Below are 72,089 nucleotides of genomic sequence, written 5' to 3' on the forward strand. Positions count from 1 at the left end.
TGAGAGGCCGTCCGAGACTTTGTCGTCTTTGTGGCTGTCAAATTTTATTTATACCTGACAAAAACAAATATAAAGCAATTTTTTCTGGGTTTTTTTTTTTTTTTGTCCAGGAAGTTAAGGTGATGGACCAGTACTTTAGAGGAATATCAGAATGAAAACAATACATTTTAATTTTTAAAAGAATATAAACATCAGGTTATTGCTTTGGCTTTAAATAAACACTGTTTCAACTATTATTCTTGTTGTTTCTTGTTTCTGCACATATCTAAAGCATCAAGAACCTGTTGGTTCATCTGAAATTTAAACAAATGTCCCTAATTCTTTGGACATTATTATTGTTTGGGTGCAATAAATTTTGTCCTGTTATGCACAGTTTCTTAGGACTCATGACAGTTTTATGAGTTTGACTGTAGATGGAGGTAAATACAAAGTGTGCCGCTGTGGATGGCTGCTGGTCAGTTGTGTCTTATTCCTGCACACCGGTCAGGTGTCCAAGTGGAGTGTATCTGAATGTGTTCAGAGAAACAAAATGGAAAACGACAGACAGTCGTAGCAGAAGAGAAAGTATGAGATCATGTCAGCGATTAGTCTACAATGAGAAAGGAGAGACTGTGACTATTATTAACAGGGTGTAATGTGATCGGCCTCCCCCCTCCTGCCCCTCCTGTCCGGCCTGCATGGTGGGTCGCTCGCTGTCTGTCTGCATTTAGAAGTCAGAGGAGGATGTGGGGCAGCCGGACGTCATGACAATAAGAGTCCTCAGATCAAGCTACGGTTCTGTCAAGGTTTTGAAAACTCAATATTAGAGATCCTGAAATTGCTAACATACTGGTGGACTTAGAGGATCTTCTGAAAGATTCATTGCAAAGTTCATGTTTTCGACAGGTGGTCATAATGTTTTGACTGATGGATGCACGTCGGTGTGCGTAAGGATGAAACAGATTAAAATTACAGCAGCATATTCCTGCAGTTAGTCACTTGTCTGTAAGTGGAAACGCCGGCCCTCGGCAGCAGTGAAGTCTCATTAAGCTCCCCCGTTCTCCCCGATGACAGATCAGAGGCGGAACATAAAAGCTGCGCTCGTGTCTCTGTGTGAAGCCTGTCAATGTGGCCTCAGATGCAAAATGTCAGATCCTGCAACCTCCTTCCCTCACCGCCACGGTCTCTCTCGGATGAAACTCTTCAGAATGTTTGACTGAGCGACACTTCGTGCACCTTGTCGGCTTGTCATGAGAGTATTTTATCTCCTGTGCTTGCACTATTCTTTCTATGTGTGTAGTGAATTGATTTTAATGAAATACTTTCTATATTTGCTTTTTTCTTCTTTCCTTCTATTTCACTCCTGTTTGTTTTAAATTGGTCAGACTTCAGTCTGCCCATGTCTTCCAAACTGTTGCGCCACCGAGGTGAACAGCTCCCCCCTCTGGCAGTCGCCTCAGTCAGCGCTCCCTCCGTCCCTCCACCGTCTCTCCTCTGTCGTCCCTCCCTCATCTTCTTTTCAGATGTTCCCGGGCAGGCCGAGTGGTGCTAACAAGTGTCCCCGTGGCTCGTCTCGAGGTCCTGAAACTGTGCGTGTGCTGTTGCTGTGGAGACTGGGAGCCTGATTCAAACAGCCTGTTTCGTTGGGCAAGAAAAAAAAAAAGAAAACAACCCACAAATGTGACACATAAAGAGGATTTGATGAGACGAGACTGAAGCAATTATGTCCATTCAAATTCAAGCTGATGCTTTTTTTGTGTGTGTGTGTGCGTGTGTGTGTTTTCTGGGCTATATACACACTAATCAGCCTTAACATTATGACCGCTGACAGGTGTAGTGATTAGCACAGAGCAGCTGTTGGTGGTTGGGATTCATTGAGGACAATATATTTCTGGACGATTTAACATTTCTGAACTCAGATAAAACAGAAGTTAATAGTATATTTAGTATTAAGTATTGATCAGAGAGAAGTAGACCCTTAACCTGGTAAAATCTCCCAGCTCTTGAGTGGAGATAATCGCCGGTACAGTCTGTACCTCCTTGTCCCTCTGCAGTAATAAAGTGAAAGGGTTCAGGTTGGACACGAGATGCTCCTGCAGTGCCTCTCGCCGCTCCCCGTAACTGTACGTCACCTCCTCCGCCGCTTTGGCAGAGGGTGAAAATGTGACACGTCTTGAGTCGGGACGCTAATGAGATCTAAAGGCTCTGTCGCCCGGAGACCGCATGGAGGGAGAGTGGCGAGAGGTATAATGGGAAAAGAGGAAATTAGGTGAGAGAGCGAGGAACAGAGCGGGAAAGTCACAGAGAGACAAAGCAATGAAGAAACGCGCAGTGAAAAAGCTTATGGCAATGGAAAAGAAAAGCTGAAAGCTTGCCTGTGTGAGTAAGAACTACAGGGAGTGAATAATGGGCAATGCAATCATCAGAAAATAGGCACATATGCATTTGTGATGAAGAACATACAATGAAATGTGACTGGAAAATGGCCCCTGATTACAGTTATTGGCTCCTTTGCTCGGAATTAAGTATGAAAAGTATTTCAAGCATCTGGCTTTGCTTTACAAGCAGCTTTACTGAAAGTACATCAGTGAAGCTGGAGGAAGATGCTCTATGATCTGGAGCTGAGAGGTGACGTGTGTCTGCAGATCTTCATTTCAGCCCTGTTTACGCGGCATTTCAAGTGGAAACACAGAATTTTTGCATTTTCGTTTCAGAAAAGCTTCACATTTACTTCGAAAATTTTTGAGAGCGATGTCAGTTTACAAGGAAACAGCAGAGATGCTGTTTTTGTAGTGAAACCACAAGCGCACATGCACACAAACAACAATATGCTTTGACTTTAATAGAGCTAGTATATGGACATTTGAGTGGACAGATGACCAATTTTTATTCTGACAAAGTTGTAGCGGTTTTGAGAAGTTCCACCGTGGGGGCCCTTTTTAAAAAGTTGCATTTTCATCAACGTTTTCTGTTTTCACGGGAAACTATCATTGCGTGAATGAGGCCCCAAAGATAGTGAGTTGGTAAACATTTGGAACATGGATTCTAGTGAGACTAACTACCATTGGAGAGACAGCAGCTCTGCAACTTTATAGTAACAAGTAACAAACTCAGATAAGCAACTCAGTTATGAACAAATGTTGGCAAACAGTTCTGTAATAAAAACAGAATATTCCTCTTACGGAGATATCTGACTTTGATTTAATGAAAATAACAAAGATAAGAGATTTAACACACTTCATCATTGGCGTTCACACACACGCACACACAAGCCCGCGATCGTTCTCTGAGTCAACACGCTGCAGCGGGGCAGAATTCAGCTTCAACATATTTAATACAGAACTCCTCTCGGCAATAATTCATCAGATCTGAGTAATCTTCCACTTTAAACTCCCGTCACAACCCTCCACACACACTCTTGCCACCTCCCACCAGGACCGGTCTGGCCCTGGTACCCGCTGCTTCGCCGTGTCCCACACCCACGGCCCGTATGCTGGCGCGAATGCTGCTAAGCGTCTCCCCGCAGCGCCGACACTCTCTGCTCCGCTGACACAAACACGACCGGAGTTTAAGAGGGACGCACCAGCGAGCAGATTGAGGAAAAGTACGTTGGTGTTGTCGCAGTTATGTTAATTTGCTCGGACGGACTTAAATGGACAGCAAACGCTCCAAGATACACGTAGAACGTACATCTTTTTAGGTGAAGTGGTGAGATGGCACTGAGCACAGAAACACAAAGCACAAGCAGGGCTTCGTGAGTAATTTAATAATATTAGCAGGAAAAGCCTTGACATTTTCAGATGGATGCGAGAGGAAGGGAGGGGAGAAAAGGCAGAGTGTGTGAGTAAATCTTTCACGGTTCAGAAATCGCAGCCTGTTTTTTGAAGCGAGACACTTTGAGTGGCTGTCAAACTTCACCTGTCTTCCAGGGCGGCGTTCAGCTGTGAACGGAGGCTGCGTGCCGCTCCACTTCATGCAAGATTCAACAGGATGCGCGGGACTCAGTGCAGTTCGTGGCAGGAGCAGCAGGCGCCGAGACTGACGGCCTTCTGCCAACAATAATCCGGTCTGGAGTCTACAGATACATTTCCAGAGAGCAAACCTTCCCCCAAACAACGAGAACCACAGCAGGACCTTTGTCAGCTTATGACTACAAAATGAAAGAACCAGACATGTCTAGATGTAAGAAATATTTATTGAAACTTCAGGTCTAATAAATCAAAAGACCGGTGAAACCAACAGAGGTGAGAGTGTGTACATGTGAGGCTGATCAGGGAGCTTTTATTCCTGCATTATGAAAAATATAACTCATAACAAGCTGGCAGAAACCAGTAAATGGCCGTATTCATAATCCAGGGGTCATCAAACCCATCCCCATGAAGTACGTAGGCAGCCATAATGAAGTAATCAGAGAAAACCTCGAAATCTATTATATAATACAGAAAAGCTCATTTGAAAAACCTCCTGTGAGCTTCAGCCTGTTCATTCACCTCAGAAACAGCCTCTGATAGGAACATTAAGGGAATACGAGCGGTCAGGGGTGAAAAGGTGCAACGCAAGACCCTCGCTCTCCTTTTCAGGGTTTTCTGCTCACAAGAACAAAAGAACCATTTCATCAGCCTCTGTTGGAGAAAATAAGTAGTATTTAATGAATTGGACTGTGACAAGAAGCAGCATCATGAAGACGGCCGGCGAGCGCAGGGGGCAGAGGGTGACGGGGAGATGGGACGGGTTCACAATAGACAATCTGAAAGATGACAGAATAAATTAGAAGTCAAGAAAACAGGAAGGACTGTTTGGTAAGTAACAGGTGGGCAGGAATAATACTGGGAGTAGAGAGGAAGACATTGATCAGTGGGCAGAGGCGGAGCGTGGGTCTCAGTACAGAGGGGGAGGAGCATTCTCGACGGGCCCTTATGATAGTAATTTTACCATTCAAACAATCCCTCATGCTACCATCAAACAACACACTAATGCTCACTTTTATTGAGCCAAGCAAACCTATATGCCTCAGAAAGCAGAATAAAGTCACAAACCAGTTCACAAACTTGTTCTAAAGAACAAATACACATACGCACGAACACACACACACACACACACACACACACACACACACACACACACACACACACAAATGCAGCCTGACAGGTGTCAATCTCAGAGTATCCGCTGTCCATGGTGCTGAAAACTCAGATAAAAACTCACTGGCTAAATCTGTACCATCTTTGATACAGCTTAAATATAAAATTAACACAGCTGGTCTAAAATTACACAATCTTTTCAGATAGATATAGACACAGCTATCTATATCTTTTGGAATTCACGTATATTCGAAAAAAAAATAGAGTCTGCGGTCTCTTATAGTTGAGAGCAACACAAGGCACGTTCAAATAGCCAGGTGTTTAAGACCACGGCATTCTGATAAAGATAATATTTTTGAAGGTTTCACTGACTCACCAATGGCTCTGATGTTAGGTTTTGGGTAGTACCGCTAGCGGCTAGCATGGTGTTTAGCATACTGTTGAACTTCCCTCCAAAGAGTTCAGATCAAGTGCAAAGAAAAAACTTGTTCATGCCGCACAGCCAATCAGCGCTGGCTTACAGCTCTGATGCATTCATGGACAGTCATAATGTAACAATTGGCAAATTGGAGCCCACACTCATATGCGTATATCTTCTCGCACACACTGCACATTTTATTATAATAATTTATTTACGAGTAAATGTGAACACATCACATGAAACGGGGCCCTATGACCTTGTGGGCCCTGGTGCGACCGCCCCCTTGCCCCCACTCTGGCTCCGCTACAGTCAGTGGGTGATTCTGACTATTCTCTTTGATTTTCGAGGAATAATTAACAAATGCCCCCGAGGTAATAATGACGAGAGGCTGTGCGTGGCAATTTTTGTTAAAAAGCTTTTCTATAAGCTCAAAATGTGAGAATTAGAATATAAAATATGAAAAGAATGCTCGTAAATGTAGTGAACTGCAAGAATCAAATGCAGATACTGGCACTTCATTAAAGCTGTTGTTAGAATGTTACTCAAATAAAAAAATGTATTTATTCTAAAATAAAAAAAAGTCAAAGCATTAATTACTTTATATTGTTAAGTAACTGGTAACCCATTCAGTGTTTATGTGATAATACCTGCACAGATGTAGGTATTATTAAATGAAGTATTTCAAATTGATCAATTTTTTTTGTTTGTTTTCCGCCATTTTTGATGGAATCTTTACATGAGAATATCTTACAATGAAACCACACATAGCGACACATTGTATTTTTTACATGTCTTTATTTTAAACACGCAAAGTACATAATGTAGATGTTGTTTTTACAACTCTATGCTAAATGTAATCAGAAAATGTGTATTTTCTATCTATTCTTGAATTCCAAAGCTGTTTCTTTTTTTTATTTCTAATAGAAGAAAAGCAATGTTTCAGTACGTTTTACAGATTCCATCTGCACGTTGGCGTCAATAAGAAGTCGGCATCGCTGCCGAGGTGAGCAGCTGCCAGACGTCATGTTTACTGTTGCAGTGCGTGTTTTTGTCGACGCAGGCATTTCAGCACTTCTGGCGGTGCGCTTCCAGCATTTCCAGCTGCTTCAAGATGCACGCTTTTTTTTTTTTCTTTTTTCTGTCTTTTAATTGTTATTGTCGTCGTTGTTTTTGTGATTCCCCTGACTCACACTCTAACTGCACAGCAGAGAAATGGTCACGCGGCGGCACGTCACCCACAGCAGCATCTGTATTCACCAGGAGTGTCCTGCGAGTCGGTGCATAAAATGTGAACATAGTTAAGGGCCAGAGAAGGAACACACCCTGCGAGGGACACTTCGGGGGCCCGTGCTGCTCATTTGATGAATATTTTAGAGCATCCGCACCCAGAGCAGCAAGTTAATTCCCGACTCTTCCGTGTGTGTGTGTGTGTGTGTGTGTTCATCTCTGCACTGTGAGACTGTTTAGTCTCTGTCAAGAAATGTCAGTATGAAGAGACTCTTTGACAGCTGGCTGATGACTGCAGGATGAGACGTTGCTAAGTAACCGAAAAAAAACCTGACAGACCGAGCGAGCGAGCGAGCGAGCCTCAGACCGAACAGTTGGCGTGTGTAGGACGAGTGTGTGCGCGCCGGCGTTTGTGCGCGAGCCGTGCGAGTCTGCGAACCTGGGAAAATGCACATGTTGCAGGCTGGGTCACCGGGTTTACCCTGTTTACAGTCTGCATGCCAGCAATCAGGAGATTGAAGCAGATGGTTGTTGAATCACAAGGCCAGAGCCTGTTTTCTTTCTTTCTTTTTTTTTTTTTTTTCAAAGCTTCCTTTTATAATGAATGCGATGCGGGAGCATAACGTAACATATATGATGACCTGGAAAACAAGGTCAGACCACACATGCTGCGGCCATGAGTGTGTTTATACTACCGGAGAGACGAATGAAAACATGATTATCCCCGTCAGATGCGTCCAGTGCGCAGAACATGTGCACCGCAGCCTGTCTACGCGTGAAGCATTTGCATAGAAAGATAATGATTCATCACGATGAATCATGTTTGTCGCCACCTGGCAAATGGAAAACCAATCATCTTTTAAAAAGCTTTATTTTTAACTCTTTGCCAACTTCAGAAAGAGAACTATTTGTCCATTATAGCCGGATGCTAACCTGGTCAACAAAATGGCACCACAACCAAAGACACTGGTGATGATCAGGCCCTGTTTTACACAACGTTTCAAGGGAAAACTCAATATTTTTGCGTTTTCACTTTAGAAAACTTTTGCGTTTACACGACAACGTTTTGAAAACGACGTCTGTTTATGAGTAATCGGCAGACATGCTGTAAAAGTTGGAGGTTTTGGTTGTTTTTGCCATGAAAATGACTGTGCAGAAGAACTTTTAACTATGGAAATTTCATTTGCCGTGGTGGTGATTCGCAAAAGTTGCGTTTTCATGGAAACAGACTCAAAAAGTGTCTTCGAAAAGTTCCACCTTGGGAGCCATTTTTTCCAGTGGCTCCAAGCACCTTTGTTGTGTAAATGAACCCTTAAAATACAAGGAGAGTTTCACATTTTCACTTGAAAACATCATGTCAACAGGGTCTAATTTAAAGCCCCGTGTGGGCCGAATTCACTCATTATCTCCAGCTAAAGGTATATTAGTTGAACGCCATAAAAAGCAGCCACAGAATAAATGAGATGTACTGTCAACATGCAGCAAAAAAGCACTTTAACAAAGGGCATGTAACTTTATTTTTAGAGTTGCTGATCCATCAAAAGTCTGAATACGAACACTGTTATTAAATGTTGTTCATACTTTCACCATTGTGCCAGTTCTCCACATTTCCCTCATATTGACTCATTTCAACAAAATCCCCAGAAGCAGTACTATACCAACCATATTGAGCTTTGCACTAATTCATCTAGTCGTTCCTTTTTAAGCCAACAAGTAAAATCAATGTTCAATATTTCTCTCACTGCTGCAGCTCAGAGAAGCCATTCTGTGTTGGGAATAATGAGCCGTGATCAATACCTGTGCTGGTTTCTGTGCAGCACCTAAAGTGACGAGCCTCTCAGGCCAAAATTATCGGTTGTAATTGTACCTGCAGCTAAAAAGGTTTTGCGGTGATGGTGTGATGAAGAAACGGCAGGAAAATGGAGTTGAGCTGTTGTTCAAGTAACGTCAGGAAGGTTTCAGAAAAATGGTGAGTGAAATACACATTTTATTTTGTATTCATTCTGTTTGCATACTGAACTCAAGAGGTAAAACAGATCGAATGTCTCAATAAATGAGAAGCTCAAGTATCTAAAGTTGACGAAAAATTAAATCAAAAGAGTATTCAAAAGACTTTAAATGGCTAAAACGGTTACAAACCAACAAATAGAAAAGCTGAAATAACTCAGATTAATGGCTAAAATGATAAAAAAGTACTCATGAAAAAGGTAAAAGTACTTCAAAAAAAGGCAAAATGGAAAAAAGTGAGACAGTTAAATGAGTCAGAATTGCTAAAATTGTTACAGAATATGCTGTGTCAGATTAGTTTTAAGGTTTTATTAAGTTTGAAAGGCTTTGAAAGTATTTTTTTCTTTCCTTTTTTTAAATGAGAACATGGATGCGTAACAGTTTCTGAACTTTTCCAGCAACTAAAGAGACATTCAAATGGCTTCATCGTTTTTTTTTTTTTTTTTTCTTTTCTTGATGTTCCTATTACCTCTGTCTAACTTCAAGGGAATGGCTTTTTTTTAAAAAGTAAGCAAAATTTTGAATGATCAAGCTGTTGTTGTAATTTGATAATGAAATTACTAAAGCCACCCAACACCGAGTGAAAGAAATACCAACCATCTTGTCTCAGTGAGTGTATTGTTATTTCACAATGAATTTAGCCAAAATTCCTCAAAGAAAAACAAAAAATCAGAAGAATACAAGCAACAAGCTGAGGAAACCTACTCAAGCATCACTTCTTTGTCTCTCCCTCTGAAATTGCAGAATATCCATTTGAAATAATTTCCACCAAACAGGCAGACAAGAGGAAGAGATCTCAGGCACTGACTTCCTGCAGGTTGCCCGTAATGGAATAGAAACCCTGCGGCGGTGCTCATTTTCATGTCGGTATTTGTCACACGCCGTAGTGAAATGTCACATGTGACGAGCCTTTTTCGTGATTACGCTACCAAAAATAATTCTATTTTTATAAAAAAAAAAAAAAAAAACCCTTTGGTTTATTCAGTCGTTACTCATCACAGCAGCAATCAAACATGAGAGGCAATTAGCAAACTGTGCAGAGGAGTCACGACCGTGTGCAGCGAGCGGCCATATTTAGATGAGAGTGAGGCGTGTCGGCGGCGCCCCGAGCCGCTCCACTCACCCTCACCTGACTCATTAGACTGCAGTCTGAAAATTCACTCAACAGACTAAATCTGGAGGTAATATTTAAGTGTAAAAAAAAAATCTCTGTGAAAGCGACAAGATGTAAACACAGCGTAACCCAGTTTGGTGTTCAGCCATTCATTAAAGCTACATTCATTAACTCCTGAACACCTGGGAATATACAAGCTTATTTAATATGCTTATTATGCTAAAAGTGTGATAAAACACTCATTTTCTCTTCAGTGAAAAAGGTTAGTTTTTATTTGTGTAATTCCACTTTTCGTCACAGGGGGCAGTGTTGCTGTGGATTGACTGACAAGGCTTCATAGAGTTTATGCCCCACAGCAGGTACAATTTCTCTTTTCGTGACTGGGTCGTGCACAAACATGACGGATTAAAGTTGGTCTAATAAATAACCTGTGAGAAAACTAGGAAATAATTTATCTTCCAAACATCTGTGAATAGGATGGATACTTGAAGCTAGGGTTGGCGATCTTGGAAAACTAGCATGTAGCACGAATGTAGCATCTCCCAAGGCTCCGCCCAGCTCCCACCCCATTGGAGGAGCTCCGTTGGGAGCGGAGACGCAGAGACGTTCCGCGCGCGCGCGCGCGCGGTGCGCGCAGCACTTCCGCGTCCAGTGCGTTCCTGGCGTAACCTGTCCTCAGCGCTTCGTTTCTTTGTTTTTCTTTATTTGAACTATGCCAAGTATGGTGCACTCACCGGTAAGTAAAGCCCCAAAAATTCTTCTCCGCCATTCTGCAACGACGCTCCGTCCTTCTACGCGCGCACTGAATCAGGGTCAGTGCACGCCATTGACATGTACGCGCAGGGGGCAGGTCGAACGGCGAAGGGATTTGATTGGTTTAAAAAAAGGTGTCCCGTCAAGACGATTGGTTGCTGTTTTTCCCGTTTTACTCCTGCTGTAGATAGCGGATATTTTCCAAACTACTTTAAGAACACGCTATGAATTGTTTCCCATCGGGTCATAAAGATCATTTTAACCAGTATTTAAAAAAATGTATTTCATTCAAATCGCCAACCCTAGCTTTAATAATCGTGAGAAATTGAACTTCCGTCATAATATCGCTGCTATTTTTCAGCTGAGCGTCCAAAATTCAACACAGACAGCGCAACACAGTCTGTCCTGAACCTGAGGAGCACCATACCATAAATGCGAATTTAAAAAAGGGTGTAATAATTACTATTATATTTGGGAGTAATAATGGGCCTTTTTGTGTTTAATCACAGTAAAGAGGAGAGAAAAAAAAGCAGTAAATGGTGACGGTTTAACAAGGCAGGGCAGAGCTGTCTGTGTGAAGCGCTTGCTTTGTCTTGTTTGTCGTTCCTGCTCTCAGCCGGCCGGCTGTTTATAATGGGGTCTGCAGCTCCGAGCTGCCGGCCTGCACTTAGTGCTGCTGGTGATTAGAGAGCAGACTTTAATTTCTGCCGCGGAGTCAATGTCGCCATGTGGAAACAACATGAGACGGTGATACTTTTTTGCAGCTGTAGGTTTCCTGATCATTTTTGAAGTTCAGTCTCACCTCACAGAAAGAAAACTCACAATGTTGCTGTCTTTACGCCAAACTTGCAGCTATCAAATCTGCCTCAACAGGAATGTGATTAAAGAAAAAAAAAAACTATTAGCTTTCATTTTTCCCTCCTTTGTGAAGATTTTAAAAGAGGTCAAATGAAGATGTGAGTGAATGGGGTGCAGTGACTCTGCATTTTCATTGTTTCCACTGACTCATCCCTCTCAATAGGCACATTCACATGCAGTCCAGGCTTCTCTCTTCTCTTTCTGCTCCCTCTCCTTCTCTTTCATTCTCTGCTTTTTGATTTGTTCTTTCCCCTTTTCTCCCGTCTCCCCTTGTCCTTCCTTCCCCTCTCCGCCGCTGAAGCAGCCTCGGAGCTGATTTGTTTTGGGAGAACTTCCTCTCTCTGTGCCGGCCTCCTTTCTTCTGCCCTCCGATAAATGAGCCGGTCTTGTGATGGGAAACAAGAACTTCCCTATTTTAATCCGCTCAAGGGAAAACACACACACACACACACACTCCAGCAGAGCATAAGAATTGCATGTGTTTCTATGTTCACAGTTTAGGTTTTTGACTTAGAAAGAAATACGATTTCTGAGGGTTCTATGTTGATTATTGTGCAAAATATTCTGACTTTTTTTTAAATTTTTTTAATTAAATCTCTTTTAAAAAAGCACAGAAACCAAACAGCAGCTGCAAATATGTCACATCAAAAGCAACCTGTGATGGAAAAATACATATTCCTGAGCAGAGTTAGAGGGTGGTGGATTAATGCTGCACACTGTGTTCCAGCTTTCCTTCGCTGTGGTGATCCTCCCCTTCTTTCACTTCACCTTCTATAGTTTAAACTCCATGCCAGGGCTTTTTGTTACCATGGCACATCTGAACCGGCAGGTTTATTAATCTGAAGTGAAGCAACTCTCCAGCCGGCCGTTGAAAATGCCTCACATCGCTTCGGCATAAAGGAGCTCTCCGCACGTTCATTGTGTTTATTCATGGTTAGATGATGATGAGACGAAGTTGAGGAGCCGCTGTCTCTCATGTTGAACATTTCCATAAATCCCCAGCATGCTAATCAACATATGGCCTCCCAGGCAACCAGAGCTCATCAAATGACTCATCCGTCTCCCGCTGAGAGCTATTTGTATGTGTGACATGTGACGTACAGCTTGTTTTTTTCCCCCCTCTGCTCAACTTATCGCTCCTCCAGCATCAAGTGGCTCAATATTTTCTATTGGGGTCATTTTTATTATTTAGTGTTTGATTTGATGAGACGCCGAACAGGAAAACAATGATCTTCATTGGGGTGTGGAAGCTTGTGTTTCTGCATCACCGACAGTCCAAAGAGCATTTTGTGTCCCTCCACCGCGAATGACCATTTCTATTTGCATTCATCTTAAACAGCATGCCTATTGTCTCCGGGGAGCCAGGCCGTGAGGGGACTCTGGAGATAGGTAGAGGAAACTCCTCGTTTGTGAAGCTTTATCTGATCAGACTCAGGTCAGTGGTTCTCTGGTCTGTCTGATTGCGTTAATGATCTACATCTTTACGAGAAAAAAAAGATTTCTATGTGCTTCCTATTTCTTTATTTTGTCTGCCACCCTCTGCTTTCACCTAAAATCTCAAACCAGATCCTAGTATGCACTCGTTTGCATGATTTGAGATTTTGGCAAGACCGGTGGATCATTTCCTGAGCTTATACAAAGTGATGGAAATGCAGAGTAATCATGGACTGTTCCCCTCCAGTGCTTTCTCTGCGAGTTTCACTCATCATTGATCAACATTTAGTTAGTGGAGGAAGTCATAATCATCTCCAAACGTGGCTCAAATTCAATCTTTCCTTCAAGAGAATTTGCAAAAACAAAATGTGAATTGCTGTAAGCTCGGCCTGAGATATGAGCAAGCTGCTGACAGGAAATCACAAAAATGTTCAGATGCAATTAAAGTGAAGCAATTATCTTCTAAATTATTGGAAAAACATGAAGGGATTTATTGTTGAGCGTAGCGTTTGTCTTGATTTATTCACTTGATGCACTTGGTTGTATAAAATATCAATTTGTAGGATGAAAACATTGTTATCTAGTAAAGAGAAACTGCAAAAACAAAACGGGTCTCTGAGTACATCCAGTCGTCACTGCACTGGGACCGTCTTCAAATTGGAAATCCGCTGCAAAAGCAAAGTTAGATACTTCAAGGAAAAATCTTTTTGATTTTTTTGCTCTTGTCTTTAAATTTTTTCTTCTTTTTTCTTTTTTTTTTTTTTCATTCTGAGCATTGTGTGGATTTCCATTCCTGCTGGTGTGTGGAGCAGGAGGCTTCATCATCGCCTCCGGATCAAAGTCCCTCCAACAAAAAGTCTGATTCATGTGCAACACTTTTGAAGATCTGCCAAAAATCATGGGATCCGAACCGAAGAGACTCTGATTATGAATAAAGCGCAGCATGACACACTGGAGGTCACGGGACGCACAGCGAAAGACGAGGGAACTTTCAGACTGCCAGAAAGATCAGTTCAAAACTTCATTGAGCATGAAACTGATAGAAACTCTCCAAGAAGGTCAAAAACACTTTTTCCTCTTATCAAAAAATGTCTTTTTGTATTTTTTTTGTATGTGAAACCAGTGAAAGGCAGCAGAAATACTGCTTTCAACACAGTTTTGTCTCTTTGGTCTCCAACAGCTGTGAACATCAGGGTTTAGGTTACACTTTACAAAAGCTCAAGCAGCTGTGCGGTGAGGCGGTCGGCGTAATCGCTCTTCAAAGGAGGAACATTCTGATTGTTTTTTAGGTTTGTGAGCGAAGAAAATGTGACTTCTTGTCTTGAAATAGTACCACGGGTGGAGATGAAAGATGGTTTACGCTTTATTTGCTTTTTAAATCATCCAGAGATACATTAAATAAAAGCAACACTGAAGCATATGAGAATCAACTATTTTATATCTGAAAAGTTTTGTTTATTCATCAATTGAGCTCTGAGCCGACTTTCTAAGAGTGAACAGAAAGTGCTTTTAAAGAGCAGTGATCGCTTAATCCAAGAGGGTCAAATAATCTAAATGGATGGATATTTTCTTTCTTAAATAAAACAAGAGATCGTCTCAGTAAACAACATAATTCTCCAGCATTAAAGGCTTGTGTTTGGTCTACCCATCCATCGAGCCCGACCTCCTCCCAGTGCTGACACTGCATTAATTCAACATTTAGTTGAACACGTGAAGTCGAATTTTATGCTCAAGTCCAAATGAGCAAACAAACAGAAGTTAACTTCTGGTAAAATGACTTAATTTTAAGAGTTAACATCCAAATTCACAAATACGAGAATTTTTTTATGTCCTCTCGTGAGATTAATCATCAAATCGTGTCATGAAGTCCAAAACTTTGACACAATCCCATCCTGTTTTTCCCCACTAGTTTCCATTTTATTTGTGTTTTTGTAGCAGCCTCCCCTTTCAGGAGGCCAGAGGAGTGAAACTAATGATTTAACTTCATTTGAGGGATCAACGCCCAGCAGCGCCGGCGCCCATTGGCTCGCTGTCACTTTTGAAGAATGGAGGCTGGCTCGGTGGTTTGGATGGTGCTGCGATGGGGAGAAAGAGACGGGAGGAGGGATTTGCGGACCGGATAGCTTTGGTGACATCAGCTGCGAAAAATGTGTGTGTGCATGTGAGCGTGAGTGTGTGAAATCAGAGGGGAAGAACAGAGAGAGCTCTCACTCTGTTCCTATAGCTGAAAACCGAGAAAAGCAAAAACTGAATGGAAAAAAAAAAAAAAACTCTTCTGTATGGAATAAACACGCTAAACTATTTGTTAAAGGTAGACCATTAATTTAAAGAGGCAAACAACAAAACACATAGAATGTTGGAGTAGGATGTTCGTGTTAATATTTTATGGTCCTGTGTAGGATGCTGAACATGCTTCAAAACACAATTTTACAAGAAAATAAAATCAAGTTCATAAAAAAAAAAAAAAAAAAAAAAAACCTGCTCTGTCAGTCAACATAATGTCATGTACAATGACAGCCAAGAATAAATACATGCAATTATACATTTAATCTGTTCTGTAAGACTGGCTTTACTACCAGTCAAGGTCTACATTCCATTGAATTTAACTTTTGCCTCAAGAAACTTATTTGTAACTACAAACTTAGAAATAAGTGACGCACTTCAAAAGTTCTCTGTTATTTTCAATTTGTGTTTCATTATATTCTATTTCTAATATATGAATAAATACCAATACCCCAAAACCACAGTGCATATATTGCATGTGTACTATTTAATATTGTTATATCTGGACTTGCACTGTTTTAATATGGTTTGTTTTCCATTACTGTAACATTATTCCTGTTTGCATTTTAATACTTATGCTTGCACAGTTTTTCTATTGAAATTTTCTGTTTAATATGTGTGTATTTCAGTCTGATAGCTGCTGACAACATGGGATTTCCTCCACTGTGACATAAATATAGACATAATTTATCTTTTCAATGTTTATGTTTTTGCGACTTTGCATTTGTTTGGTGCAATTTTGCATTTGTGATGCAGCTATTATGAATAAACTATTGACTGGACTTAGTAAATCGCATCATAAATGACAAAAAATTAAAAATGTGTGTCTCATGTAAAATATTAGTAAGTAGACAGTAATATGATCAGTATACATATCAATACCTATCCTATTTTGGCTTTTTTTTAATGCAGTTTTTATTATTTATTATATTTGTGTTGCAAACTTCTGTATTTATGTTGTGGATTTTGCATTTTGTTATGACTTGGACTTTTATGTTGCAACTTTGTATCTGTGTTGCACCTATTGCATTGACTTGCCGAGACAATTTTGCACTAACATGAAACATGCAGCAAACATGTACTGAGGAACAACTGGATTCGAAAAAAAGTGACTTTTTTTATCGTCATTGATTTTTATTTTTTTTTTATTTTTTTTTTTATTATTATTATTATACCAAGCGTGTTGGGATTTATTCTGGGGAGAGATGCACGTTGTCTTGAATAGACGATCTTTGGACGACTCAGACAGCGTGCTTAACCGTGACCGAGAGAGAGAGAGAGAGAGAGAGAGAGAGAGAGAGAGAGAGAGAGAGAGAGAGAGAGAGAGAGAGAGAGAGAGAGAGAGAGAGAGAGAGAGAGAGAGAGAGAGAGAGATAAAAGGCGTTTCCACGTTTCAGCAGCCGGTTATAAAGCGGCAGAGAGCGAAGTGGACGGACGAGTCACGACCGAGGAGTCACGACCACCCTGAGCCCCTCCATCCCGCCTGACAGCCCCTCCAGCCCGTGTCTCCTTCACGGACGCCTTTCCCACGCTCGTAAAAACCAGACTCCACTTCATCCCCGCATCCGCCAAAGTGAACCGAAACCAGCCCAAACCGAGGAGGTGGACTTTTTTTTCTCTCTCTCTCTTTCTTTCTTTCCCTCCCCCTTCTTGCACTTGCGTCTGTCCCGTCTCCTCCCGGCGTGTCATCCCCACAAGAGCTGCGTTTTTATTTTTTTTTCTGCGAGATTTGAGAGGAAAATTATCTCCCCGCAGACTCCCGCAGCTCTCTCCCCGTCTGTAGCTGACTCATTTCGCAGCGCCCGGGGTGAGTACATCTCTGTTTAACTCTTTGCGTCTTTTTTTTCACGCATTCCTACACATGCAGACAGATTTATTCTTTAATGTATGGGCTGGTTGATCACCGTTTCGAGCGCTGCGCCCCCCCATTCATGGATCTGCTGCTCTCCTCCCGTTACACAGTAACCGAGAGCGTGTACTTCACAGCCTGCCTGTAAAATGTAGTTTTCCGGCTTGCTTTTGGCACGCTGGCCAATTGTGCACCCTGGGAAATACTTAGAAAACGGGATGTTCGGGTCCTGTGTGATTATATAATTTCTTATCCGGAGCAAATATAATGCAGATTTGAGCCACTTTTTTTTTTTTTTTTTTTTTTTTTTTGATGCTGCAGAAAATTGACCAAAGTAGGTCAGAAGCTTTGGAATTTAATCCATTAACGAATGAATATGTTATATGTGTCTGGAAGAGAGACACATGACAGAAACACTTTAAATGTGCGTTTTCTGTGCCTGCTTGACACAACTCATGCACGAACTTGACTATTAAATGCCAAATTGGTGAATTTCCCATTCTCAAGAGGGCTTTTAACACACCATTGATTAAACTAATTGGATTGGGCTTAGTGTGGCTGTGGGCTCTCATGGATCCAATGTCCTTTTCATTACATCCTTGGCAAATGTCCCCACAGTCTCCAGACCTGATTCAGTGATATTAATATAGGTTGTCCTGCTAAACCCCAGCAGGTCTTCTCGCCCCCATGGGGTCTTCTTTTGGGCTGATTTTCATGGTTTGGAGCTGGATTTGTTCTCCAGGTTAGCTGTGGTTCAAGAGAAAATGTAAGACTAAACAGGCCGTGACACACCACTGGTGACTACCAGTGTGTGCATGTATGTGTGTGTGTGGGTGTGTATAAGCGGATGGGGAAGGGGTGGGTCATTTTATGAATGGATATATCTGGACAGCAGTGTGTGTGTGTGTGTATGTGTGTGTGTGTGTGCCAGGAGGATTGTGAATCCTCTTCCCCACCTATTATCTCTTTCTCTTGTGTCTTTAACATAAAGAACATTTTGTCCAAGGCTGTTCAGTTTGTTTGTTGTTGACTGGCGAAAAAAACAAAGTTAAGACTGTTTTGCTTGTAAAATTAAAAAGTATTAAGACTGAATATGTTTTTTTTATTGTCAGGTGTTTTGTTTTCATGCATTAGCTTCTGGTTAGCATGTGTCAGGTCATAGTTATATTGGAAGGGGGTCAACGCATCATTGTCAATACAACATATTTGATTGCATTGTTGATGATTTTAATCAGATTTTATTATTTCTAACCGTGCACAACATATAAAACTTTGCAAGATTTAAGTCTGTTTGAAGCATGAGTCCCTGTGGCATCCAGTCTGGCTTGCTGGAGTTTTCCAGTTTGCGTTTAGATAGTAAATTGCAGTTTGTGAAATCCCACACAGTTAATATGTGACTCCTGTATTGAAGACAGTATATTTAAAAATGGATATTGATGGAGGATGACCTGATTTGTCTCGATATGACTAAATGTAAATCACATCACTGCTCACAAATCCAAGTTTTAAATGCATTTTGGAGCAGCTCAATACTTGCACCCTTGAGAATAACTATGTGTTTTTGGTTTTGTGAGCTGCTGATGTTGTATATCACATCTGGATTTCAGCTTTCAGAGTGTTTGCTGATTCGTGCATAGATTTATTCACCCTCCGTCCTCACACCCCTGACATCATGCAACACGGATATGCATTTATACTTTAAGAGCGACTCTTGTCATGTGGTTTAAAACTAATGCTTTGTGCTAAAAATATCACTTAATGTCTCTCAGGGCAGATGCCAGAATCATTTCCCATCGCCGAGCTTTGATTTCCGAACAGTTTGTGTGTCACGCGTGAGTTTAATCATCCTTTATCCCTTCCACCCCGGCGCGCCGTGACACAGAAACACTCCATGTTGCGAGTGTAAACGCAGTGTGTAACACTTGTACACCCTGACAGCTGTCAGTCCACTTCCTGTGCAGCTGAATTCCTGTCATACCGACCAGCAGACTGTAAAGCGTTTCCCATGCTTTGAATGACGTGCGTGCTTTTGTGTATTTGATTTTGTTTTTTTTCTGAAACGTGAGCTGTCTGAGTGCAGTTTTAAATGGACGCTGGACAATCTTGGCTTTTTACAAGCGTACAAGGGTAAACTTGTCCATGTGGGCCTTGACTCAGCTTTTCGGGAGCCGGTCGCCTCGCTGCTGCGATACGTATCGACCTGTCTCCTTTAACAGGAGACAACAAAAAAGAAAAAAAGAAAAAAGAAAAGTAGGCAGCGCAGCAGAAATGTGCTTCCTCTCTCAGGTTCACTTCCTCTGTGTGTGTGTGTGTGTGTGAGTGTGTGTTGGTGGTGTCGGTTGTCTCCCCGCCGCCGTCGGGGGAATGTTTGTGGTCGACTGTTTGCAGGCGCTGAGTCAAACACAGTTTTCGGGAAGATCAGTGTTTGAAGTCGAACAACCTGAAACCTTTGAAAAAAAATAAAAAAAACTCAATTAAACAAGGCAGAACGCTTCTTTTAATCGATTTATTCAACATTTATCAATATGGATCTCCGTTCTCCCACAAGCTAGCAGTTAGCAAAGCTCTGGTTCGGGTCATTACTGGCTAAAAGTTGCTTTAGTTGTGTTATTTTTAGGTTTTGCTTCACCACAGGCTGAAAGTCATCCCTGCTCTGGAGATGAGTGTGGTTCGTTCCAGAACCGCAGGAAAGAAAAGAGGAATCAAAACTTTTACTTCGGCAGAACTAGAGTCACTAACATCTGATCTATTTCCTCTAAGATGCCTTTTGGTTTCATTTGGTATGAAACCCAAAGACCAAGATAGTTCTGAGGCCAACCCCCAGTTTTCCTCTTAGAAACTCATCAGATCATCGTTTCCTCTCTTGACTTGACCTGCTGTATTGTATTGTATTGCTGTATTTTATTCTGAAAGAGTTTGTGCGATCAGAACAGTAAGACATGCTTCTATGCTGACGAAAACCCTCCAAACATCCGCAGCAAAACCCACCAGAGTCAATCCAATCCGTGCATGACGACACAACACGGTGCGTAGTTCATGTCAGTCAAATAAATAATCGTGTTTGGTGAAGTTCGGACTCGGCCATATTGAAAAACAGGAGAGCAGGACTGATGGAATCTGAAAGATAAACACTGAGAAACAACTTTTCACTGTCAGGCTGCCCCCATGCCTTTTGTTTCCCATGTCTACCCCGCCCCGCCCCCATGCAGGGCATTAGTCTTTTTTTTTTTTTTTTTTTTTTTTTCGATGTGTACCCGAGGCTCCCAGGAAGCGATGAGTTACAGCGGCTGGGTGTCATTACGCCGAGCTCCGTCGCCGTGCCGCTCGCTCGCCCACTTTCCCTCAGCTGTGTTCGAGGTATCCATTTACAGATTAAACTGCTGGAGCGGATGCCACTTTGAAACTCCACAGGAAAACGTCTCCTGTAAACAAACAACACTTGCGGCCCATATAGAGGCTGAGGGAACTTTTCTGCACAGTCCCGGCAACTCAAAACCCAACTGCACGGCAACTCAGGTCGAGAATCAGAACCTACGAAACAATCTTCCACCACAGACGCAGTTCCTGTGTTTTCACAGAAACCAACAACTACATATCGGACCCGAAAGCTTATAGTGCGACCCCTCGGATTACCAGGAATAAATCCTCAAGTGTCCAAACATTATCTTGGACGAGATGCTAAAAATGGAAAGGTGGCTAAAAGCGTTGAAACAGCACAACAGTTGCGAAAAAAACAATGTTATTCTGCAGACAGAAAAAAAAACCCACTTAAAATATAAGTTCATGTGTTTTACAGTAAGAGGCGGCCAATGCTGCGTTATGGTAGCATAAATTAGAAGATGGCTTATAAACTAACTGTCCGCACTCTGAAAGCCGACTCACTGCTCCACCCACTGGCCACAAGTGGAATTACATTAGTTTTAACTACTGCAGCTTTGAAGGTGCATCAACGAGTTTTTCAACTTTAAAAATACTTATTTTCCACCATAAATATGTTAAAAATATTCAATGATGTGTGCAATGTGCCCTGACATATTCATTGCAAGTACCGCTAACAGCGCTAAATTGTCACTTGAAAGTTGCAGTGCCGGTCCGGCACCAGAATTTCCTGGGGAGAATGTGAGAGGATGTGACGTAATGCACGCTCCCGCTGGCCTGACTTGCTTAACTTTTGTTTTGTCCGCCATTACTCCGCCAGATGCTTAGCGAGCAGCAACTGAGCAGTATTGATGATGGATCTTCCAGAAAATAAGAAAAGACCGGCTTCTAGCACTGCCACAACTCCAGCACAGACCCCAGCAGGCAAAAGAAACTTAAATTTTACTCGAGCGCTACTAAAAGAGCGAGGGAGGAGTTCCCCTCTTCCGTGCACGTACATGGACGCAAGCCGCAGGCACGAGCGTTTCACTAAGCTGCAGCTACGCCCAAGGCCTGCAGGGGCCGTTGTTTCGCATGAAACGTGCAAACTCCTTAATGCACCTTTAAAGCCAACTTATTTTTACCTAACATTTGATCTAATTTAGCATCAAATAACTAAATATTTGCATCACTGCTCAATCTAACAGTCTTACTTTTTGCTTCCTAATGAGTTTTGTGGTTTGAAATGGTGACCACTAATCACAAATAGTCTTGTTTTGGAATCAAGATGCACAAAAAAATATAATTGTATTCCAATCACCTAATTGATTTATCAAGTGAGAGTCAGCTGTCAAACTCAGCTGGTTTCTTTTTGACTGGCTGGATTTAAGAAAGGCTGATGCCTGAGCACCAGTGATTTAAGTCACCAGCCGACGCCGCCCCCCTCGGCCGAACTTCGGCTGAATCACTGCCATTTATTTTGTGAGTCATTCTTCACTCGCTCCTGTTTGCCACTGTCGCTGCTGGCTGGCGAGCCTCCACTTCAGCGCCGTGTGACTGACGTCTCGGCTCAGCTGTATCCCGGTGACACCATTTAAAATCACTAAGCTGTTTACTTAAAGGAAAACCCCTTCAGATTCAACATTTTTTTACGTTTTTTTTTTTTTTTCCAAATGGCTTCTGGATATAACTATAGAGCTCCAACTTCACACAGGTGGTTTCAGATTGTCTGGAGGAAACCAGCACGGGTGGCACATGCAATCTCCAGACCACACATTTCTTTTCATTGTGTAACTTCACCATGCTGTCCTTTGCCTGACAGACATCAAATATATATCCAATAAATTAGCACTGCTGTTTTTTTTAGAGTATATGTATGTAGAACCGGTCCTCCCACCTCCACTCACTTTGCAAATGTCTGCAACATTGTGTTGTTATTGTGTTACCGTCAGATCTCCGGCTCACAGGTGAAGCCTTGAAGGAGAAAGCCTGAATTTTCCACTTGCATCGCTGCTTTCATTCGCCTTTCCCCAGGTGTCTTGTATCGTAGCTGCGCTACACATGATCCTGTTGGGAGGGTTTACTTTCCAAATCCACCCACTTGCCTGCAGTATATGAATATGCACAGTTTCATTTGCAGGTTAATGTAGTTGGCAGACTGCTGTGTTGATGCTCACCTAGGAAAATAGCAGAAAAATCCCACGGATGTGTTACTTGGATGCAGCAAAAAAGAGCAGTCGGTCACAGTTTCTCATGCATTCCACCTGAAGAGCGATGTTTCTTGATGCAATGCTTATAAATATGTGAACTATGTACAATGATTTATTTCAAATTCTCCCAGTCTGCAGAGGTTAAGCTTTTCCATCTGAGGCCACACCAAAAAAGATTAAAAAAATAAATAAATAAGCAGATTTAATCCCATCCCTCCAGCAACTGCTGGGTTGCGTGGTCGTTTGGTTGCCGTGCTACAAGTGACGCCTACACCGAGAGGAAAGCTACTTTTTGAAAGCTGGCCTCCACTCCAGACTGTGTTCATCTGCTTCATTTGCACTTGCTCGGCGTTGCCGTCGCATCCATGCAAATACAGCGAGTACAGCAAACTGCAGGAGCTCCCAGGTCCTCCTCTGCTCGGGACGCCGCGATCTCGCCCCCCGGCCGTCGATCGACTCTGCCCATTTTCTGAATAGAGGGAGGAATCGGGGAGGGGTGTTGCCCGCATTAACGCACAGTTGTTTGAGTGTTTCATAAGTCCAATCTGTCTCACTGGCTGCGGCCGGAATAATGGATGAAACGCTGCACACACACACACACACACACACACACACACACACACACACTGGGAGAACACTTAAGCCTGCACAGACGGGCGAACCGGCGCAAAACGGCAACGGCGCAGATTGACAGAAGCGCACACGTGCGCGGACCCGTGGGCGCGCAGAGAGACGCCGACGCTCCGCTTCGCTCGGCTGTGCGTGCGCGCCCACGTGCACATCCGATTTAGGACGTTCCCTCTTCATTCGGCTGCATAATCTACTCTGCGAATGCGACGCCTCGGTGGGCCTGATTGGATTTGATAAAACTCAATTCGATTGAAACGGCGGGGAGGGAGGTGAATTCAGTGTGTGTGTGTGTGTGTGTGTGTGTGTGTGTGTGTGTGTGTGTGTTTCAGGTGTCACAGGATATTCAATCTAAGGTCAGCTGAGAGTGTTGAGTCCATCCTCTCTCCTCCTTCCGCCCTCGTCGGTGGAAACCATCAGATTGAAAACATCTCCGCCTCGGAAAGTGTCTCACTGCTCTGAACTCTCCGAAACCTTTCAGAGCGCCGTCGCTCTGTTTTGATCCGCTGTTCAGGGAGTTGAGGAGAAAGCATCTCAAGACTCAATAAGTAGCTGCTCCTCTAATGTGTTTTCATCCATTGCACACACCCGGATGTCCTCACACTCACACAGCCCAGGATCACTTTAGATTTTGGAGTGATGACATCTTTCGGTCAGACATTATTTTCTCTGATATTGAATCTAAATCACTTCCTTATGACAGTTTCCAGTAACTCGGGCTCCGTTTCCGCCGCAGTGTCTTCAAGTGAAAACGCAGAACTTCAGTTGAACTTTGGCTGCAGTGAAGTGATAAAGATAGATGGATAAGACGTTATTTCCAGTCATTTTCAGAACATTACTGTTTAAACGTGAAACTTTTCTGAAATAAAAATGAGAAAATGATGCTGTTTCACCTAAAACTTCGCCATGTCAACAGTTCCTTCAACGTCTTTTATTCAAAGCATCACAAAATCACAAGCAGCTAACTTTTCAGTCTGTATACTTAACTTGTGGCCACCTGTGTGTGTTATGCATATTTGTGTGTGTGTGTGTGCTTTGCAGAAGACTGTGTTGTGGGAGTGATGGAGCGCCGCTCTGTAACAGTGATCAGAGCTCTGATGAGACGCTGAGGTGATTCAGAGTCGTGTCTAAATGTGAACAAGAACAAGCGGTGTGTCTTTATGAACTCGTACGAGAGATCACTTCCAAGCAAAAGCTTTGCAAAAAAAAAAACAAAAAACAAAAAAATCTTGTGTGCCAATTTCCCTCTGGAAGAGTGAGCGCCATTGTGTGCGTTCAGATGTTGTGTGTGTGCTTATTGTTGTGCCGTTTGTGTGCTTGACAAAGCCTCAGAATCAGGTTAACCGCTTTGCAGCAAAGATGAAAAATTCAAAGCTCACACACACGTACATGCACACACACACACACACACACACACACACACACTTTAGCCTCTCTGCGCTTTAACTGATAAAATGCGATGCAGGCGTCAAACTTGCTCGGTGTGTGTGTTGTTTATGTAACCCTCTGGGGACCTGTGTACCCACCTAGTGCTCGAGGTATCTTAGCCTGCACTAATGCATTGTAGCGTTGCACAAAGAGCCGAGCTCCCGCTTTTATGTAATACCTTTTCAGAGTTTATGGCGAAGCCAAGCACGAGGTGGGCAACAACTGCCTACAAGCCACATCTGCCCTTGCTTGTTATTTAGTTCAGTCTGGTTCCAGATTTTATTTTTTATTTGTTATGTTTTGTTTTTGCACCATTTACCCAGAACAGCTTTTTATCTCGTTCCTTTTTTTCCCTTTTGATGGCTTACATGAGATTTTTTTGAAATCTTTATTTGGAAACTGCTTTACATGAAAACTGAAAGGATTCTTCTTTCTGTTCTTTCGGACGGTGATTTGTTTTGACCCGTGTTCAATCTCTGGGCCGTTTCCTCTGAGTTACATGCGCAGCCTTACATAAAGATCACGCACGTCATTCAGCCTTCCTGTCCCTTATCTCCAGGTAAAACCTCACTCAGATTGACTTCCCTGGTTTACTGCTGTATAATTTGTGAATATCTTTGCAGGAATAAATCAGGAAGAACACACTGATAAAGGATCTGCATGAACCTTCAACAAACGCTTGCACTTGTCTGATGCAATTTTAGGAGAAAATGTCATCCGGTGCTATTAGTTTTATTGCTATGATGACCCATAGTATAGTTCGCTTCATGTTGAAATAGTGTCCGTAATGCTGTTACCAAACAACATCAACATTACTAGTTTATTGGTCACAGCCTTAATGACCTCCAGCTGCCCTCAAACATGCAGCTCAGTGCTTGACTCACACTTTACATGCTCTCAGTTATTAAAAAAAAAAAAGAAAAGGAAAGAAAAGCAACAGAAACCCATCATTTTCTCACAGTCCTGACGGTGAAAGTGAAGCAAGCGGCAGAACGAGAAACAATAAATATCCCTGCTCTGGTTGTAAAGACCTCACGCGGCGTTCAGCCTCGCATTAGGACAACGAGGGCGCGCAGCAGAGCGATCGGATCCCTAATGGCGGCGTTGCATGAGCAGTAATTGATCGGAGGCAATGTGGATGAGAGTGATCAAAGTTGTATTTCAACCAGCGAAGCCGAGGGCTTTACTGGTTGTTAAGGCAGTTTGGTAACCAAGGAACTAATTAGCAGTCTTTCGTTATCCCACTAGTACTACTGATTATCTCAGCTAGCATGTGTTGGTGTGACGGCGCGGTGAAGAAGCAGTTACTGTAATCGTTGATGCATCTACTGAAAAAGAAGCATTTCCTTCCTCGTTTCTGTCATGAAACCCTTTATTTATAATCCAAAGAACAGAGTGAGCTGAGTGATCCGAGTCGTTGTCGAGTTCGACGTTGTTCCTTGTCAAACAGCAGGTTGACTGCAGCTCGTTCTTTAACGCCGTGGCATCCTTTCTCGGAATGTTCATTTAACCGTGAGCTATTACTTCAATAACATGGTGGACTACACACACACACACACACACACACACACACACACACACACAGAGCACTGAATTCATCGGGTGCTGTGTTATTATAGAAATCCATAATCGAGCCCATCGCTTGAGCCCGGCAGGTAATGCATGCCTCCGTCCCAGTGCAGGGTGATGGACTGAGTTTCATTTCCTCGCCGGTACCGGCGTGCTTAATCCCCTAATGGAACAATGGAGAGGTCTGAGCGATAGGAAGAGAGACGGAGAGACTAATAGATGTGGACGGGAGAGAGAGTGAGAGAGAGAAAGAGAGGGAGAGCTGGGGGAAGGAGGAGGTGGGGGGGGGGGCAGCCGGCAGACGATTCAGAAATTTTGAGTCACGCCTGGAGTCTGAAACGTAGGCTGAGCAGCTTGTTTAATCTCTAATGGACTGTTGAGGGACTCCGGCCCGTCGGTGTGTGTGTGAGAGGGGTCAGCGGCTCCAATATGGAGGGCCATTCCCCACAGCCCCAGACCATTTGACTCCATGTCCCCGTTAGTGGAGGAGAAGGGGAGAGGCTGCCATTAAGGATTGCCTCTCCTCAGTTTGTGTGTGTGTGTGTGTGTGTGTGTGTGTGTGTGTGTGTAAGAGAGATCGTCTAAATCTGCTCACACACTTACAATATGGCAACTAACACAAGTCTTTAGGAGCAAAATCATTTTCATTCAAGGTCATTTCTCCTGGAGTGTCAGAAGTTGAACTGAGTTCACATGTTAGCGTGAAAACCAAGGTTCCAATGAAGAAAATCATTTCATTTTCCATTGAAAATGTGATTTGAGGTGAGACCATGCTGAAGGTAGCGGCAGCAGGAGACGTCCAGGGATCAGGGATCTGAGTTGAAAGAAGCTGAAGGTAAAACCATGACGTATGTTATCAAACGCATATCTTTAGTAGTGAAGTGGAAATGAGATTAATCAGAACCATCAGGTTTGCTCGAGAAACCTTAAGTTTTGGAACCCTTGTAGACCATTTCAGGACGTCTGAGTCAGGGTTTGGCTCGTTACACTGACTTCAGAGTAATTGTGGAGACCTAAACTATTTACCCTCTTACTCTTTTAAATTCTTATTCTTTTAGTTGACAGCACCTGTTGTTAAAGTCATTTAATTTGCATATAAAGACTGTAAAGTTTGGGTTAGTAATCAAGAAAATACTGTAAGTCAATGCAATGTCCCCATAAAAGCATGAAAACACATAATCATGTGTTTTTTTGTTTTTTCCCCATTGTGGGAATGTAAAACTGTTTGCACACTGACTCAGTTACCCATTAAAATAAGAGGCGATGTTTCCCACTGAAGGCGTGTTTTTAGGTTTAGTGTTTCTTCATTCTGAATGAATCTAGATTAAGGGTTCAAGAAATGAATGCCTGTCAGTCCAGCGTCGTCAGAAAGCGTTTTCCTCCGTCGTCTCTTGCCTCCTCTGCCCCCTCCGGCTCACATGATGGTTGTAACTGACGATGACTCAGGCCGCCCCCCCCACCCCCCTTCCTCCACCTTTCCCTCATCCATCCTCTCCTTTCTTTCGCCTCCTCTTCCTCCTTTTCTCTCCAGTTCATTTCCTTCCTCCCTCTGTGACTCGGAGCAGCAGCGGCGGTGGCTTTTCCAGTGGCAGGTATTGTGGATTAAGAGTCAGGATTCAGACGTGTTCCCCACCCGCCCACTCTGGTCTCTTCCATAAAACGCTGACAATTCCTCATCAATAAAAATATATGACTATTCTGATCATACATACGGTAATTCAATTTTGAAAGTAAAATTACATCTTATATGCGCTCTTATTGCGGGGATACCCTGAAGTATCGTATTATTTCAGACCGGTATCCTTCTATCTTCTTTGAAGTCTCAGCACGACAGTACAGCAGTTATTAGATACTGAAACTGAGACGCCCGGCGCCATGTTGACATGAGCGGCAATCTCATATCCAGCGCGATAAAAGAGCTGTTACAGCGGCTGGAGGACAAAATAACAATAATAATTTCGGCTTCAGGCTTCAGACTCGCAGTCACACAGTTGTTATTAGTCTCAGATGTGTGTGTCAGTGATTACAAGGTGTGTTTAAGGAAAGACTCCATGGAAACTTCATCTGAGTCAGTTATTGCAGCTCATGAAGTATCTATTTCTATCGATTATGTATTTGAGTTGTAATTGTTTCTATTGCAGTAAAATCATTTCTTCTAGCATTTTAAAAAGCTGCTTTTCAATCAGTGATTAACCAGTGCAGGGTGAAGCGAATTGTTTCCTTATTGTGATGAATAAAGTAGCACAGGAGTCCTGGTTTGGATCCATATGCAGGAAGGTTTTCATGTCCAAACAGGTCAGAAAACACCAACAATCTTAGTCCTCAGTGACAAATCCACTCACACATCATGATTCCTCAGCTTTTCTTTTTTTTTTTTTTTTTTTCTTCTATTTTGCACTGAAATCGAAAAACACAACAACAGGCATTTTCTCGTCCTCCCACTTCTCCAACGCTTCCAGCTCCTCCGCCTCCTCTACGTCCTGCTCCCGTCCAACAGGACGGCAAAGCGGCATGACCAGAATGAAGCCAGCTCTCGGTGAAGCCTGCTGAGTTGCGCTGTGTTTTCACTCGGTCCAGTGTGAGTCTGTTTCTGTGTTTCGTGTTATTCTGCAGCTGAGATGCACGATGCTGTTTTTCTGTACATGCAGCCATTCAAGTGGGTAGACGTGAGCATGATGCTCGGGGTAGTTATTCGTGTGTGTGTGTGTGTGTGTGTGTGTGTGTGTGTGTGTGTGTGTGTGTGTCTGCAGCTGTGGCTCTTGTCCACTGTGTGTGAGGCGAGGTTATGGCATCCTGTTCCTTTTCCTCGCTGCCTCTCCATCTGGAGTCGAGCCAGCCTCAGTGAACTGTGCATTACAGTAGGATACAGCCCCATTATCACTGTGGAGAATGCCGGCATCCGGACCGAGGCCTGCTGTGTAATTGTATGTATGTGTGTGTGTGTGTGTGTGTGTGTGTGTGTGTGTGTGTGTGTGTCCTCATATTTGTGTGGATGTTGGTGTCAAAGGGAAAGGACTTTTCACAAATTATTTAATATATATAAATATATTTTCTTAAAATTCAGATATAAGAAACTGTTGATTCCTGCTATAACACTGGTATTTTTAACATCAGACCAGAGTTTTTACCCAGAACACATGCTGGACAGCTGTTGTGATGTGTAATTTACCGCAGTTTACCACATGAACGCTGATCTAAATGCAGAACAATGCATGCGTTTACCCGCTAAGACCTCACAAAGTGTAGCAAACGTACAAAGACACCAAGCTGCATGGAGTTATTTGACTGTGCACGTTCAGTTCTACCACCTTCTGCAAGAATCTGACATTTAGGAAGTTTGTTCTGTTCAGAGCGGTTTGGTTCAGGCTGTTTCCAGGCCTCAATCATAGAGAGTCATGGGAAAACAACACATTGCAGTACGACTGGAGTGACTAAGGTTTTGGGGATCCCTGCGATCTTTGTCCATGCAGCTGTTTATTGCATCTTTCTGTTTCCTTTCTCGGGCTTTTTTTCTCCATCTCCATCCTCGCATCGTGAAAACTCAGTTGCTTTGAGCAGAAACGGCTCCTGCGAACAAAGCCGGAGCGGCGCGCTAACACCCGCGCTGAGAGCATAAGCTCCAGACCTGTAAACACGGCGGGCGGCCAGCGGCGGCAGAGGCAGGAGCACGCCGCTGCCTTCGCACGTCGCTCTCAGCTTGGGGGAAGGTGAGAATGTGGATTTGTGCAGGTGTCTGTCCAATGCAAACCTGAAAACATCGAGACGGCGTGACAAGCCGAAGGAAACCTGTTCTTATTTTTTGTTACACAAACGGTAGAGTTTATTTCAGAGACGCTGGACGTGAGCCGGACAGCGCTCCCTCTGTCTTCCTGTCGTCTGTGTTTAACGTCTCGTCCAAACGTCCCAGCGGCAGATTTCCATTTCTCCATTTGGGAATCAGGCCAAAGCCAAACAGGAAGTGAATTCTTTCTTTTTCTTGTGTGTGTGCGTGTGTGTGTGTGTGTGTGTGTTACTTGAAGTTATTTTTGCTAATGTGTTCTGCACAAAATCAGAGAGGGGAACTCACAGAGCCAGAGCGTTGCTTTAATCAGCATTACTTAGCATGTCTGTGGAAGTGGTTTAGACCGGGGTGAGTGTGTCACTCGGCCCTTCACACACTCCTCTCACTGCTTTTATTTCGCGTATTGCTGATGGATAGAGAACCTATGGTGTACAGAGGGCGTCGTTTTCAGGGTGGAAAAGCCTCGTCATTGTAGCATTGTGATAGATAGTATTGTGAATATTGGTGCATGTTTTTGGCCTTATTTGTGTGACAAAGTTGCTGGGAGCCACTGAAAATACAACTTTTTGAAAACAGCCCTCAGTGGGGAACTTTTTGACATGTGAATGTACGACGTCCACTTTAGGCCTTAATCTACTAACACCTTGAAAATACAGACGCTAGTAGAGTGCAGAAAATACAGAAGAGCGAGGAAGGAGGGTAAAATAGAAGATGTGAGATTACGTGAGCAGTGCAGCAAGAGAAACCTGTCAAAGGAGTGAATAGGAGTGAAGGGTGAGGCGCCCGAGATGTTCCGGGAGTGAATGGAGGATGGAGAGAGAGGAGGTGAAGTGGAGGAAAGGTGTCGGAGACGGGGAGAGTGTGAGGAGAGAAAATGAGACGTGTTAGTGGGATTCTTTTTCTTCGTCTTCTTCTTCTTTTTCTGAAGCGCTCTACTGAGTTCATGTCTCTAGACAAATAAATACAGCAGGTAGAAAGTTGAGGGAATATCACAGCAGTAAAACACATTTCCTGAGAAACCCATTCAGGAAATTGCGGCTGTTTGTTTTCTTTCTGAGCGTTCCGGTCTCCTGGGAATTACATCCATATAGAGGGAATTCCCAGCAGTCAACAGATGTTGCCTAGACAAATTATTGAAAATGTAGAATGTAGAAACGGACTCAGTGCTGCCATCCAGTGGACAGAAGTGGTATCACCTAAATCTTAAACGCTGCACCTTTAAACTTCATGTCTTTTTTTTTTTTTAGTTTGTGTGTTTATCCTGGCGTCCAGAGTTGTATTTTTTTCTTTACCTAACTTCCTCTAACGGCTGATGACTCCATGCTGTGACCTCTGACCTCCGGAGGAAGCGAGACGCCGTTAAGGAGGCTTCCCTCCCATCTGGGCCTCATCTTCTCGTGGCAGCACTGCTGTAAAACGCATCCAGGACACGAGTGGCAGATCACAGAGAGGCGTAACGCACAGCATGAGTTCACCGTCTCCACCTCCTCCTCCTCCTCTTCCTCCTCTTCCTCCTCTTCTCCCTCGGGCCGTTTCCTGCTTGTCTTGTTAATTTGGTGCTCTTGCCCCCGTAGACACACACACATGCGAAAACACACCGACAGATATTTCGCAATAAAGAAATAAACCCAGCAAGACTCCCATCTGATCGTCTTGATTATTGGACAACCGATCAAAACGCGTGACAGCGTTTTCCCCGCAGGGCCGCCGTGTCTCAACGTTTTAGGCTCTTAATTATATTTCCTGCTTGACTACCTGGCCACCTGTTTCTTTTGGCTTTCTCCGTGTTCAGACTGCGCGTTTAGGGACAGAATTCATCACCCTGTGTGATAATATCATTCCTGTTTATGGCTCGGCGGTGGATGATGTATTTTTTTTGATAAGAGGTGTTGGATTTTACAGAATCTGGTTGGTGATTTTCCAGTTTTTATCGCTTAAATCAGCTTTCCCAACCCTATTTTTTGAAACCTCAAAGAGACATAAGACAGGCTGCAGACCTCTTTTCTATGTTCGGGAGCGACTGTCCTGAATAATACGAACAACACATGATATTGGACTCTATTCTTGAGGAAATGCCTGGGTTTGATTTCCACAAAAAAAAAAAAAAAAAAAAAAATAGCAGGTTTCTGGTTTTATTGTGTTGCGCACAAACTCACAGTGTGTTATTGAATGTGAACCACAAAAGGGGCTCGATGAAAACTCAGTCACTTCGTCCCTTTTATTGTAACTCGGCGGGAGATTTACAGTGCTTTCAATCAATGAGAGGAAAAAGCCCTGCTACACTTCCTCCGCAGTCATAATTCATTGGTTTTATTGGACGACAAATTCGGTACAAACCAATCAATAACATGCAGGAGAAGGTCTCGAGTAAGAAAATATGCATTTTTTTTTAATGCTACATTTGTCTGTGCGTTCACATTTCAATGATTAAAAAAAAAAATTGCACCAAAGAAATGTTAAAAGTCTGATCCCCCACTCCAGGGACTTTATTCACTCTCTCTCTTTTTAGACATGCATATGAATTTTTATTGTTCCCCGCCTGACATGTAAAGAATTGACGCCTGCTGCTTGTGTTTCTCTCGGCTTCAGCTATCAGTCAAAACAGGTGTGTAACACACATTATGGACTGATTATATAGTAGTGTCTGGACAACTCGTCTGGCAGTTTCCCTTCATGTTTATTTGAGCTTTTTACCCGAAATACATGAACATACAATCGGCTAATATCACATATAATGTGAATATTTGAAAATCCTACAAAACAGGACATTTCAGGTTGAATTCGATGGTTTGGGAAAACATCGTATGACATTTTTCTGACATTTAAAAAAAATCAGTGGCAGTGTAATTGGAGTCATTTGTGTCTTTTTATGCCTCTTTATGCTTTTTTTGTTGGATTAATGTGGTGTAATGTAGCCAAGACTTTCAGTGTGGACTCTTCATTGATGAGTGTCTGGAATCGGTTAATGATAATGGAGCTCTGTTTAGTCAACTGTTGTCAGAATATGTCAGAAATAAAATGTATTTTCTAGGAGTTTGTTGGTTGTTTGTGGTAAAATACGACAAATTTAGCTTTAATATATATTGGAGTATTTTCAGAAGACAACATTGATTCTGTTTCATCTTTTATTTCCCAAGTTGCGCCGTCGTTTCTTTTAATCATTATTTTTTAGGCATCTGAGTCAAAAAACATGCATTTTTCACTCACACAACGCTTGCGTTGGGATGAAGGAGCAGGAGGGAGAGGCAGAGAGGAGCCTGGGAGATATTTTTGACTTGACTTCACAGCCGGATGTCTGAAGAGGCTGACGTCAGCTCGCCGTCCTGCACCTTTTGTCACGTTTCGCCTGCAACTTTCATGTAAGACGGCGGCGCTCGTGCACAAACGCAGACCTGAGATGCATGCACGATCACAGCGGAGGAAAAAAAAAACAAAAAAAAACTTGCATCCTCATTTTGCCTGCACACACGTTCGTGCAGGCACACACACACACACACACACACACACACAACCCCTCCCAACCTCGTCTTCTCTCCTCCCAGAGGCACAGAGATATTTTTATCTTCCGTAAAGCCCAAACACTAATGAAGCATCGACGACACAAACACATTTCCATGATTTTTCATATCTGGCTTCCTCTGCCGCCGCTGCCGTGACGCGCCGCTGCATCTCCCGCCTGCCGCTGTGAACAGAAACTGCCACGGTGAATGAGAGTGGAGATCACTGCGAGTCGTGTCTGATGCATCCCCGTGATAATCGGACGTCGCAAACAGCCGTTCAACCCCGTCGCTTTCTCCTCCGTTTGAACGTTTCCAGTATCCTGGTGGAGCAGCTGACGGTGTCACAGAATAAGACCCCATGGCTTTTATCCACTTCCATTTCTTTTATGATGAATCAAACTAGGGTACTCTTTATTAAAGCAAACTCAAACTTCATTAAATTCGCTATTGCCAAGTGTAACAGGGACCGCAATTGCAAGCTGTACATATAGAATCACAGGGTAATTCAGCTTAAACGCTTTCAGCAGACGTCTCTTTGTTAATTTGATATTTAGCAAGATATACATGAAGAAATGTGTTCAGTCAAAGAGTTCAGGGAAAACAAAAGCTAATCCCCAATGCACGGCAGGTGTAGTCAGATCAATCTGCTGCTAACACTAACCTGGCTAAGAGCAAAGAGTTTGATTTCTTGTCATTTTGTTTTTTAAATTACTTCATCCCCCTCAGACTTGTGAGCTTTGCCATCAGCTCTTCCCACACAAAGCAGGACTTCCACACGGCTCATCCTCTTGATCTTGAACAACAAAACAGGCAGAATCTAAGATTTACTCGACCAATACAGGCAGGATACGCAGTGTATCCATTTGCTTTATCACAAGATTTGAAATTGCCGTTTTGTTTTTTTCTCTCTGAGCCGTAATCCTTCGCAGACATGAGCACATAGAGATGATTGTCTCTTGTCATTGCTGTCGAGGGATGCGCCATCAGCCCGGCGTGATGCAACCGACTGTCATCAGGCCTGACGTTCGGAGGCAGTCGTGGCCGGACCCACACGTCCCGCACGCACATCCAGTCATTCGTCCACGGCGGGATCAGATTCGTGCGCGGACAATAGAATGCACCTGTTTTTTTCTGATTATCTGTCATAAGGATTTGTGTCAGTTAATCCTCTGCAAATATACAGAAGCATAAAAAAAAAATAAAAAATACTCCACAGATGGATTTTCTGCGCGGCTGTACGGTTCTCCATCCCTCTGCAGGTTCACGTCTTGTTTTCATGGGGGTGGGCTGTAATTTACTCAAGCATTGCACTGAGCAGCGCTGATTAATTGTGCTTTCAAATTTTAATTCTTGGTGACATGCATCCACATCACAGCTGAGTCCTTGCACATGAGGATTCTGTTAATAATCAGAGTTTTTGCAGTCTTAACAACGAGACAAATACTTAACCAGTTGAGGATTTTTGAAAAGTAGTCTCACTTCCTGGTGATTAAGTTATGAAAAGCTTCTTCATAAACCCCATAAAGCCACAAACCAGCCAGCATCCATGCAGTTATTTCCATCATGAACTCCACACTTACTTATCTCGTTATAAGTCCCCCGTGAAAAATCACTGTTGCAAAAGGAAATCTATTCCGGTGTCGAGTCAACTAGTAATATGTCTCTGATGTGATGATAATACTGGCGTTTAAATAAATATATCACTCCTGAGAATTGTCGTCTCGTTCGTCACCGGAGTGGTAAAAGCATCTAATGAATAGTCCCATCATCATAAAGCCTCTGTTGTTCCCCATTAGTAGATTTTAATGCAGAGCTGCAGTCGATGGAGGCCAGTGGCAGATGACTGCTGCTTTATTTATGCCGTGTTTTAGTTAAAAAATTAAAGCTTTTGTGAGATTGATTGATTATGCTATTGGCTTCCAGTCTGTTCACTTTGTAGTGCCTGAAACTGTGGCTGTGTTTCTGATTAATAACGGGCAAGTGAAAGTCACATTTTTTGCATCTGCAATGTCCTGCTTCTCAAAGTGTTTCATACAGATTTCATTAACATTCAGCTGCATGTTGATTGCTGGGTTAAAAACTCCCAAGAAAACAAGCTGTAAAACTCGAACAAAACAGGAGAAGACATTAGTAATGGAATCAGAGAAGCTTAAAAACTGTATCGAAGCAAAACGGCTTGTAATGACTGTTGACTGTGTCGACTTATCAGGTACAGAAGGTTACTGACTTGCTTATGGTAGCTTAGCTGCATGGAGGCAGGATTTTAATGGATTAAAGAATTAGACCTGGCGGCGGTTTGGGTTTTTGTGAAGGTGCGTTTGCGTGACAGGGCGCTGTCGTCGTCCTGCTTCCTCCGTCCGCTGCTGCCCCGGGGTCACCGGGTCACCCCGATCAAACAGGGCTCACCTTTGAACCCGAAGCACCGCTGCGTACCCGCGAGCGCTCAGACATGTGGAAGCTGAATAAGTCATCTCCGCAAATGCTCCGAACCGTTCGCTGTCATCTCTGTGGATGTTGCTGCTGCTCGGCTGCAGACACTCTCTCTCTCTTCCTGCATTCCTGCACATCTGGATTCTCTCTCCACTCTCTCTCTCTCTCTGTCTGTCTCTGGTTTTAGTCATGGCCATCTGTTCTTTCTCTGCAGCCACAGTGAAGTGTTTGCCGTTTACAATTTAGATTAAGGAGAAGTCGGCGCCGCTGACAGCAGGCCGAGTGGCTCGCTCTGTCCCTTCCATTCAGCGTCTCCCTCGCTCCCATCGCAGCTCCAACATGTGGCACCTGCAGCTGTTCCCATTAATGCACACGTTATCGAGTGTGTACAGTCAAGTAGATCAGACTCTGCGCATGCACGTGCACGCCCGTTCACCAAAGAAGCATTTCTTCGCGAATGTTTGCATGCACCCTCTTTACGTTATAATGCATTTTGAAAATGCATCTTTCTTCTAGAAGCAAGTAAAGCAAACGTCAGCTTTCATGTTGTAATAAATAGCCCAACTTTATCCCCATTTGTGTACTAAAACAGCAAACGTGGATGCTCATCAAACACTCTTTAGCCGATGACTGCAACCTAAACATTTGGCGTTTCTGTTTCCATTTGCAGCAGCTTCGTCTCTGTAAGTGCTCATCCGTTCTCACTTTCATGCGCGGCCCGGGTGAGTTGAAGCGAGAGCACGTTTATACAAATGAGATCCGCTGTCTTCAGAATGTCCCCGGCGCACGGCCGAGCCCCGAGGGGGAGACTCGGAGACAGAGGAGGAAGAGCGGAGCAGCGTCGAACAAAGCAGAAGGGATTAGCTCCACTTTTAATTCCGATGGCGAGCCCAGCTGCTGTTTTTTTTTTTTTTTTTTTCCCCCTCCATACATCCCTTCTGCTCTCTTTCTCTCTGTCCTCTCTGTCTCTCTTCTTCTCTCTCTCTCTTTTGGCGGCTGCTGTTTTTTCCGCTGCCCTGAAGCCAGGGGCAGGAAGTGTGTCCATGGCGACTGCAGGAAGTGAGCCTGGGCTGGTCAGCCGCAGCCAGGTCTCCTCGGCACGCAGCTCACCGGCTGCAGCTCCTTTCAACCGTCTCGCTTTTCATCGGAGCTCCAGAAGACGTTAACTGTTGCATTCCTCAGATCTCCTCATCTGAATCTTACAGCAATGAATCGGCAATGAAATCCTCATTTATTTGCCATTTCTTCGAAATCACGGCGTTTCGATGATACAAATGTTTGATTTACAAAGGCTGTGACTGAAAATTGAATTGAAAAACATGAGCTCAGGGGTCATCCAGTGTGTGCAGGAAAGTTTGGACACCGTGAATGCTTTGCTCCACAAACAAGCATTTTTAACTAAATGTATTACAAGAAGCAACAGTATTCCTAATAATAAAAGATGCTGTTTTTAAACATCCTGTTTTCCAGAGAGCATTCGGTCCATTCTTGTTAATTTTGGATCACAATCAGCAGTAAGATTCAGATTTATCCGTGTTTTTGTGTGAAGATGCTCTGGGGCTTTTTCCATCTCCATTGTGCTCGCCTTCCTCGCCACACTGAGCAACACTCTGTCCGGTTTTACTAATGAATCAATCCCTGTCTGCACACAGCAGCACGTTCCTCAGCGCCTTTCACCACTAACACAAACCAAACAAAACCATTTTCTCTTTTTTAACTCGCACTACTCTCTCGTTGGCATGCTTTTTGAATTTATTCCCAGGTTCACTCGTCGAAAACGCTTCAGATTTATTGGTTAAAAGTCTCCCGTGGTGCTTCTCCTTCTCTCCTCTGGTGACCTTTACCCTCTGGCTCCACACGAGTCTGTGCCAAAAACTTGAGGGGCATCTGTATGCAGGACACATCCACAGGGTGCCCACAGTGTGTGTGTGTGTGTGTGTGTGTGTGGAGTGTGTGGGTTGTGTTTTTGTGTTTATGTGTCGCTCCAGAGGATTGATTGTTGGCTCTGCCTGCACAAAGGCTTCGCCGATTCTATAGCTTAAGGAGAAATAAGAGGGAGGGAAGATACCGGCAACAAAATATAGACCAGCAAGTCTACAGAGGTCAGTGACTGATGACATTTAGCAAGATGAGCGAAAAGAAAATGAGCATTATGCACTTTTTTTTCCTCATATGTACAGTTTGTGCTGTATTCGTATACTTTATATCGACATTTGCATAAAAATAAAAGTTGCTATCACAGTTGTCCCTTCAAAAACAGGTGGAATACTGACTGTATATGTTTTACTTTTAATCCTCTGCGTGTTTCCGAAGCAGGACAAACTCAGCAAGGACAAGCTCAAAACTGTTTCCACAACTTTTCTGCTCGTTATCTTCCAGAAACTCCCCAGCTCTGCTAATGCACTTTATAAGACTGCAAATATTAAAATATTGCTGACACGGTTTCCAATAATCACCTCTTAAAATATGAAATGGATTTGGTAATGGACACATGATGATTTATTCATACCAGCCATGAGCCAACAGCTAAGTTCTTCCACTCGGGGTGAATCACTTCAAAAGACTTTTTTTTTCCCGATTAACAGAAGATGTTAGATGGATTTTAAAAACACGATGACATTTATGTTGCAGCATGTTTTTTTTTTTTTTTTTTCATCCGGTGCGAGTGTTCCTGCACGACTCGAATTAAAACGCAATCCCTCCTTCGAAAGGTCAAACGTAATGCTCCCAGGTCGCGCCATCTGCCCTCTCTCTGCTGTCCCGATTGCATAAAAAAAATGAATATTTGCGAGAAAAGGCGGAAAAAGATACAGAAGTGTTTCTTTTAAGAAAAAGGGCCTGGGTGGTTTTTCCTTCCAGACGGCCTCGTATCCAACGAGGCAGCGAGCTACTGCCAGCACTTATCAGTTCAAAAGCCCAGAGCGATGCGAGAGAGAGCGAGAGAGCGAGCGAGCGAAGGGAGAGACGGGGGGAAGAGAAACGCAGGAGAGGAGGAGGAAGCGCTAATCTGGGGAGAAGCAGCGAAGCGCCAGAGAATATAGGCCACTGGCCCATTTTTCATTGAGGAGAAAAGAAGATTTACTGTGTGTAAAAATAGTGTGCTTGATTCAGATATCTTCATCTTTTTTTCTTTTTTTAAAATATCAGTTCGTCCGGTCTTTCCTCTCTGGTTTGATTCGTCCTCTCTTGAGCTTGTTTCCTTCCTTTCATCCGTTTGTTTAACAAAAAAAAAAAAAAAAAAATCGGTGAGTTGAATCCGCTTTTCCCAGGACCCCCTTGGGAGGGCGCCAGAGATCAGAGTGGGGACCCGGGGCTTTGTCTGCTCCGAGGCTGCCGAAATTGGATTTGCATACGTTAAAGAAAACAACAAAAAGACACTTTCTAGAAACTGGAGCAGAGTTTGGAAACTTCCCATTTTCAAGGCTCCAGGTTTGGTTTGTTGTTGAGAGTGGGCGGGGCCTCCAGTGTTTGGCTTCACTGTAATGATTTGGAAAGTTCAAAGTCCAAAAGAAGTGGGTTTTTTTCCTTAATTTACAATTATTTTTGACACTATATTTTTGGAACTATAAGATGCTCTTCTTTAAAAGTCGTTGGCTGGTCGTGTGACTTATATTCTAACATATATGTCTACATATCATGTGCGACCACTAGATGGCACTGTTTGACAACAGAATGCTGCTACATGTTTCACTGACTGAATTTACACCACTAAATTTCTAATATATACTTACCGCTACATAAAATACGTGAAAGTGCAACAGTGTGCCACAAGGTGGCGTCGAGTTAATGGAGCCGAATGAAGCTCCAGTACATGAAGCTTTGGGGAATAATTAACCACACAAATTAGTTAAACTTAGAGATTCACTTCTGCCGTTCAGTGAACAAAGCCAGCTTTAAAATAAATGGGAATGTTTTGTTGATTTGAATTAAAAACACACACAAATGGCTCACAGAGGAAAACGAACTGCGCAGCATTGAAAGGGAAATGTAGGAATTCGGAGCAGTTTCACCTGTATGGATTCAGAGACTTGACTTTGAATTGGTAAAGAATACGCTTTCGCTCAAGGACGTGACACTTCCTTTTGACAGCGCCGACAGACGAGATTTTAACTTTCCGTGTAAGACCGTAAGCTTTTAAGAAGTCCTTCACATCGCTGCAGCTTATTTTTCTTTTTGCCTTCTGACTGGAAAGTAGATTTCCAATCCAATCCTGACCCTGGCTGCGTCCTCTGTCTGGCAACTTCGGTAACTTTCCAGAAGAGAAAGCTCCCTTCGCACAGTGAAGGTGAGCGAGCTGTTTACACTCCTGTGTAATGGAGAGGGTTGGACTCTGGCTTCATTTAACAGCAGATTCTTCACTCTTTCTTCGCACGCGGCCAGTTTCAGACAGACGTTTTTTGCTTTTATACATTAAAGGGGGAAAATAGATGACCGTACCCCCATTTCAACACCTAATAGTAAAACTTCAGGTGCCTTTACATGAGAGCTTGTGTACTGAGGTGAGAGAGAGAGAAACAGTATCCAGCAACATTAAGAAGCTCTGTGTTGTCAGAAACACAGAGAAAGAAAGACTTTCTGCATCGTCTTTGAAAATCAAAGTCTATTCAGGCGGTTGGATTTGACTCGGCCTTGTTAGTGAAGTACTTTCTTCGTTCACAGGACTGAGCGGGAAAAATAAAAGTTATGGAAATAAACCAAAAAGACTTCAAAATTAGAAATATGAGCTGTATTAGGACTAATCAAGATGGATTAGTTTGATTGAACTAAATCTCACAATTAAGTCCTCAGTTGGTGTGATGATGGTGATGATAATCAGTTCTCTGGTATCAGTCCATGGTGGTGTGCAAAATGCTTTTTAAAACATTGAAACTCCTCTTTCTGCCTTTAATTGCTCATAATATTTAAAAAATTCTTAGAAACTATATATTTGCTAGAATTGTATAGATCATGTTCATGCAGGCACAGTTTTAAGTATAAAATGGTTGTAAAAACTCCCCGAAAAGGCTCTTTATATTTTGCTCAGTATGTATCTTGTTCCGAACATCTTCAGAAAGTGCAAGTTTGAGCCTGCATGCAAGTGATTTGGATCATATTTGTGCATATTTGTAAATGCACAAAGTGACATGGACTGTGTTTGTGCACGCACAGTCTGGTTAAATGCAGAAAAGTTCTTAAAACCTGTTTAGAAATTCTAAATTTTTTTATTTTTGCCTTTGAACCTGTGACCTGTTGCTTTCACTAGTACCAACATTAAATGACCGTGCAGATTTTGTAATGCATTAATCTGTTGAAACTTGATTTTCCTTTATGTAATATAATATACACTGATGTTTTGTTTCTTGATTACGGTTCCATTTGGTTCTTTTATAAAACGTGTGTTGTCACCTCTGTATAGAAAGTTCTGTTCCTCGAGGCTGCAACCCAATGGCAACTTAAGGATGGGAGATAAATATGTATATGAATTTCAACTCAGCATCAGAAGGCAGTTATTTTGCAATCATTAAACACATTCCTTTGCTTTTAATTTATTTATTTTTCTTTGTGATAGGGCAGAACTTGGAGGCCGAAGTGAAATGCTTTGAAAGAAAAAAGGCAATTACCTGTTGTGTTCCGAGATGCAAATTCCTATATTACGTTGAGGAGGAGAGCCTCCTGACCTGAAAAGTGGATTTTGGAGGCGGGCAGTGCTGCAACCTGCAACCGTGAGCTCTTCTGCCTCCCACTCTCCTGCAGCTCCTGCTGCTCCTGCAAGACTGAGGATGTGTTCAGGCTGGGAGAAGATGCTCTGCCTCGCTGAGACGAACATTTTTGTGTGAAAACAAGATGTACATAGAGAGAGAAACGGAGCCGTTGCTTCCCGCTGCCGTTGTCTGAATTCGGATCAGATTACATCAGGTAATTATATAATTTTTGGAACACGAGCTGGTCTAGAATGAAACTGCAAGCAGTCGCGAAGTCGTTGACGGGCGATTTAAAGATGGAGAGTGGGAGGGACTCCTACTCTCTGCCTCTCGGTCCACCGGAGTGAAAGCGGGGAGAAGAAGAAGAAAAGAGAAAAAAAAAAAAAAAAACGAGTGAAAGAAATGAGGAGAGGTTGTGAAAGGTCACCGAGATTTAATGAACAAGATAGAGACGAGCTGTTCTGCCTCCACCAGTAAAAAGATGCAGAGGAGAGGAGCAGAATAAGGAATGCGGTGTTGTATTTCAGCCCTTACTATCTTTGCTTTGGCACCGAACCCAGTATTTTAAAGACTTCACTGGCGGCTGTGCTCGCGTTGCTTTAGAGCTTTAAAACAGGAAGAGAGCAAAAGCAACCTACTTTCCACATCATTAAGCTCCAGAAATGGAGCATTGTGGGTACATCTGTGAAGAAAAATGGGTGAGATCCACTGTTTCCTATCGAATCGCGGTGAGATGTTGCAGTCGCGAAAACAATCAACAGGTCTGCAACACATTTGTGAATGTGAAACATATGTTTACTCACCTGTGTTGGAAATGACTTTTTCATTCAGGAGGTTGCGCGAACAATGACAGTCGTTTCCATGAGACACAGTTGAGAAATAGTTTTAAAGATGCAATGCTGTTACTATTTCACTAAGCTCCTGTTTACCGGAGGATCAGTGCCTGTTTAATCCTGGATTAGCACATTTCCCGTGACAGCGTCAGTACAGGTGTACACAGGTGTGTATCTATTTTTGACAAGAAAACTGCACAAAACCGCAAGAAAATTGTTTAGATCCAAGAGATACGGTCCTATTTATGCATTAGTATTAAATTTTAAAAGGTATTTGTGTTACATTTGATCATTTAACCAGTCAATAATGTGATAATTTCTGAAAATACTGGTCAAAAGTCCCCACATTAATACCTCAAATATTTTATATCATCGTCAAGTTATAACAGAATAGAATGGATTTGCTCTGTTCCAGTTGAAATACATCAAGTTACTACAAACATATTGGACATAAACACAGTAATAGAGGTATTAGATTTCCTGATAGGGTTTATGAGTGGGTGTAAATTTAAGGAGCCTGAGAACTCAGCAGCAAAAAAAAAAAAAAAACAAATAACAAGAGAAACAGTGTGAGGAGAGAGAAGAGGGGGGTGAGACACCCAGTCTGGATTATTGTAAAGGAAACTGCAGAGCGGAGTCTGTGGCTCCTTCCAGATCTCTGTCAGGGAGATTTTTCAGCAGCTACCCTGGTGGTGCAGTTGCCATGGTAAAATCTAAAGGCTTGTAGTCCAAACACAGTCGACCAGCAGTGCGTGTGTGTGTGTGTGTGTGCATGTGTGTGTGTGTGTGTTGAAGGAATGAATGCATTTTCTGACTTTTCAGAGTCACCCTGCAGCACAGACTTGCCTGTTTTGACAGTTTTCTGCCCAACTGGGCCTGTTAGAAACACATCGGGCTGCAAAAAACTGCTACTGCGCGTCCAGATTCTGGGAAATTTTAGAATCTACAAAAAATAAACGGACCAACCGAACAGGAAATACTTCTCAGACCATCTCGCCTCTTTTCGTGGGTTTTATTTGCAGTGATGCACTCTGGCCTTATTCACAGCTCCCTGAAATCTTCACAATTTTCCATGTTTCTCTGCTTCAGACAACAACTCTGAGGATATAATAACAACTTGTTGCCGGTAGCAGATGGTATGATATAGAAATAATAATCAGTGTTATTCTCTTCACATGTCAGTGGATAGGATGTTACGGTGGATCAGTGCCTGAAGAGAGAGAGACAGAGCAGACAGTGTGAGCGAGGAAGCTATTGATCATATGACTGTCACAATGCCACGGTGGGGAGATCAGCACCCTCGCATGCTGTCTTTGCCCCCGCTTGTTCGTGTGTGTGTGTGTGCGTGCGTTCGTGCGTGTGTGAATACACTCTTTTTGTTCCTATTCTGTCTTGAAGTTTTCTGTTTGCAGACAGTTTTTCCTGCGCTGCCGGCAGACGTCTCTTCGTAGAATTGCAGGTCGTGCAGATATTCAAATATTCGCGAGGTCAATCACCCCGCCGCACTTTTTTTTTTTTCTTTTTTTTTTTTCTGAAAGACGGGAGAAAGTGAGGTGAGGTGTGGAGGGGGGGTGGGGGTGGTGGTGGTGGTGGTCTCTGCCCTGTCGCTAGGTAACAGTCTCCCGGCCTAAAGGCAAAGCCAGGCCTGGTTTCCATGGCAACGTCGATGGTGTGGAGGGTGAATGGAGTTTTGGTTGTATTGTTTTGTTTGTGTGTGTGTGTGTGTGTGTGTGTGTGTGTGTGTGTGTGTGTGTGTGTGTGTGTGTGTGTGTGTGTGTGTGTGTGTGTGTGTGTGTGTGTGTGTGTGTGTGTGTGTGTGTGTGTGTGTGTGTGTGTGTGTGTGTGTGTGTGTGTGTGTGTGTGTGTGTGTGTGTGTGTGTGTGTGTGTGTGTGTGTGTGTGTGTGTCAGCACAGAGGAGCACTCAGCATCAGCGCAGCAGATGGACCAAATGAAAAGAGAGTTGTGAAATACGAAGCGTTTATTGGAAAATCAAATAATATTTTTGATCTTGGCAGGCGCCCGGGGAGGAGATGAGATGTTACCGCGGCTCTCAGGGAAAAGAAAAAAACGCGGACTTCACCTCACGTTTATCCTCATTCATCCGTTTCATGCGGATCAGTGTTTTGTTTTGTTTTTTTCCCAACACAATACACATGTTCAGGACACGATCTTTAGAAAGGGATTATGGGATACGACGCTCTAGATCTACAAGTCTGTCCATTTTGTAAAACATTATTATTGCATTGGATGATGGGAATAGTTGATAAGTGCTTTCCAGTGTTGCACAGCCTGTAATCGTCACAATTATCACACCTGTAGCTTTTAGTTTTATTTATTAACACCTTTAAAACTATCGGAAATGAAGAACACAAAAACACGTCAGCTAATTATTCATTTAACTCTTTAATAAACCTTTCATCATCTAAGTGATGGTGCCATCGTTCTCCTGGAAACCTCCGCCAGCAGACGTCAAGATGAAGACTGGAAGAACACAAGGAGGGGGGAGGAAAAAAGCAGGTGAAGATAGAGAGGGATTTTAAAACAGGAGATGGCAGGAACGGGAGACGAGTGTGTCGTGTCTGGATGCATAATGAGTTCAATCGCGTCATGTAGAGCAGCAGACTGAAGGGGATCGAGGGTTAATAGTTTGAGCCGTGGAAGCTGATGGCTTCCATTCACACTGAGAAAGCAAATGCTTTGCTCCTGCCACCTATATGTTTCTACCCCTCTCTCTCTCTCTTTCACAAGTTAATGTATAAAAAAAAACTTGAACGCTGTGAATAAGCCATTTGACTTAGTCATGATAATTGCAGTGACAACTCTCTCTCCCCCTCGCTCTCACACACACACACACACACACACTCACACACACACTCACACACACTCGCTCGGGCAGCAGAGACAGAGGAGCGAGCAGACAAAAGCATGTTTGTGTTCATGAGAATGTGAAGCACAGTGGGTCTCTATGTATGGACGCAGTGTCCGGCTCGTCCCAGAGAGACCGGGGTGGGGTGGGGTTGGGGTTGGGGTGGGGGGGCATTCGAAGGGGATTTTGCAGACTCTTTCCCTGCAGCGTTTCAGATATGTCTTTTTATAATCCAAATGATCTCATCTCATCAACATGTTCCTGCAGGTTTTTGTTGCATTCTGCCAAGACATCAGTTAACACTCATTCATAAACATTTCTCTCTGTTTTTACCCTAAACTATCAAAAACATGTGGCAGAAGGAAACATCAGCACGACTTACAGAGGTGTATTTTTGCTTTTGAGATTACAAATTAAAGTTGTGACACCTTTTTTCCCTCATTATATTAGTATAAAATGCTGGGAAATAAATTTTGAATTAACTTAAGGTAATTTGTTACAATGTAGTCGTGATAGAAATTGAATGATTGCTTACAAAATCCTGTTCTTGTAGGAGTTTTATGATATTCAACACATCCATTCTTACATTAAGCTGCCATTAATGCTGGTGTAAGGACAGAAGAAATATCAAAAATCTACATCTTTTTCATAACTGTGCCCATGCGGACTTCTCCTGTGACTCGAGTGTGTTTCGGTTTTTGGTGTATGCTGTGCTTCCATCTCTGTGAAGCGTGACCAATCGCACACATCTCAAACTCACGGCTGGGAAAGAGTTAAGAGCAGCAGGAGAGGGAGCTGCAGAAAGACTAAACGTAGCCACTTCACCCATTGTCGTGTTTTTTTCTCCCCTCCCTGCTTCTCCTTTAAAAGTACACAAAAGCAGCGCCGGTCCATTGTGGTGCAAAACAGGGACCAGGCAGGGCGACCTGGGTCGAGACAGGAGGTTCTCTCTCTCTCTCGCACACAGAAACACACAGATACACATACGTTTTTGTGTTTTCTTGCATCCTTTTCTCCTGAAGAATCTGATACTGTGAAATGTCCTATTATGGTTTTCTTTAACGTTAATGTTGGACCCTCGTGGTTGTAGATCCAGACAAGAGCTCTAAACTAAGCTGTGACTACTTGCCTGCCTCAATCTCACCCTTTTAGTCTAATTTTCAAAATATACATGGTCAGTGTGCAACTTATTTATTGTCCTCACAAGTATAGCAACAATAATGAGGCGATACACACTTTGCATTGACTGACATTCATTTTCTGCAGACTGACTCTGAAATCCATCCTAACTGTTACTCGCGTAGCTACTTCCCTGTTGTTAAACCAACCAAGCTCTGTGCTAAAAACTGACCAAAAATGAGTTTTTTTCCTCTCGACATAAAAACAGGAATAAATATAAAACAATAAACACAATGAAAACTACAATTTAAGCTCCCTCACTGGTATACAGCGTGCACACTGGCATGTGGTTTCCTGCGTTTCAGTGACAGTGTATTGACTTACGTTTATGTCCTGTGAACTTACTTGAACCTTAAGCACAATGCTAACATCCCATTTCGTCTACTCCCATTTGGTCTCCTTCCCATTTCGCCTACTCCCATTTCGTCTACTCTGTTTCTGACATATATTCCCATTTCGTCGACTTTCGTCTACTTTGTATTTTTCCCACGTTTCACTACTTTTCCACAGGTTTTGCTGTAATGCTATATTTTGACCAATTCTTACCCTTTTAAATACTAAACTTCAAGGGTTAGGGTTAGGGCATTGAACAGGTTAGGGTTTAGGGTTGGGGTTGGGGAAATAAATAGCTGTTGTAGCAGTTTTCATAATAAATATCCTGTTTCTTAAATAACTTTCATAGTTAATGTTATTTTGGTGGTCTAATGTTGAAGTAGACAAAGTATACGAAATGGGAATGTTGGCTAAAAAAGTAGTAGACGAAATGGGAATTTCAGAGTAGATGAAATGGCCATAACCACAACATGTCTTAACCATTGACACCGAGTCTTTCTTTTTTGGCGTTTGCATGTTCTTCCTGTGTATGAACGGGATTCCTCCTGGTACTCTGGATTCATCTCATAGTCCTGAAACATTGAATGGCTGAGCGACCGAATAACACATCCTTCCATCCTGAACAAGAAGTCAGTGAGTGAAGCATGCCTTGCACATATTGCACATAAGAACACACACACACACACACACACACACTCACGGTGAAGACGAGTCGAGGTGCATATTCGTGCTCTCTCCTCCCACACGCAGCTCTGTAATGATTGAGCAAGATGAATTGGTTAGTGAGGAGATGAATGTGACATTTAACGCTGAAATAACACACACATGCAAACGCACCTACACACACACACACACACACACACACACACACACACTCACGCATTGAGTAAAAGCGCCCTGTCATCATTGTGCTCTCGCCCCGAGGCTCAGATCGTGGTTCAGACAATCCCAGCCAAATGTCACCATTATCCATTAGAGAGCAGATAAACAAATCTGACCTTAAATCAGCCTCTGGGACGATTACGTTCCGCCGCCACGTCCTCCGTGGCGTTCCGCACCATCCCATTCATCACATGCTAATCCACACATTTTGCTGTGATTAACCTACTGAGTAGCCATTAGGTGTAAATTTCCTCTTTTTTTTTTTTTTTTTTGACTCTGAGGTTATTTATTAAGGCAGACTCCAGCTGCGTCTTTGGATGAATGAACGGCGCCGTCGCCGGCGTCACTCGGCCTTTCAGGGAGAACGTGTAATGAGCTCAAGGTCCGCCGCTGCGCCGTACAGCATCAGCTCCCGTGCATATGCCCCCCGTGTGAAGGCTAAGAAGATTAAGTGCAGATAGTGCTGCCGCACACTGAGACGATCGAGCTCTGAAAAAGGCTGCGGCTCTGCGGCCGACGGGCGCCGTCTGCTGGCGGGGGGGGCGGTACCGGCGGCGCCGCTATATAGGTCACGCCGCTCATCACGCAGCTCTTCTGGGCTTTTCTGTACAGCGTGTTTATCTGCGATGAGACGGAGCGGATCAGAGGCAGACGGAGTTTCGTGCCAGTGCCCATGATGCACTGCACAGAGCGGCAGCCTCTCGCCAGCTGCGCGGATGCCAGGGACCAAAGACAGGGGGGAGGGTTGGGCCTGCATGTGTGTGTGAGGGATCAAGTGAGCAGCGAGTGTTAAATGCAGGTTTCTCGCTGTGGAGCTGTTTGCACGGGATGGATTGAACGGATCCTGTCCCGATGCAACTCGTATGGAAGTTGCTGAAGTGTCCTCAGAGCGAGAGATGTGATGTCTGAAGCCAAATGAAGATTTCAGTGAATTAATTGATCCAGATCTCAGAAAAGTTGTGTTTTTTTTTCCCCCCCGGAAACGGAGATGGAGTCGGGAATCTCAGAAGCCTGCGTCTGCCTCGTGATGTGTTTCTGTTTTCCAAACCGACACAGCTGAGCAGGCCAGACGTCTTCACAACATTTCTGAATCACTGTCTGTTTCTACATCTCTGTTTCTTTTGGGTCTTTCTGTCTTTTTTTTTCTCACCAGCTGCCTACTTCAGAGCAGAAGCTTTCACGCCAACAGAGGAAAATACTCCATCTTTGTGTCTGTAACCTTCACACAGGCACTCATTCCTTAATGCCAGGCTGATCTTTATCTGCTGAATGCCCGTGCTCGCTTCCCAGTGCAGGTCAAAACATGAAAAAACAAAAAATAAAGTCAAAAGCAAGTGAAAATTCAAAGAAATGTTTCTCCAAAAATAAGTTGCTGAAAGTTTTATCAGAGCAAAATGTGAACTGCAGCTAAATGTGACATGCAAGAGTTTCTTCTCTTTTGTTGTCAGATTTAAGTGAAAAGGTTAAGAATAAGGTGGAAATACAATACGCTGTATCGTTTGTTTTTGAAAATCAAGGGAAAATAATGTTATTTCAGAGAGAAAAAAGCTGAATTTTCGAAATAAAAGTAAAAAACTTACGAGTAAACATTACACAGTGACGTACCGAAAACAGATGAGACTTGTGAAATAAGCTGTAAGCTGCAGCAAATAAAAACTTCCAAAGAAAAATCTTCTTGCTCCTGCTATTAACATCTTTCCAAACCTTTCATTGTCTGTGTTTTCTTTGCAACTGTTGCCTGTATGAACGATTGATGGCCTCGCTGTGTGAAGTGAATATGAGCTGAAGTAGAAACGGTGACTGTGACTGACGTCGTGCTGTCGGCGAACAGATCTGCCCTTTGGGACGTTATTAACTCAGCTTCAGACGCTGAAACATGTCTCAGAGTTTTGTTGTGCGTCTTAAGCCCGCTCTGAATGCTGTGTGTTATTGTCATCACTCGAGATTTCCGAGACATTTTTCCACAGTCGACTCTGGGAAGTAGGTGGGCCGCGGCTCACCGGGCAGTCGTAACAACTCCGGGGTTGAATTCAGCTTCTCTCCGGTTTCTTTCACCTTGATTTGTAATTTAAAGCGTCACTCACTCCTCCCGCCTCCTCTCTCTCTCTCTCTCTCTCTCTGCCTCCTCCACCAGAACATGGCGGAGTACAGCTCTCTGCTCAGCGACCTGTCTGAAAACATCACCAACGAAGACCTGGAGCAGCTCAAATCCGCCTGCAAGGAAGACATCCCCGAGGACCAGAGCAACAACATCACCTCCTCCAAGGAGTGGTTCAGCTACCTGGAGAAGAACGACAAGCTGGCCCAGGGTGAGGCGCACCAGCTCTCACACATCGCAAGTTGTTTTTTACAGCATGAGGGTTTTTTTGGGGGTAAATAAAGCTCCTCCCGTGCAGATAACCTGTCGTACATCGAGCACATCTTCGAGATCTCGCGACGGCCGGACCTCCTGACGAGGGTGATCGAGTACCGCACCACCGTGCTGAAGATCTCCGAGGATGACGAGATCGACACCAAGCTCACGCGCATTCCCTCGGCCAAGAAATACAAAGGTAGCGCGCTCCTCCAGACACGCTGCAGGCCGTAGCTTCAGTGACAGGGTTTGTTTTCCTGATTTCTATCGAGAGGGGTTTCAAATTGACTTAAATATTTAAAATACATCTATGTGATGAGTCAGTACTAAAAAGAAATTTGAAAAAAATGACAAAAAAAGCCTCTTAAATGACTTCACTTTCTGCCAAGTTCAGTGACGCTCTGCCCCCCAGTGGTCAAACAGAAAACTACCACTATTACTTTGACTAAGAGCTGCCCAGTTTCACACAAAAAGACCTTTCTGCATTAAATATCACTGAGTTTTTGTTAAAAGTTCATGAGAATCATGTTAAAAAATGAAAAAAAGTTTTACAAAATAAGTCAATGGTAAACTTCTTCATGAAGTTTCTTCCTGTGTAAGAAACAGGGAAACATTTTTTCATACTTTATCTTCTTTATTCGACTGTATTTAGAAGCGATTTGTTTAATTTTGATAATTTACCAAAGCTCTTAATTCACCAGACACAGTCAAAGCCAATCAGACTTGCATTAATTGTTTTGCTCCACAGAATTTGCTCTTCTAAACTTTTAATTTGTAGAATGTTTTTTTGATATCCTGTCATTTACTTTGTGGATTAAATATGTATTTCTGTTCCTCTGTGTTTCTGCTCTCTCTATTCAAAAACACCACCGCTAAAACCGACAGACATCATCCGCCAGCCATCCGAAGACGAGATCATCAAGTTGGCCCCGCCCCCTAAAAAAGTGTGAGGTCTCCATCTGTCGACCGGCTCTTTGCACCTTGGTTCCTTCACTCCCGGCACTCCAACCGACCGACCAACGAGTTCTGACCGACTCCATCGCGCCCCCCTCGCCCGGCCCTCACCTCCGCCCCACACACACCTCCTCCCCCTCCCCCTCCCTCCCCAGCAGCACCACAGGCCGCCACAAAGAGCGGCGCCGGCCGCCATCCACAGAGCATCCAATCAGATCGTAGCAACGCAGCGTCTGTCCGAGCCCGGCGGGGGTGGAGGGGGCGGAGATGGCAGGCTGCAGAAATACACACGAAAAAAAAAAAGACGCTGCAAGTGGAAATCCTGAGACGGACTGACCGAGCGTGTGTGTGTGAGTGTGTGTGTGTGTGTGTGTGCGTGTGTGTGTGTGTGAGATGAGAGAGAGAGAGCCAAAGTCTGCCCTCGACTGAGTGGGTCAGTGCGTATATGCAACTGTGTTGTGTGTGCGTGTGTGTGTGTGTGTGTGTGTGTGTGTGTGTGTGTGTGTGTGTGTGTGTGTCAGTAACAAATCACGAACCACGCCTCCAAACTTCAAACGAAAGTGAAACAGGACACAGTTTCACACTGTCTACACACCTGAGAGTGTTTTGGTCCATTCCAGTCATCTTGATTGTGGAGATTCGGCCAAAAAAAAAATCTAAATTCGCAGACTGAATAGTGCAGTTTGAGAATTGAAATCAACCTAGTTTTTATTATTGAGAGGAATTATGGAAACTGTGTCGTGGCTAAAGAGGATGTAACAGAAGGAAATAGAACTACAGCTCATACATGTGTGGTTTGTTGCTTGTTTTAACGCGCAGCTGCATTCACGATTTGCCGTTAAGCAGAAGGTTAACCGAGCTGCAGCCTCATCTTACCGTTTTCTCAAAGGCAAAACAAAGCAGATCGGATAATCCAACCTGTCGAGGAAGACAGATTTCCCCGAATGTCTAATTAATCCTTTAGATTTATTCTGGATAACATTATTTAAGAGTTGATCAAGCTGCCACAAGTTTAGTGCAAAGTCCCTTTACTCTTATATATAAGATTACATTAAAGTCTAATATAGTGATAAATATCTGAAAAACCTAAATTTCATAGAAAAACGCCAATGTTTGCATTTAACCCATATAGAAAGAGTTATTTAAAGAAGATATTTACACAAGAAAACTGATATTTCTGTACGATGAAAGTTCCCTGTTCATAGGTTTTATTTTCAACACAGGGCCCAGATAGCATTAAAGTCATATTTTGTATGAGCTGAAACAGAACAAAAAAAAATAATAATAATAATATATTGAGAGAAAATATAGGAGAAATAATATATTGAGTTTATGTTCTACTGAGAGAACTGAGGCTCTAGCCACGGATTGTCAACATGGGAGCAGATTTACAACTAAAGTCTAATTTTTTTTTTTTTCATCTCAGGTTAAAAAAAAAAAACTGATCTGAACAAAGGACGTGTGAACATATATTTTTAGCTCGTAATTGTGTGAAAACACAAAGACGGATGCTTAAAGGTACAGTGTGTAATATTTTCAGCTTAAAAACTTAAAAACTTAAAAACAAACTAGAAATGATCATCAAACTTAGCTAAAATTCAAAAGCGGAAACCATCGTGCAGTACCGCCTTGTGCCACTAGGTGGTGTAGTGAGCCATTTTTCCATTCTTCCTCTCTTCAGTACAAGAACGGAACACTAAAAAAAATACCAGTGTATCACTGCTGCCCCCTACAGCACAAACGTGGCACAACTTCAATCTGACACTGTACCTTTAAACATTGCTTTCATTTCATTTGATGCACTGAAAAAAAACCAGAACTGACCCGTGTGTAACTTGTCTTTGAAAGACTGACGAAGGAAATCGATAGATGGTGAAGGACAGACAAACCGGCATGCGATAAAGACGCGCGTTCATTATTGAAGATGTACATAAAGCATATATTTTGACAGCGATCTCTTATACACACACCACGGCTCATAACTATGCTATCCCTGCCACGCACCAACACAATAGCTAGCAAGACTGTTGAAATTTAAACTATAATAACCGCTCTTTTGAACACTGTGTATCTCTTCTCCCCACGATAAAGCCTTAGCTCGTACTCTTAAACCCCGGAAATTTCCAACGACTGTGAGAGGTGGCGCGGCGGCGAGACAGGGGCGCCGCGGCGAGTCAATCAACAGCCGCTCTCGCTTTTTTTTTTTTTTTTAACGGGAGCGGCGCTTACTTTTATTGAGAAATTTGCTAAGGACTTCGGTGTCGGTGTGTACAGAACGTGTGTGTGTCGTCTGTGTCGTCCTTGAAGCTATAGGATCAAAAATACAGAGGAAGCCACATTTATGGGAAAAAAAAAAAAAACTCAATCAGTGTAGTTGAGTAGTTTACTTAGCCCCGCCCCCCCAAACACCTTCCCGCCACATTCCCCCCCCCTGCCGCCACACTCCACTCCGACCCCCAGTGCCAACGACCAGGACTTCTTATTCGGTTTGGGTCACAGTTTGCGTGACCTTTATTTTTTCCTTTTGTATTGCTCGGTGTGTGTCGTAGTCTTGAACTGATTTGTATCCTATGCATTTGTAGGAAGAAAAAAAAAAAAAAAAACCCACAAAAAACGAAACAGAACTCTGCACTGTAACATATCCTCCCCGCCGACCGCCTAATCTAAAGGACTGAGCTCTCTAATCGTCGACAAGTCAGGGTGTCTGTCTGTTTGTTTCGTTCGTCTGTTGCCAGATCCTCACGTCGTCGTGCTGCATGCAGGACAGGGAAATCACAGCCCCCTTCGTCCATCAGTATGAAAACCGGTGGGAGAAGACAGAAAGAAAAAAAAAAAGAAGAATAGTTCGACCAACAATACTGTACTACCTGCTACGACTACCGGTCTGTTTCTTCACACGAGGCCAAATCAAGCGTTTTGTCGCACCGTTAATGGAGTAATCCACCCTGAAATACACTTTCCCGGGGGTATTTGTGGGTGGATTCTCCCCTCCAGACTCGGCCGGGCCGGGCCGGGCCAGACCCCGAGTGAAGCGGTGGCCGCCTTCCTTTTTAGACCTGAGCCCAGCGGGAAACCACTGCGTCCGCCTCAGGCCACGAGCGTGTCGTCAGGTAAAAGGGAGGCGACGCGCAATCCGACCGCTATGACCTGCGGGCGATGGTCTGAAAACAGAAAAACACGCCGATCTGATCGCCACTTTCCGGTTTCCAAGGAACTTTAGCCCGAACCAAAAGTCTGAACATGCTGTACTGTCAGCACAGGAGGATTAGAGCCACTGAGTTTTAGTTTTTTTTTTAATTATTATTATTATTTTGCTTTTATAAACAGCAACTTGTGGGTTTAGACGTTTGTGATTATCTGATTTTTTAAAATTTTTTTAATTTTTTTCCCCTCTGTCAGAATTTAAGTAGGCGATGGACTCCTGTTAGGAACTGTTTGGTAGTTTATTAATCATTTCACACAAAAAAGAAATGAAAACCTGATGTTTTAGACGTTCTGGTTGAAGACTTAATTAGGATAATTCACATTAAATTGTGTCAAATTTGACTCTTTTTTTTTTTTTTCTTGTTAATGTCACCGAGACGCGTCGCAGTTCAAATTCCAGGTTTCCTCTGTAGCTGTGCGCTAAATATATCGACATATCAGTCACAAATGATGTCAAATTTGGATTTCCATGCACCGATCACATATCAGCTTAGTAAAATGCTGCAAAAGCCGACCAAAACAAATCCAGACGGGCTCATGGTGGAAAACTGCTCAGCAGATAATTAAGACACAGTGAAGGTTCTCAGCATGTGATGCTAACTACCAATGAGATTTCATTCAAACAAGTAACATTTCCCTGAAGGACGAGACCGTGTTTGTTTTTTTATTCTTGTTTTTCTTTCGTTTTATTAGGTTGTAAATATGTATTGTGAATATATATCACTGTGTTTGTTTTTAAATTGATTAATTTATTTAATGCCTATATATTTGTTGTTTTTACATATCCTGATTTTTTTTTTTTTTTTTTTTTTTCGTTTTGTTTTTGTCTTACTAACTGGAAACAAATTAAGGGGACGGAGACGCCGCGCTCACCACACTTTTTCTACGTTATTCTCTTCATTTACGTTTCGCTGTTGCAGCTTTTGAGTGACGGTTTTTACAAAGAGACAAAAAAAAAAAAACACACACACACACAAACTCATAAATTGTATTTACTGATATGTATGTAACATATTACGTTTTACCGTGTCGTGTTTGATCAGATGTGTCGTGGTCACTGCTTGTGAAACGGTTTTCTGTTTTTACTCAAGAGTTTCTGAATCATGACAAAAGATAACAGGAGTCACAGATCACTTCATTTGATACTCTAGTCACATTTTTCTGTTCCAGTTCTCTACTATATATGAGCGCCTTGATTTATTTAAAGGAGGTTTTTTTTCCTTCAGAACATTAAAATGATTCATAAATGTTTCCTGTAGAGCCGCAAATGTTTAATATTCAATAAATATCTGTCAGTTTAAGAGATTTTATCAATATTAATGCTCCTGAGAAAATACAAAATACTTAGAATGCAGTACAAAAAGTTTAAACTGCATCTTGGTGATTATAACAAACTAAAACACAGAATAGTTACAAGGTTTTAATGTTCTTTTTTTACATTGCAAAGCAGGAGTTAATGAAAGTATCACACTTTAAGTTATTCACAGAAAACCAGCTGCAGACTGGGCGAAACCATTGTGATATAAGTGAACAATGTTTGATTTTGTATTATAATTGGTTGAGGAAAAAAACAATAATAATATCTTAATATTTGGGAATTTAAAGTATCGTTATAAAATAAATATCAGTTTTTCTCCTAACTGTCATAAATTCAGCCTTTTCATCATGGAAAATAATATTTTGTTCTTATTTAACCACTGATCTGAGAGTAATACTTACAAAATAACACCAACATATAAACTCATTGGCTTGTTTGTCTCCTACTATAAAAAGTGTTATAAAATGCTGTTTATTCAATATTAAACACTTGAGGCTCCTTTTTTCTGTTTAAAAAATGGGTTTTAGTGCATCGATGATGTGAGGAGGTGACTGTCGAGTGCTGAGAAGTGTGAGTTGTGAAGACGAGCCCGGGGCGATTTTTAGCTGTTTTAATTTACACTGGGACATTAGGAGGTATCGCATTAGTGTGTGTGTGTGTATGCAGAAGAAGACACCCAGTGTAGGAATATTGTTGTGAATGTGGCAGATCTTGCACAAGATTGCTGTACAATGTGGAGACAGTTTTGTGGTTTTAGTGGGAGCAGGAGTTCTGAATGTCTGGTCAGTCACACTCACGAAAAGCTGTGCAGCATCTTTTTCTTTTTTTTCCTTATGCTTTCTAACATCACGGCCACGCGAAGCTGCACAGCCACAGATAAAAGTTTACATTTCGTGCGCAGAAAACGCAGCGAGCTTGGGGTTGAGTTGCAAACCGACTTGAAATCATGACATGCTTGACATTTAGCAACTTCTGGTGAAGTTGGTGGTGAACAATCTTTATTTTTTTTGTGTGTGTGTGGGGGGGGGGATTTTTTGTCGTTTCTGACGTGTGTGTGTGTGTGTGTGGGGTTTTGTGGAAGTGATGTGAGTTCCCAGTAGTGGAGGGACGGAGGGCGGTCAAACCGTAACAATGCATTCCGGTGGCGTTTTAATGTATTGATCTAACCAGAGACGTGCGGTCGGGGGGAGGCAGGTCAGCCAAAGCCTTATTATTTATTCCACCATTATTACTTCTTATTTACTCATTTAAGAAATATGTGAAGGGAAAATAAGGAATAAATGACTTTGATGGCCTTTAGAAGAGTTGCTGTCTCACCTGCCTCTAACTCTTTGTGTTATGTCGTGAAAGGATTTGCAGGTCAGAGAAGGTTTGTTTTTTTAACTTGGCGTCTGAAGGGTCTGATGGGAGTGGATACGTCAAGTTAGGCCACATTCCCACAATTCATTTGGGCTGTTTTGTGTTGATTTTTTGTCATTTTTTTTTTTTCCCAGCTGCTAAATTGTTTCAAAAAGAAAAGATGGAGAGCTGGAGGAGCAGCTGTAAATCTAACAGACTTTAATGTGAGTAACATGTTTCTCTGCCGGCGGGACGGTTCCCCCCTCGTTTCTGTTATTTTGTGGAGTTTGTAGTTTTCTTGGAACGGTGGCAGGTGTGAGTCGGTCCAGTTCATCCCGTTAGTCGAGGCGTGTTGCTCTTTAAATAAATGTGATCATGTAGACTTACATCTGTTAGATATCGTGCACACAGTCGATTTTCGGTTTGAGACGTGATCCAGTTCTGTCCCAGTGACAAAAAAAAAAAAAAAAAAAGATAAAAGAAGAAAAAAAAAGAAGACGACATAGTTGTATTTCTGTTGTATTTTCTGCATTCAGCTCACATCTCTCCCCTGTCGGATGCCATGGGCTCAGTGCTGTTAGACACTTTTTGCTAAGGTGGGGGCAAAAAGACGTGCGTCAGGATTTGTTCCGCAACAAAAACATGACATGAGGTATTTCAACAAATTCAGAGGTGTGGCTTTTTTTTGTCATGATTTAAATGAGACTGAACTGAAATTATGCCATTTTGTCATTGTGCTAAATGAATATAAATATTATATATTAAAATATATTTGCTAACCAACCCTGTGTTGCCTGGAGTTTCCTTTCGAGCAGACAGAATGTTTAGGAATGTTGTTTCTTTGCAGATATAAATAAAAAATACATTCTTGTTAATAGAAATGAAAGAACATTTATTTCCAAAAGTCACAATAAAATTTCCTTGAACATCAGTTCTGTAGTTGTTCGACTAGACAATAAATATACTCGGAGAGAGGATGTATTTGGACAAACGGAGTCAGCAGAGGAAGACCTATTGGCCCATCTGAGCCATGAGGCCCTCCAGCTCCGGCCGAGCCTTGAAGCGAGCCAGGTATTCCGCCTCGGTGTGCTGAGAGGGGACAGAAAAGAGGGCAGAGGTTCAATAAACGTCATCAAAAACCACAACATGACTCCTTTTGCAAGCGCTGCATCCGCTCACCTCCGTCACAGACAGCTGAACCCCTTCAGGCTGATTCTTCAACAGGACCTCCATGAGGATGGGACACAGCGCGGCGCTCAGACTGTTCAGCTGCAGCACAAAGAACACAACTCTGCCGTCGTCACGGTTCACTGGAATTCAGTCACAGAAGCTGTAAAATCTCAATTTTCTTCAGGAAAATCATCACAAGCAAATAAAACACTGTTTAGGTGATATTTTTATTTTACAAGGTAGTTTTTTTTTTTTTTTTTGGAGGATTTCAATGAGTCGTATTGCTCTTGTTTTGATTTGTTCTCTGAAAAAACTAATGAAGAAGAGGCAGCCATATTGTCTTCATGATCACCTGGAATATTACATATTACCTATTTTATTTATTTTTTCATTACAGCACTTTCTCCCATTTTTCATTGAGAGACACTGAGCTGAGTTTTACCTGGACGACTCGCAGGTGAGTCTTCAGGATGGTGTCGACGATCGTCTTGGTGCCTTGCTCCTGCATCAGCATGACCTCTGTGGTTTTAGTCTGTAAAGCGTAGCTGCATTGAAAAAGAAAATGACAAGGAATTAAAAGTTGTATGAACACTATTTGCCTGGATATTGTCGGTATTTTATCAGCTCTTCGTGATAAATTGATTTGTACTGCGCTAGAGCTGGTCCTGCTGCAGCGACCGTGGCGTTATCGGGTCGGGATTCGCCGCCCGGCTGACGGCCTCACCTCTCAGTCACCTCGATGCCGAGCCGGTTGCACAGGTTGTGGATGTACTGGGAGTAATGCTCCACCACCGTCATGTCGTAGCCCGACACCGTGACGTTCAGGGTCCCGTACGCCGTCGGGGTCGCCGCCGCGATCGGTTTCATCTGCACTCGGTCTCTCTTTTTCTTGACCTTGAATGAAACAAGATAAGAGACCATCAATCAGTAACCACCATGATTCCACACCTACATCCAGTGGTTTTAATATCGTACCTCCTGTTTGGGTAACAGGTGCCTCCACCTTCCGATCCCCTGGGTTGGCGCGCCTCTGTATTGTCTCTCATTTGTGAACGCGGTGCCTGAAAAGTAAAGTTTGTTCAATGAAGCAGCCACAAAATCCAGTTCATGTAAAGGTGGAAACTCTCAGGACCAGTTTAGTCCCCGGAGCAGTTTATACCTACACCAGACAGGGGACCGGACGGAGGCTGTGACTCTGCAAACAATACAGAACAAACTATTAAAATCCAAAACATGAAGAAAAAAATCAACCCTGACAGCGTTTTGAATCAGCAGGTTTTAATCTGTCTCTCTAGCTGAGTTCATCATTAGACCTAATACAGGAAGTTGGAAAGTACTAGAGATTCCATCCTGATCCCTCTGCTTTCAAAGTTCTCAACAAACAACACTTTCATTTAATGTAAAATACATTCAATTCTTAGTAGAAGACAAATAAAAATACTTTATTAATCCCAACAGAAAATACTTTGCAGTGCTGCTCCACACAGAATTTACAGCAAATCTGAGAAAAATATTAAAATAGGTAAATATTAATATAAATAGCTTAAGCTGACAGTAAATCATTTTTATTATATTTAAAGAGTTTAACTGTCAACCGTTCACAACTTTCTTTCCCAGAATAACACATGTATTGTTCCTGAAGATAAAATGTATTTAAAGAATTATAAAAGCATAAAAATATTAAATGTTCCAAACAATCTTATTGGAATACTACAATTTTTTATGACTTATAGTTAGTATTTTACCTAAAGAAAAAGCACTCGGGATTTGAGTAATGCAACTTTTTTTTGCATTGATCCTTGGACTTTGCGAAATGTAATGCAGAAGAGAGGTTTTGTGAATTCGTTGGTGGTTTACTGTCATTATGATCGTTATATATTGTGTCGGTGTCACATTTTTTGAAATTTGAATCAACATCAATTCTGTCTTGATCTGTTTTTTCCCCAATCATTAACATATTTATATAAACAACATAAATATAAATGCCAATATACACACATAACACATATTTGATCATTATTCAGCTTGAATCCTGTTTGTTCTTTTACCATTTAGTGAGATTTTTTTCAATTTTCCACATATAAACAGTGAAAAACTAAGTTACAAGAAAAAGCAATGCAAACACTCACCGACATAAGGCTTGATTCAACACAGACGCCTGCAGCTGCACAATACACAACAATAGTTAGGGTTCATTAAACCTATTTGTCAGTATTTTGACTTGAAAAGGGAAATAAATGTGTGGTTCATGCGAGGAATGTTTCTTTTGTGACACATGCACGAGCTCAGTGAGGTGAAGCTACATAAAGTGACCTCAAAACAAACCGCGGTTTTTCCCAGATAAATCAGAACAAACGTTACCTTTCTGAAGGCAGGATTCATTATTCAACCGGTCAGGATTCAACTACACATGCGTGTTATTCGCTGAGGTGACAATAAGTAATAAACTGCAGAAAAATATCTAAAACACGTCCCATACTATGCGGACACCGGATGCGCTCACGTGACAATGGTCCGACGGTAAAACATAAAGGCACGAAGGTTCCGGGTAAGAAAAGCCTAACATAACACGTTTTATCAGTGCTTCTTGTTGCAGTAACCCTACTGATTCAACTACTTCTACTAAAATATCTCAAGTTAAATCTTTGTTTCGTGCTATAAAAACTAACAGATGTAAAACTATAGACATGCACTGTATTTTTGCAGCTGTGTTTTGGTGGCATTTGCTGTGATGAAGCAATTTGTCTGTCAAACCTAAAATCTCCAATGCAAAGGCATGCATTTAAAATATGGAATTTGTCTTTTATGACGTTAACCTCTAGAGGCCTTTGTACATGTATGGGGAGAAGATTCAATGTCAGTGCCTTATTATATACTGATTTCTTTCTTTGTTCCTGACTGTTAGTTGTTCGAACCTGGAGATGTCCTCTTGCATCAACATTTCAACATTTTGTGGTGAGTCAAATCTTTTTTTTTCTTGAAAAATGATGAATTTAAAGCTGTGTAGGCAGGAAAGCCTTTGTCATTGTGTTCAAATAAATACATTTAGCCTAAATGTAGCTTTGATAATTTGTATGACCAACCTTAACAATGTTTTTGATTGTCCTTTCATCTATTTGAAATGTTTCAACAATTTATCCACAGAGACTGCATTTTACTTTATTTCTGTATGTTCTGCCTTGTTACATTTTGTGGGCAGCTTACTGTAAAGCTGCAGCAGGCTAAAATACTTAATATATTATTTGTATATGTACACATGCACACCTATGGTCTCTCTTATTTGCATAGTACAAATCTAGAATTATTTTTCTTTTTTCTTTAAACCAAAAAATAACTCTTCATTTCTATAAAATTGGGTATGGTAATGTTTGTGAATCTGTGTCCTCTCTTTGGCACATTTAAAATTTGCAGAATTTTGTGTCAGTTTACACAGAATTAATGCCTTTATAAAATAGTATAATAAAACTGGTAAAAAAAGACCCTTTATAAGCAACGACTTTGTTTAAAATATTAAAAAGTGCTATGTCAGAATTTTAAAGGACATGAATTTTGCCGTGGTGGAAAATATCGAAGTACAAATACTTTGTTACTGTACTTCTTCACGTATCTGTGCTTTACTTCTGTAAAAATACAGAGCATGCTCTTACTCCAATACATTTTGCAGCCATTATCTAATCCTTTCTCCTCCGCATTTGTAAAATGATAGCAATGATGATGATAATGATGATGATGATGATGATGACTTTATTAATCCTGAAGGAAATTCAAGTGTTCAGTAGCACAACAACATACATACCAAAAAGACAAGACAGGTCAGTTCAGCTTTAACATTAAGATATAAAAGCACTTTTTTTTTCACATTTTCACATCTATCGACTCTATTTGCACATTTCAAGGCACAAAGGGTTGAAAGGATGTTTCAAAGTGACTTAGCACTAATGATGGGAATTGTTAAGAATTTAACGATTCCAATTCCATTATCAATAGTGCTTATCGATACGATTCCTTATCGAATCTCTTATCGATTCTCATTGAGTGAGAAATGAAATAATACAAATGAGTGTTTGCATTAACTCTTTAATATCTTCATCCTGAACAGAACAACATGCAACTTGTTGTGCAGTCTCATCAAAAAGAGAAATTAGTTGAATTACTTCTAAAGAATCAAGAGGCCCAATGGCCCAATGCAGTTTGTGTATCTTACAAGATACAAAGCTGCTCAGGAAAATAAAAACATGAAAATATAATACAACATATGGATCTATTTACAGTGCTTTGCATGCAAGTTGATCCTAAACTTCTTTGGACACAAACAAACAAAGAATGCTTCTGCAAAAATGATCATATATAACAAATATACAACTGCACTGCACTGGCAGATTAGCAATTTTTCTGTGGCTTCTTCCTTGGAAAGCTCAAAACCAAATTACACCGGGCTGGATGTCCGTGTATGTCCAGTCCGGCTCCGGTACGGAATTACCGCAGCACGGTCACTCACACTGCCTCAGTGCATCTGCAGTCCGGCGGAGGAGGTTGCCAGATCTGTCGTTCTTTCAGCACAAACATATTGTTAAACCCGCCCTACAATAGAAAGCATCCCAAATCTCCATCTCTATAGAAAGTGCATGTTAAAACCGTAAAAACTGTATTTGCATAATAAAAAACACGTCACAAGCACATAAACTTTTCATCAACCTGACGTATTCAAAAGAAGCCTGATTGTGCAGAAACGGTCTCAATTTGGCAACACAGAGCCGCTCCAGTCATAGAGCTATTTTTTTGTGCAATTTTGGCATCGCTTGACTTTCCTACAATGGCTAAGTACAACATTGTTCATTCTTCTAATGCGTATAATGACAAGATCACGTTGTTTGTTATATATTCTACCAGACAAATAAAAAAAAAAAAAGAATGTTAAGGCAAAAACACAAGAGATTTTATTTTGAAATCACTTATTTTGGAACACGTATCTACTTTTCCTTCTGGCATCTGACTTGCTTGTGATTAGGTTGACAGGGCAGGGCTCCGGCATCCGGAAAAATAGTATCCTTGCAGAAACTTTCCAGACCACTGGACGTCCGCAGTGGCGCCGGAGCAGAACCCAGTCGCACCGTGGCTGGTGTGAGCCCAGCAGAAATGATAAGCGAAATCGTTAAGGAGACACACAAACAATTCCTTGGAATGGAGTCACTGGGAACCGGTTCTACAAGAGAATCGGTTCTCGATTCTCATCCCTACTTAGCACATACTAAAACAACAGTTCTGCTAAATTACATAAGGTGCATGACATTTTGCAATCATATTTTTTTTTCTTTTTCTAATGGATGTGGGATTCAATTTGTGTGATTCTTAAATGTGAAGGGGTGCATTTAATAAGTTCTACGAACTTCTACCTGCTTCTTTTTGAGCACAGTTCAAATATTACTGCATAAATGGACAATTACTCCTATTATTGTTGCTCAAATAAAGACATTGATTGATTGATTTATCCTTATATTATCCCAACTGAGACCGAGAACCCCCGCCGCCCCTGGTGCTGCTGATCAGAGTGCCCAATGTGCAGCCGCCCAGTCTGAAGAAAAGGTAAGAACTACCAGTGAGGTAGACCCAGTCCAGGAGACCAAGTGTGGCTCCGTTCCCATGTTGCCCAGATTGCCTCTCAGTAGGACGGGCTGGATGGTGTTAAAGGTGCAGCTGAAGTCGAAGACCATCATCCTCCCAGCGCCACTCGCCCTGTCCATTGTCCATGACGTCCCATGACTGCTGAGGATGGGTGTTGAGGGTGTTGAGAGGGGAGCTATGCGGTTATCAGACCCCCTTGTCAGATTGCACCCTGAAGGGCTTACAGTCAAAGCTTACTCTTCAAACATTAAAGACGACAGGGCCCTGGATGGTGAACTGGAGAAAAAAAAGCTCAGATCTCTGAGGTGAATCATCTGGCCTAAGTACGAGTTTGGCCTTCATTTCCTGCCCTCCCACTTGAACACAAACTTCTTGCTCCTCCAACTCATCTGGTATACCAGCAAACTGGTTTGCCTCTACCTGGACTGGACGGAGGAGATCTCTGATTCTCTGGACTTTCCACACTTCCCCAGTACACCAAATATCTGTGATCGTCTCTTCCTTGATTTTGTCATTTTGGTATTCAGGAAACTGAAGGCCAAGCTCTTCCTCTACAATTGCATCCAGTCTTGACTTGTGTATCCATTTGCTCAGTCCACGGCCCTTTCCCAGGAAGAACAACGGGAGAAGGTAGCGGCCACTCAGGTATCTGGCATATGTGCCCTCAAATGCACTCATCATGTATGTGACATTCTGCTGCAGGGTAGCAGGTGGATGAATAGCTACTTGCTCTCTTTCTTGATCCTCATTCGTGTCCTCGTCAGTTGACTTTTCATCCTCTGCAGCCTGTCCTTCCACTTCATCATCAGTCTCTTGTTGCATCTCTTGAAGCTGTTCCTCCGGCCAAAACAACATCAGAGCCAGAAGGTAGAACTCTGGGTTGGTTATATGTGTGTGGAATAAACGTTGAATTATTGATTGTAGTTGCGTCAGCAGTGTAAGCCGAGGAGAGTCTTCCCTCCTGTTGCTCAAGATGATGTTTGAAAGGATGTACCGCATAGCTGTGTCAACATTGTCAGGATTTGCCTGATATTTGGTTTTCAAATCATCTCGAACACTTTTTAAATCAGACGTTGTTTTGTGATCCTCAACGTGTCTTCCACTTGATGTGAAGATTCCATGGTTCAGACAATCCAGAAGCCCTGGGAAGCTGGTGGAATCGGCTGCTGCCCTTCCTGTGTAGTATTGATAACAAGTTGTGATGTCCTTCCAGAAGTAATGTGGCTCAAACATTTTCATGTCCAGCTTGGAGTAGGTGAGATACCACTCAAAAAACTCAAACTTGTCTTCAACTTCCCTTTTCAAGTTTTCTTTGAAGCGATCTTCATGAAGCTTCCCATAAACAATCTTCGCCACTTGAATGCAACCAAAATGGCCTCTGTTGTTGAATGAGGCTGAGGTTCTGACAGTGCCATCAGCATCCACATTCTCTGAGCCGTTTTCCCTCTCAGCTTTTTCCTCAACCTCTTTAAAGGCCCTTAAGGCTTTTTCTGGCATTTCCATTGTGTTACTTTGTGGCCAGATTATTCTCAAATGATTCTTATAAACCTGCCCCAGAGTGTCGGCCACATAAGAGTTGTGTGGCGCTATCTTGATGGCTCTAATTGCCCACTTAGCTGCTCTTTTATAGTCACTTCTTTCAATGTAGTACAGACGAGCTATTGTTTGTGGATAAAAAGCATTCTGTCTGAATTTTCTTGATGCAGTTTCCAAAACAGATACAGCATCATCAAAGCACTCTGAACTCAGTATCTTGGTGATCAAACTGGAGAACTTCTCTTGGCCTTTCTCTGTCATCTTTCTCTTTATTAGTAAATCCTTGACATTGTTCACTATGTCTGGTTGTGTTTCACCTCCACAAAGAATAGACAGGAGTTGCTTGGCTTGGGTACTTCTGGTGATCCTCAATTTGGCCAGCAGCTTCACAGCCTTACGTGCTGTTGCTTTGTTGAGCAGACATACTTGATCAGGTGTGGCTGTACTGATTAAGACAGTAAAGGGTTGCATCCTGTCTTCAAACGGGGGTCCTCCGTGGATAGGATCAGGTGGTCCAAGGATCTGTTGGCACACTTGGATCGGCAGGTACGCCTCAGGAACATAAGCATTCAGCAGAGCCAGTACTGAGAAGAGTTTTGTGTTGATGGAATTGCGGTTTTTGTTGATGTAATTTTCCAACTCTGACCACAGCTCATCACTGCCATCAGTAGAAACTGTTTCACTTGAGTCGCTTTCCATCATAAAAGTTGTCAGAAAAATCCAACAGTATTCAAAAACCTGCAGAAAAGGCAAAAGATCATTTGTTTAAGAAAAAGCCCTGTTATTGTGTTACAGTTGCAATTATCACCAACTTATTCCAACAAGCTTCTATGTCCAAGGAATTTTTTTTTTTTTGCCATTTGAATCAACATTTAAACTAAAATAACTGAATTTGGAGAGCGTGATTTGAAATGTAAATATTATCCCCAGCCTAGAGTAGTCCACATAAGAAGGAGGAAGGGCTTAGGGTCCCAGAGGCCATCAGGCCAAGACCAGGCAGGACCCTGAGCTCCTGGACTCACAGGCCAGCAAGTGGTAGCTTCAGGTTTACTGATGGATGGTCTAATCACTAATATTCTAATATAGCCTAAATAGTCTTTAACAAATCATGTAATTGCTCATGGCCCTAACCCTGACACAGATAATCAACAAGAAGCTCAAGGCAATGAAATTAAATTAACTGTCATTAAGGAGAATCTGCATGAAGCAAAATTTTTTGCATACAAGTTTGTGTCCAACAGCTACATCAAAAATATACAGCAGTAAAACTCACCCCAGGATAACTTCCTATTGAAGCATCTCACACTAAGTAATATGGCAACTCAGACTCTTCTCCCTGAGCTTTATTATTTTTCCGGTCCCAGCACAGGCAGGTGTTTCCATGAGCAGCAGGAGTCCACAGGGAGAGGAGTGAACAGAAGGAGCTCTCCTAAATCCTGCTGTTGCTGCGACTGATAGCATACGCTTTAAACATCCGTTCGATCTCAGCCTGGAATATCACGTGAGCACGCCTACCTTTTTTAGGTGTAAATTCCAAACAGCATAGTAGTAAATCTACTTCCCTTCGTATTGCAGGGACACACCCATCAACAGGTGCAGCCACCTCCTCTGCTCATTCAGATTGCATTTGAATTGCAAACCCGCTATTCTTTGTATTTAGCTCGGAAGGACAATGGAAATGCACTGGCACAGTTAAAGTAATGATATACTCTTTGAAAACAAATATAAATATAATGAAGGGTTGTTATTTATATTTTCAAATACTGGGCTTTTGGGGTGAAGGGATCTGAACACATTTCAGTGATGAAATTGTACCGTATTGGCCCGAATATAAGACAATGTTTTTTTTGCCTGCAATATCTACTGGCCTTTACCAATGCGGAAGCAGCAGCAACAGCGCGGAGACAGGCGGTGGAGGAGCGAGGTCAAAGCGACCAATAGGAGCTCTTCTCTCTTCCACTAGTGTTGGCCCCGCCCATTGGGTTCAGTCAGATTCGCAAGCAAAACTTTTGGATTCGCAAGCAAAACTTTTGGATTCGTAACCAAAACTTTTGGATTTGTAACCAAAACTTTTGAATTTGCAACCAAAACTTTTTAATTCAAAACCAAAACTTTTGAGCTTGCAAGCAAAACTTCACAATTCAAAACCAAAGTTTTTTTCTGTTTTGATGTCAAAAAAATTTGGTGGGGTTGCCACTTAAATAATTTTGTTCTCAGATTTATTCTATTTGATTGAACTTTTATTTTTTGATTGCAACTTTATGTTTTTTGGTCTCAACTCTCTTTTTTGTTTGCAAAACCTTTTTTGATTGATTGAATAATAAAGACACAAAATTATCTCCATAGATGTAGAGCACAGAAAAAACGCCTACAGATGCTAACGCTATGAGAAAAGCTTTCCGTGGTCCTGAGAGCACGCTTCAGAGAGACTGATAGAAGGGTGAGTGAATACGTCTCTGAAAAACGGAAAGATGGAATGTCCACCACCAGAGCCTGATTCAGCTGAAGGCACTGGGAAGTTATCTACATCATTTATGCAGTTTGGACCCCTTGAGGCTTCTTATTTGTTGCTTATTGTTTCTTATTTTGAGAGTGAGAATACATTTTTTTCATTTTATCTCGTGAAATGTTATCTCAGTTGTGAGTTTTTGAGTTTATAATAATTGTATAATAAAAAGTTGTTTTATGAGCGACTTTACTGTGTTCAGCATTTTTTTTTTTTTTTCACAAAATGATCTTTGAAAAATAGGGGTCATGTTATAATCGGAGTCGTCTTATATTCGGGCCAATACGGTACTTTTTATTTTGTTAAATAATTATGAGAAATATAATAAAATCATTCCTTAAAAATACATTTATTGTGGACGTACTTTTTATTCTCTCCGTATAAAATATTATATCACAGACCAAATAAATATCAAGATAAACAAACACACATCTTCAAATTCACACCTACAGACTATTTTGAGCCAACAATCAACCTCAACTGCATACTTTTGGAAACCAGAATACCGGGAGACAAATAAACATGCACAGGGAGAAAATGCAAGTTTGCATATGTTGGTGTTGTGTGTTTTGTGACTGCGGTCACACCTGTGTATCTTTTTTATTGTGCTGATCATTGGTTCACTTATAACTGTAAAGAAAATATTCCCTTTGTTCTTTGGAAGTGTTTCAGTGTGGCTGTCAGCAGAGCAGAGAACGGCATTGCATGCTGTATTCCATTAGCTCCTTGGCTGAAGCGTGTCGATAGAAAATCTACAACATTTCATTGAATACTTTTTTAAACCTCCTGAGGATATTATTTTCCTGCATTTAATCCATCCTTGACGTTGAGCAGCCATTAACCAACACTGATAAACGTAAGAACTTAAGCAATAGCTTTCTCAGAGTTTTCATTTTTAAATTTAAGAACATGTTTAGATATTTATTTAGTTCATACATCACACTAACCTACCTTACCTTACCTTACCTTACCTAACAGTAAATGTTCTTACCTTGAATTGGAGATGATGTGGTGTTGACTTGAGGATATCATCAGCAAACAGCTTGAGCGAACCTTGCCTGACAATGCATGCTGCTGCTTCTTATATATGCTTCTGTCTCATTGTGTTGAGTTTCATTCCTCCATGGTGACTCAGCAGATACCTGAAGAAGAATGCAGCGTTGCTTAGCAAATGGTACAATAATAAATGTTTGATGCTTAAAGACAGGGCATGGCTAATCCCAACCCATAGGTTTTCTTTCTGCAGAAATGATAGAGGCATGATTTACTGTAAATGGTGACTTTACAAGAAGCCTTTGATGAGTTTTAGGCATAAGCATTACATATTTTGAAATGTGCATAGTTTTTCAGTTTTAAGCTACTTTTTTTTCTTCAACTTCTGGCAGTTCATAACTTATCTGTGTATCATTTCAAGCTATTCTTTGAATATGAACTACTTAAATTGTAATAAATAACTGGAAAAATTGGCTTTTACTAAAACCAGTAGTCTGTGTTTATATTTATATATAAGCACACAATGTTTCCAACATTGATTGGAGCGAAAACTCAATAACATCTTTTTGGATGTTTTACATCCTGGACAAGCATATTTTATAGATTTGCCACTTTGACCATTTCTGAGTTTCAGGCTAAAATTTAAATCAATCAATGACTTCACATTTAATCTGTGTAATTTATCTGAACCTTTGTCCAAAGTGAACTGAAGCTGTTTCTCTTGATAGTTTAATTCAATAGAAAATCTATGACACCAACCACATTGTCCTCCTCATGGAAGAAATCACATTTTAACAGATATCATGAGAGTACTGTTATGGCATTTTTTTTTTTTTTTGACATTTATCATGATTTTTCCCCCCTCAACCATCAGCACACCTTATGTTGCACTTGCATTGCAGGTGATTTTTAAGTTGTTCAGAGATGCCATGCAGTCAAAAAAGCTGTTAGTTTTGTACTTTACAAAGGTCATGATTGTACGAAACAAATCAGAATTTTTATATAAACAGATACAAAAGCTTTGTGCATGGGTGACATAAGCAATATTCAAAGTCTATGAAAGCTAAACACACCTATGAAAACAACAAGATTTGGTTACAATCCTAGAAAATCAAACAAACTGAGCCTGAGTTAAGCTCTTCAAACAGACTTCGAATAATCTCATTGTAATGATAAAATGACAGATCACATCAGCACGTCCATGATCTCACCCAGCAAGACTCACAGTGACTTATCTACTCAACAACCTGCATTTAAACACAATTGAGCATATTTGTTGTGAGTTTGAAAGAAAGACACGCTTCTCCTGTCAACCCACTGGTTTGGTTTTCCAGTAAATGAAAGGACACATACCTGTTTGGTCGGTCTGTGAACTCCGAGACTAGTCTTGAGAAGAGACACACCCTCCTCCTTTAGCCTGAAATGTAACCGTAAACAAATATGAACATTTAAAGATTTTATATAAATCTAAAAGTATATAAATATACTGTAATTTTATACATGTTATTTCTGTAGTCTGTCACACACCCGCTCTAGGAGTGACTTCCTCTGTGCAGAAAGGCTCAGAACTTCCTTGGAGCTCAATGTCAGTTTCATCTTTACAAATCTCTTGATTTTTGAATGTGACATCCAAAGAGTTGATCAAACTTGACTCTAATAATTTCATATATGCATTTCCATGAAGCCTTATTAAAGTAACATATATATACATACAATGCTACTTCAGCTCAACACAATGTTTACCTAAAAAAAAAAAAAAAAAACGCAATCATCACTGCTTTGGCACTATGGCTTTTACAAGACAACAAAATGAAAGCGCAAAACTTTGGTTGTCTGTTTACATGACAACAGAGCTCGGAGCCACGGAAAGCACTACATTTTGATAACTTTTCAAAAATGCTCCGACGCCGTCGTCATCTCTGTAGGTACAGAAACTAGAGTGCCGGGAGAAAATGTTTTTTGCTCCATACATAAAGGCCACAAAAGCATTGTGCATTTTTGTGACGTAAAAAGACAACACCTTGTAGTCTATTTTTGTGCATTATTGTAAAAAAAAAAAAAAAAACAAATAAAAAAATAAAGCATTTTTCTGAAATACTAGTCAGTGACTAAGTTATATTAAGAAACAACCTGTATTTTAAATGATTTTCAGTATGGTTTTAGCAGCATCGCATGATTACAGCCAAACTGAGAGTCTCAAATAAATTTATTCAGGCACTAGATGTTTAAAAAAAGCTTTTGACACTGCAGAGCACTGTCTCCTGGCTATCTAAGTCTATTCAAACAAGCACTTCAAGTTCTTCTTTCTTAAAGGTCACTAAGAATGACCAAAGCAATATAAATTCTAATATTAAATGATAATAAACGAACAATACATATGCTCCTTTTTCTATAGATAATCTGCAACAAAAGAGCAGATTGGGGAGTGCAAAAAAATGACATGAAATTGCAGACTCATTTAGAGGCTGAGTAAAAACTCTCAAGGTATAAGACAGATGGTTTTAATTTATGCGCAACATAACAGAAATGTTCTAAAGCATAAAGAATTACCGATATAAACTAGTCACGTCTGTCTGTGGGCCATTCACTCAGAGCAGATGCACAGCAGAGCTGGGGAGTGTATTTGGGATTGAACCACTGCTGGTTCTGCATGCCACCCATACCAATATCGTCCCAAATAATTCCTACTGCAGCCTCCAGGCCACTACACAACCAGCCGTCCAAGACGAAAGAAATAGTTAGGAAAGAATGGTGGTGATATCTTCGGTCCCCACGTGACCTGCTTACACATTCCGCCCTTATGCCTTGTCTTTCACAATAATCGTGCACTTTAACATCTTACTGTTTATTTATTCATTTGACATCTTCTCTAGAAATCTTCACTTAAGCATTTTTAACTGCTGTATACTGTTAGATTTGTTAATTTAAATATGCTGTGACTTGCTGTGGATTCTTGTAACAGAGACCTCAATCACAGTGGGTTTTCTTTTCCTGGTTAAAGGTATAATACACGATTTTGATTTCCGGGTGGATCACCTAAATAATTGGTGGGTCTGTTTGTCAATCATTCTGACGAGCTGCTTTCGTAAGGCGGTTCTAGGTGCTTGCGCCCAATCAGCCTCTCCCTTTTGCGCATGCGCATTCAGAGTGTTTATGTAGCCGGTGAGCTTCTGAGCCAGTACTTACTGATGGCGAGTCTGACATAATGAAACTGTAACTGTTTCGGAAAAAAAGCTTTATTTATGAGCGAGGCGGATCGCAGAAACTGTAAACAGAGCCGTGCACGTACGACCGGTAAATCGAGAGCTTCGCCTTTCGGCTCAGCTCCTTCTTCACCACGACGGACCGATACAACGACTGCATCACTGCAGCCGCTGCACCGATCCGCCTGTCAATCTCACGCTCCATCCGT

General features: G+C 42.1%; 2 protein-coding genes and 2 long non-coding RNA genes across 4 annotated transcripts; 2 read left to right on the top strand and 2 right to left on the bottom strand.

The window, feature by feature from the left end:
• The first annotated feature begins 16,622 nt into the window (after positions 1-16,622).
• On the top strand, positions 16,623-51,116 carry pea15 (proliferation and apoptosis adaptor protein 15). The gene is made up of 4 exons (XM_030083674.1): positions 16,623-16,964; positions 49,818-49,992; positions 50,080-50,235; positions 50,922-51,116. The coding sequence occupies exons 2-4, from the start codon at positions 49,821-49,823 to the stop codon at positions 50,984-50,986; spliced, it is 393 nt and encodes a 130-aa protein (XP_029939534.1). The 5' UTR covers positions 16,623-16,964; positions 49,818-49,820; the 3' UTR covers positions 50,987-51,116.
• On the bottom strand, positions 30,508-55,248 carry LOC115382043 (uncharacterized). The gene is made up of 3 exons (XR_003930493.1): positions 55,170-55,248; positions 33,411-33,419; positions 30,508-30,518 (listed from the first exon to the last, which is right to left on the bottom strand). It is a non-coding gene; the product is annotated as an uncharacterized LOC115382043 (long non-coding RNA).
• On the top strand, positions 37,720-57,323 carry LOC115382036 (uncharacterized). Its single transcript, XR_003930492.1, has 2 exons — positions 37,720-37,857; positions 56,179-57,323. It is a non-coding gene; the product is annotated as an uncharacterized LOC115382036 (long non-coding RNA).
• On the bottom strand, positions 57,297-60,519 carry mrpl48 (mitochondrial ribosomal protein L48). The gene is made up of 8 exons (XM_030083664.1): positions 60,382-60,519; positions 60,150-60,184; positions 59,184-59,215; positions 58,996-59,081; positions 58,745-58,914; positions 58,463-58,565; positions 58,030-58,119; positions 57,297-57,939 (listed from the first exon to the last, which is right to left on the bottom strand). Exons 1-8 carry the CDS (start codon positions 60,400-60,402, stop codon positions 57,862-57,864), a joined length of 615 nt encoding a protein of 204 aa, XP_029939524.1. The 5' UTR covers positions 60,403-60,519; the 3' UTR covers positions 57,297-57,861.
• Positions 60,520-72,089: the final 11,570 nt, after the last annotated feature.

This window comes from Salarias fasciatus, chromosome 3 (genome assembly GCF_902148845.1).
Source record: "Salarias fasciatus chromosome 3, fSalaFa1.1, whole genome shotgun sequence".
NCBI lineage: Eukaryota > Metazoa > Chordata > Actinopteri > Blenniiformes > Blenniidae > Salarias > Salarias fasciatus.

Excerpts from the sequence above, each read along its gene's own strand:
- pea15 (XM_030083674.1), top strand. The coding sequence starts at position 49,821 with ATGGCGGAGTACAGCTCTCTGCTCAGCGACCTGTCTGAAAACATCACC. Across the intron at positions 49,993-50,079 it reads GAACGACAAGCTGGCCCAGG|ATAACCTGTCGTACATCGAG; the intron begins GTGAGGCGCACC and ends CCTCCCGTGCAG. Across the intron at positions 50,236-50,921 it reads CTCGGCCAAGAAATACAAAG|ACATCATCCGCCAGCCATCC; the intron begins GTAGCGCGCTCC and ends TAAAACCGACAG.
- mrpl48 (XM_030083664.1), bottom strand. The coding sequence starts at position 60,402 with ATGAATCCTGCCTTCAGAAAG. Across the intron at positions 59,082-59,183 it reads CGTCCGGTCCCCTGTCTGGT|GCACCGCGTTCACAAATGAG; the intron begins GTAGGTATAAAC and ends TTTACTTTTCAG. Across the intron at positions 58,915-58,995 it reads ACCTGTTACCCAAACAGGAG|GTCAAGAAAAAGAGAGACCG; the intron begins GTACGATATTAA and ends GTTTCATTCAAG.